Source organism: Rissa tridactyla, chromosome 3 (assembly GCF_028500815.1).
Source record: "Rissa tridactyla isolate bRisTri1 chromosome 3, bRisTri1.patW.cur.20221130, whole genome shotgun sequence".
Lineage (NCBI taxonomy): Eukaryota > Metazoa > Chordata > Aves > Charadriiformes > Laridae > Rissa > Rissa tridactyla.
The window spans coordinates 62,065,782-62,137,870 of record NC_071468.1 but is presented as its reverse complement, the minus strand read 5'-3'; the positions used below and the strand labels follow the sequence as shown (position 1 = coordinate 62,137,870).

Below are 72,089 nucleotides of genomic sequence, written 5' to 3'. Positions count from 1 at the left end.
TGTGCCTCATCAATCTTTCTTTGGTGTGTACAAGCAGGGACCTTTTTAGTATTCCTTTCAGTCATGCCAGCAGAACCCAATAAGAAGCAAATACCTTGATGAAAATGATACACTCTGTTCTTATTCCATTGGTTAGGTCTATTTACTAAAGCATTGTGTATCGTTTAGCTGATATTGGTGATGTCCACAGTAAGCAGGCAGGATTGTGTGGCTGGTGGGAGATGTCATCTTACACAAATTATCAATCATGAGTTACCTGTTGCAGCCTACTATGCTTTTTTTTTTAAATATTCTCATAATTGTTCTATCTTGACTGCAGTTATGCCTCTGGACACTCTTACCTTCACAAATCTTTGACTTTGCCCTGGGTTTGATAAACTTTTTACCTTTACTCCAAGTTTAACTCACTCAACCTACATCGAAACAAATAAGCATTATGGAGTGGAGTTCAGATATCATTAAATGATGCCTCTTACTTTTGCCCGAGTCATTTAAGGCCTTTAATTACTGCAGAAATATGTACAAGAGCAGTGTATAGAGTACACATTTTTGCTAATATTATTAATTATGCTTTTTTGTATAGGGTAGGGAACTCTTGCCTGTGCTTAACTAAGGTGGAAAAAGTAGTATTCCAAAGGAACAGAATTTCCTGCATTAGTAATCTGTGTGTTCATAAAACCCACACAAAGGTATATTTGAAACCGTTTTTCCACTGATTTTCTCTTGGGATTTGGAACTGATAGGTTGGAAAAACTTCATATTGTTACGTTCACTAGACCCTAAATTTTCTGAAATTAGGTCAGCAGTGATGTAAAGAGGGATCCTCACATCTTCTAAGTCACTTAATGTTCCAACAACAAAACAAACAAGCAAACAAAGAAAAACTTTGGAGAACAGTGTAAGAACAGTTACCAACCAAATAAATGTAGATGAGCTACAATGGACAGACCCTTTTGTACTGTGGTTTAGCCCTTTTTTATTGCACTAATAGAGATCTGGAAAAGGTTACTAGCTACAGACACACCTAAAGACTTTGCAATTTAAACAACCAAGAAAAATCTGTAAGAAGGAAAACATGAGGGCAGATAAGCTGGTTTGCCTGAGGGTGAATGACAGGTCCCATAATGAACACTGGGTTTCCCATTCTAGTACTCCTCCAGAGTCCATAGTCTGTTAGGCCTTTCATCCCTCACACTCCTTTAAAGAAGAAGAAGATTGAGAGGTGACTTGATTATAGCATAGTAACTTCAGAGGGAGAAAACACTGGCTACTGAAGTGTTCTTTAATCTAGAAGACAAAGGCGTTACAAAGTATAATAGCTGGAAGCTGAAGTCAGACAATTGCAAATGAGAAATAAAGTAAGCATCTTTACACAGGGAAGGTGATTAAGCAGTGGGGGAAAAACATATCAGAAGAATTCTCAACTTTCCCATCAATTAAAGGTTTCCATAGCATTTTCAGATTAAATGAAAAACAAATTTTCAAAAGAAAATCTTTGTCTGGAAACATATGTGTGATTTTTGATGAAAGCAAAATCTTTCATCTGTGAAATTTTGTTTTGTTTACAGTTGTTTAGATTATCTTTCACCAGCTGTTATATTCAGATTAAGGAAAGATAGACAATATTGCAACTGCATTATATATTTTATTTAGTAGTATAGAAGATTGCCTCCTGGAGTTATGAAATTATGTCAGAAACCCAGCTTCAGAAGAAAACCTTCAAAAAACTACAAGCTTCCAGCCTTTTGACTGGAGAGGAAACTGCAAAAGTGACTCAGTATATCTCAAAGTCTCAGAAACCGAAAGGCAAATAGTAAAAAAGACAAAATAATGTTTTAAGTAATATGAAAATGTTGTCTACATTAATGATTTGTTGAATACTTAAAAAAAAAAAAAAAAGAAACCTGGGTTCCAGGTATAAGAAAGAAGGTGTTTGGTATTTTGATGGTATCTTTTTTTTTTTTTTTTAATGAAAATGACCATATATACCTGTTGTTAGCAAACATCTCAATTATTGTAAACTTACAAAAAGAAATACCTCTACTTTCCCATATCTTTCCACTGTGGTTTAAAGTTTTTTGTTCTGCCCTCAGAAAATTGCAGCTTTGATCCTTCTAAGGGTGTTTTCACCTTCTGAACTCTAAGGCTGGCTAGATCTTAAATACCACTAATGGAGGGTTTGCAGCATCAGATGGGCATAACTCTTGCTTATATTTTTCACTGGACTCCATGCTACGGAAGACCAGTCTAAAGATTCTAAAGAAAAACCCTGAAATGATCCAATTAACTTCTGTTATACCAAGAAAACCTTGGTCTCAGATTTGACTGCTTCAGTGGCTCAGATAAACACAAATCATCCTAGTGCAGTGTCCTGAATGAAAGTGTGAACCTGATCCCAAGCTGTTAAAAGGCTGCAGCCGTGTTATTTGTTTGTGCACTGCTAGGGGAGGATGAGAAACCGGGGGTGGAGGGAGGGAAATGGCTCTGTGGTGCTGCTGCTTCCATTGTTCTCCGGTTACAGCCTTATCTCAGTGTCCAAATAAAATGTCAAAGGCTGCAAGAGAAATGCAGAAGCAGAGTGGTCTGAGAGTGATGGCTGTCCTTAGTACAGGGGTAAGGTCATATCTTATTTCAGACTATTCATAGTCACTGTAGCTGCCCGCAGCTCCACAGGTTTTGTTAAGACGGTATGTTTTCCCAGCATTGCCAGACTTTTGGGGGAATAAATTAACAATCATTTTCTTATATAATGCCCTGCTTGTTAAATTTGAAAGGAAAAGACCCTATTGTGCATGAAAACTCAGAGTTTTTTTCTTGCATCTGGAAAGTCAGGACCTCTGCTGGCAGGAAGTAATTTAGGCTCCGGACCCTGATACTTGCTCAGTCTTTCCTTTCCACCTCCTGCTCCTGGAGACATTTGTTTGCTCTCGTGGGAAAGGATGGCTCTTGTGAACAGCTTGTTGTTTCCAGGACGCCATCCCTAGTACAAAGCAGCTGTGGGAGGGGGTACTGGAATGGAAATGCAGAAGATGGCAGGTGGAGTATTTTGAAAACTTGCAGTTTTTTCTCCCTATTAAGAAAAGGGTCATAAAACATTCTTTTGTCTTGCCCTGGTGGACTTAACTGCCCACTTGAATCAATATAATAGAAGTGATTTTCAGACTCAGCCTACAACAATTCCAGTTTCTCAGTCAAAATATACCAATCTCTGCACTCTAGAAAAGTGACTTTAGTTTATTGTCTAGTAAATTGCTTGCCAAAGTTGTGTAGAATAAAAGATAGAGTAGGAATACCTTTCTGAACTACATGTGCATTGCCTGTGACCACAAGTTCTTAGTCCATGTCCAGGACAGGTATTAATAACACACGAATATGAAGGTATAATTATAAGATATTGATTGAAATGAATGGAAGAGATTTACAGGTGTTCTTTAGCTGGAAGAGAAAGGGAAGAGAAAGAGGGAGAAATTGAAAGGTTATGAATTTTAAGGTGGTTCACACAGCTTATTTATAGACATCCAAGGAAGTACATCCTTTCCACTTGATGATCAAGTCTCTCTCTCTCTCTCCTTGTTATGTCATTGTAGAGCTCTCATAATATAAATTTTTTGCTGCTCAGGTTTGTTTTCTGATCTAGTCAGGAAAGTCATACAGTGACAACTCAGGCTTTAATTTTCAAGCCAAATCAATGAGACATCCTTAAACTGCGAAACCACAACTGACATAGTATAACTACTGACCAGGGTGAAGGGTTGTGGCTACTACATACATTTGCTTCAGTAGCATTCCTGACTCCAAGTGGTCTCAGTCTCTGGCCAGATGGGACTAACAACGTGAAGAGGATGTGCAGCTATGTTCTGTATTCTGTCTGACTAAATGGGTATGAGAATTTGAAGAGTATAAAGCTGAAGGATATGTAGTTGGGGTTATGAGGGCCTCTGCTAGGTTTGTTGGCATTTGTTGAGTTGTTTAACACTTCTGAAATTTTGGCAATGATGTTAGACACTAAAGAGATTCCTACAGAGGAAAGATTAATACATTAATATCCCAATCAATTTGGATTCCAAACACTAAAAAAGAAAAAGAGTAGGGAAAAAGACTAAGGGATAGTGAGAGCACAATGCCTTGCAAAAATGGGTGTCACTACCACCCATTCCCTTTCACACACAGCTGAGGTTTCCTTCCAGACACAGAGGTGCAGACCACAGCCGGCTGTGGGCTTCCTCTTCTGGGTTGTCTCCTTTTTTGCTATTTGACTCTTTCCTATAGTGTCCCTCCACAAGCCATTAGCAAGACAACTAATTCTCTTCTTCTTCCTCACCACCTGCAAAGGCACATGCTAACTTCAAGGTATTGCATAAGAGGTTCATAGTCAATACTTCACAGTCTTGACATCTTTGACTCTTTCCCTAAGACTAGGTGAATTGAGTTTTGTCCCCCTAAATATCATAGAATCATAGAATTGCCTATCCTCGTTTCTTTTTCCAGATAAGCTCTTTATGCACCTATTTCTCAACTTCTTGGGACTAAGGAGGGGACTTTTAACACTGCACTGTCCAACACGGTGTTGGGGAGTCACAACACGTACATCCTTTTGGCTGGCCAGTACTTCACCATCACATTCAATATCCTATAGATACAGTGCAATTACACTGTAATTTGTCTTTGTATCTCACATTTGTGTGATATATAGTTGTACAGTGTAATCTGGGCTCTAAAATTGCATTAATTACTCAGCACTGTGATTATTCATGGCTAATTCATCACTGGTATAGTAAACTTTGGTCACAGGATTTTTTTAGTATGGTGTTATTAAGTGTGCAGTCAGATATATTACACCTGGATTTCAAAAGCAAATATTAAAAATATCAGACTGTGGGATAAATGCTAAGATATTCTATGTTGTGTTTGATTTTTATTAATGGCAGCTACCATATAATTTGCAGTGAAACTGTCCCATGATTACGCTCTACCATGAAGTACATCTCCTTTCAGAGTAAGTTCTGCAATGATTTTCCATAAGATCTTTGTGCTACTGATGATTTTCTGATAGGTTTATCTCCATTCTCATATGTTAACTAAATTATGGCAGAGGCATTTCTCTACAACATCTTAATGAGAGAAATAATGTTTTTTTTCTTTCCTGGCATTCTCAAGGAAAATATTCTTTTCTGTTTTCCTTGGGGACGGCTTCATTATAAAATGATTTTTCTGTTCTTTCCTATTGGGAGATGGGTGTCTATATTTCTCTTTTCTTTTCAATTACCCTTCTTATCTCCTCCTAAGATTTTCTCTTCCATCCCTCTTGTCCTTGAATTTTTTTACCTCTTCCATCTTCTGTTTCTCTCCCAGTGTAATCTGAGCTCTCACAGCAACCTCTCCCTGTCTTTTCTTAACAAAAAGTGATAAAAGAACAAGGCTGCTGGTCCAACAGACTGCTGGGACAAAATGTTGTTTACATTTTAAAGGTCTTTGGGGAATGCTCCCTTTGGCTTGTTTATTTTACTAGTCGTAGCACTAGAGTCCAGGATCATGATGAGAGCTTCCTTGTGCTACCAAATTACACATAAGTAATGACAGGAAGTGCATATGAGATCTGTGGTTGAAATCTCCTTATCAACGTAGCTTAGGGAGCTCTTTTGAAAAACTGAAGGAGCCACAGAGCAAGTATCTTATACTGCTTTTAGGGAAATGAGTTACTTCCTCATTTAATGACTTTTGCAGTTCACTGTCCAGTATTCATGTCTAGTCTGTAAGGGGAAGATTCATGCAATCTGGTTTTAAGGATGTGATTCAGGACACTACATGAGCACTTAACGGTGTACCCTAGGCTACCACACCTGACTTCAGCAATGTATTCCAGAAGGTCTTGCATCATTATCTATCAGAACGAAGTACATTTGTGGGTTTATCAGATCATTTAAACACCAAAAATGTTACTACGTACCTCTGTTTAGTGATCTGAATCGCTTCCTTTAATCAATTTTTAGATCTCTGTATGAAGACTTGTGATCAGGATCATATGCATTTCTGCATTCTGCATTCAATTTCTGCATACACAGCAACTGCTTATTGGCTAATATGGCTACCAACGGCTGAAACAAAGATGCTACTAAGTTAAGCATTTTTATTTTTGCCACCCTGGTACAGATATTTGAGGACTCTCTGTTGGTGAGGCAGTCAGGGGAAAGCACTGGCCTCCATTGCTCTGTGAAATGGGTTCATCCTCAGTCTTGTTAAATTGTTTTCTTTTTACTCTCCATTTTTTTTTCTGAAAGTTTTATAGCTTTTCATGGCAATGTTTCCATTCTGAAACTGAGTTCATAGCTTCTTATGAGCACAGTCTTGCTCCTCCACTCTGTGCTCTCTTAATCTGTACAACTTCATAGTCAGCAAATTCTCTTACTCACGGATTAATGTTGACAGCTACAGCTCAAAGTTGGCTGGGATATAGGCACACAGCAGAGCTTCACACAGCTGGCCACACCTTTGACCAGCTGGCTAAAGTTAAGTCTTAAATGACTAGACCATCTCTCTGCAGTAGACAGAGATGACAAGCCTTTCTGGAAAGCGATTCAGCTGTTTCAGGGTGGAGAACTATTCAGCTTTTAAGTTAGGTGAGATAAATCCCAAACTTACAGATAAGTTATGGATGTCTGACGGACAGATATGTGGTTAACATCCCCAAATCTACCTGGCAACCGACCACTTAGATGTATAAGGTTAGTATGACCTGTAGCGCAGGGATCCACGCTGTTGGGGTATGAGGGTGTAAGGATGTAAGTACTGTCTTACTGTAAGATGAAAAATGCACCAAACATGACTCCGAAAGTGGTCAATAGCAAATCCTTATGGAAGATTGTATGAATACATACAGAGAAATAAAACTCAGCCTTCCAACTTCCAGCAGAGATGTCTATTCTCAAAGTGAATTTTCTGAAATGAGGAAGTTCTTTGAAATTGAAGATGTATTTACTTAATTGCATTCCCTTAACTGTATTCCCTTAAATGAAAATGTAGTCCCTTAATAGTAGGGATGTATGGCTTTTACATATGGTGTTTACATGTATTTATGTTCATATTTTACTTGGAAACAAATTAAAATGGAAAATAATATTACTGCATCACTCCATGGCTATTGGTTACAGGAATACAGCAATTTGGCTTCTGTTCATGTATTTATTATTTATTTACTTATTCCAGAGACTTAAGCAGCCGTGGAAGATGATCATATGCTTCCAGGGCTATGAGCTCTGTGAGCTTGCTGCTCAAGTTATTGCTTTCTGTCTCGAAGTGGTTCATCTTAGCCCTGCTCCATTTGCTCCTCTCACCCAGTTCAATACACTAGAAAGTGATAAAAATTTTGCTCACTGCCTATTGTTCCCAGAGTAAAATCTCCCATTGATTCCTGTGGCCACTGGATGAGGCCTGAAATGAACGAAAAAAACCCCAAATATGCTGAGACGATGGTTTATTCAAGAGAGCAAATTATAGATGAAGCGAGGGCAATTACTAGAATGAAGAGTCCTGACCTGTGCCCAGCCTTGACTCGAGAGTGACAAAGATTATCTAAACTGATCAGAGCTTATGTTGGATCAAGATATGTTGAGGCTGGCTGTGGTTTGCCAAAAGGAAAAGCAAGCCAACGTGGAAATGATTTATACAAGGAAGAAAGATTATCACAACAAGCAGCAAATGAATAAATTATTAATTATTCAGTCCTGGGAGGAAATTATAACACTCTTTAAAGATGCAAGCATGCTAAAGAAATGGAGCGGTAAGGAAAGCTCGTCTAAAAGAAACAGCAATACTTATTTGACAAATCTGCCAAGGAAATATGAAGCCAGCCTCCTAAATTAAGGTAGAAAGTGAATAATTTGAATGGGACTATTAATACCATTAAAATTGATTGCCTTAAGATTTGTTGTTGTGCTGTTAGATTAAAAGATAGATCAATGTCAGTTTTGTACGGGAGCCACTCCCACACCAATCAATCAGTGACTCTACAGCTGCTGCCCTCCATCCCTCCCAGCACATTCTTATTTCTCTTCCACCGCTTGAGTTAGGGGATGCTTGTTTCCTTAAGCCCTTTGTTTTTCCATGAGTGTAATCTGCTCCACGTGGGGGACGGCAAATAATCCTTGATATTGAGTCCTCCTACACAGCGCTTCCACTATACACTGTGGTTAGATGCAAACTTGCCCTATCTGTGCCCTGAGTTGAGAGGAAAAAGGATACGTGAGGGTATTAATACGGTGCTGAGCTAATGCAAGCTATTGAGAGGCTGAGATTATTAGCACATGATGGGTATTGCACTGACATGGGTCACTTAAGGGTTGGGGTTTTTTTCTTTCTTTTTCTTTCCTCAGTTCTGAACATGGGCAGAATCAGTTCACTTACGCCCACAGCAAGCTCCTGTTGATGTGCAACGTGTGGTGTGAACATGCAGCTAGTGAGTGGCTTTTTTAGACGGGGAATGTCAGGTATTAATACTGCTAACTACAAAATCTGACTTGAATGCGATTTATATTGGTGATGACTTTGCTTGATGGAAATCTAACCTTGAACCCTTAGAATGTTCTCCTAAAGCCTATCAATTGTACTGCTGACAATAATACCCCACAAATTTTCAGTATCATAGGGCTTGATTTGTGCCATGCTATAAAAGCTCCATTAAAGTGTCCTTTTAGATACTAACTGGATTCAGTCTTTGGGCTCATTCACATTCAAAGCTGTTCAAAAAACATCTTGCATTATGCAGGTATAAAACCTCAAAAAGAAGAGCATGCGAAGCCATCTACTGTGGACTCCCATGGGGAGGAGGGAGTTGCTGTGGCTGCCTCCAGGCTTATTATGTGTTGTTCAGAAGAGTTACCCTTGCGAGTCTGCTTTTGCTTCCAGGATACCCCTTCTGCTGCCACTGCTGAGAACCCTTGGGACAGGAGGAAGTTTACCCTCTAGAGTTCAAATCTACTGCAGCATCTTCTGATGCAGCTTGAAGAACCGGTTGCTATACTCTAACGGCCAGATTCAGCAAGTACACATCATATCACTAGTACTTTCTTTCTGCATATTTGTGAGCAGGTGTGGCTCAAAAGGCCAAAGCCATTGGAGAGGATGCTTTCAGAGTACTCTCAACAAGTAACTTTGAAACTGGATTGTAGACTGCAACTCAAGGTATGTCTAAACTATATGTAGGTGTACCTGGTTGATAGAAATTTAATCAGAGCAGCAGCAAGTTTCTCTCTGCTTCAGAAGTTTTCCACAAACTGGACAAGCCTGCCTTGGAGTTTGTGCTGCAATAGTTTTAATGGTACTCATGTTTGATATAACCAGACCAAGTATTTCAAGACTTACGGATAGGAAAAATTTCTCCTGATAATAGTGTCGATTCACCCTGAAAGAGACCTGTAGAATCAGTGTGAGCTTGACCACAGAAGATAGTGAAGACTGTGGACCACATTAAGAGTGCTTCAGATGAGCATCTGAACCCCCTGAAAAATGAAGGGCGTAAGTCAAATCCATGTGACCGTGGCATCTCTCTGAAATCTTTTCATTCCCGGTAGTACTTCTGAGGGTGGTAGTACTTCTGAGGGTGGTAGTACAAACATAATGACATGGAATCATATAAACAAATGCATGCAGTAATGGTAAGAAGTTTTGAATTATCAACTAAAATAGTCTGCCAAAAATGTCATCCATTCTCATATTTTGTTAATTTCTTTTTTTCCGCTGGAGTCTCCTTCTTTCTCATTGTACTGCACAGTACCCCAAGCTGATCCTAACTTCCGAAAGAAAACCCAGGGTCAGTGGTCACTGACCTGCTTTGTAATGCACTACATTTATATTAGAAGCAAAGCAAAAGTTACGTCCTTCACAAATGTTGAACTGCATAAATCAGTATATAGGTATATAGTCCACAATTCTGCAGGAGCTTTTGTAATCTTTTTTTTCTAGTTAGGAATTTTTGTAAATAGGAATTTCTTCTTCCTAATGTTAATTTGATTTCACTGTTTGGACTTAGAAGGTATCTGTACCACCATATTCTGTCAGTGTTTCAAGAACTGTGTATGCGGGTCTAATCAATATGGTGCTAAAATGCTGACAGAAGTCAAAATAGGTTTTCTAGTCTAGGTGTGAAATTTCCCCTAAAACATCCTTACTGTAGACAAGGTGTGAAGTGCAAGGTGCAACCAGAGCATGGTAACAGCCACTTTCAAGTTTTATATATTCACTCTTTTCTGGAATACATACTTGCAAGAGAATTGGCCTATTTACAGGAGGAGGAGTTCTCCTGAAAATCCTCCGGGAACTGTCTGCAGTGAATGTGATAGAGCTACATATATTGCACAAAAATAAGAGGAAGAAAATGTGCCCCCTCAAGATGTTAACGAAAAAGGACACACTTTCCTCATGTTACACTGTAATTATTCTGTCTGCATTATATCTGTTATGGAGATTATGGCAACAAAGAAAAAAAATCTGCATTTTAGAAGGACGTTGTGACCGGCAGTAAGAATGGGAACATAGTGTTGCTATTTTCTTTCCTTTAATGTTAACATCCACTCATCCTTATCCACAAAATGAAGTAATACACATAAATAAGTACGAAAAATTGAAAAAGGCGTACCTACATCTGTTTTGCAGAATCATCTAATTAAATGAATCCATACTATTGCTTGTTGGAGATAGGACCTTACAGTGAAGGGCACACAGTTTCAAAGCACTATGTGAAAAGGAACACCCCAGAAAAGCTAAGCATTGATTATAAATAGACTACTCCGTGTCAGAAAACAAATGTACGTATATCTTAAAAGAAACCTTTGTAGTTAGATTGTGGTTAAAAAGCTCTACTCGCCAAAAGGTTTGTATGGCATAAAGTATTGAAGGTTTATTCTTTTATGTGTTCAGATAGTGCTGTTCTCCTGGTATCTTACAATGTGATTTGGCTCATTGATTTATCTTGCATTGATTAGTATGAATCTAGATTTCCTGAGAATGTACTCTGCCTTAGGAGTTTTTTTGTAAGGTATTAAAATGATGAAAGCTGTTGACTTGATAGCCTTGGGGACTGAAGACATCTATTGATGCTCTGTTGTTTAAAAAAACCTGATGTAAATTTCCCCACACTAATCCATTAATTTGTCTCAAATCTTGCTGGGAGGGAAAATTTCTGGAGTGATATTTCATCTTCTATGTCCCTTACATCTGTGAGTCTGAAGCTGTCATAAAGTACCTGTGATGACCAGACTTCTGATACATAGAAATAAGGATTCAAGCATCACTAACACTGACCCTGAACATCCACCGGATTAAAAGATTCCTTTCAAAATATTTTTATAGAGTCTAGTGATGAATTAAAGAAAACATTACACTGCTTTCCGAATATCTAGTTCTTCCTTGTGTTGCGTTCAGCTGTCGATTTAGAGGTGGAAGGCTTGGTAGCCTAGCATTGTTCCCCTGAGTCATCTTGTCCCTGCATCTGTGAACCTCTCTAGAGCAATTCCACGGTCTGTAGCAAAATACTTACCAGGGGAATAAAGCTGATTAGCTGCAGACTTCCTTGCTCTGGAATTTAAATATAAAATCATGTGGCTTCTTTTCTTTCTTCCCAGAAACACTGCTATGTAATACCTCGGTTTGTTTTCTGTGACCTTATCATGAATTTTATTTAGTAGAACATTCTAATATTTTCATTGGTAAACATATTCTTTTTGCAATAAAAATGGAAGAGTCCTGCTTCTGATCAACTTATTGAACTTTTGTCATATTTCCTCAGGCAAATATTTAGTCTTACTGCAGGAAAAAAAAACCCAGAAATTTTACAGTAAAATCAGTCTACAGAGCCAAATGAGTGAGAAGAAAAACAGCCTTAAAAGAATTATGACAAAAACCAAGAACATTTTTAATTCTCACAGGATTAATAATGTGTTTGTATATTTTTAAACCAGCTTTTTAATTTAATACGTACTTTTTTTTTATGTGTAAATATGCTAGAAATTAACATTATTTCCTATGTATCTTGGTAGAACTTGGATTACTGGTGTCCTATGTAGTTTAATTATTTGTGCCTTCTTAGGGCAAACCATTACTTAAAGAATGAGAGCATTCTGAGCACTAGGGTAATAATGGACTCCCGAATTTTGGAATGCAAAGAGCCCTAGGCTGTCACAGTCTGACTTTTGTAAGGTATTCCAGGTGGAGTTCCTAAGACTGTGACTTTTGGAAGTTTTATTCAAACAGATTTGAAAAGGTTAAGAGCCTTATTACTATGGAAATACAAACATCCTAAAAAACCCTGCAAAAATAGGCCTTTGTGAATTCCAAAAGACATCAGTCCTTAAGAAACTGTACTTGAGAGGCTTGATTCAAATGATATCTAGGAAAATGGGTAATAACAACATTATCAGCATTTCTTTTTCCACTTTGCTATGATTCCATTTAGTTAACAAAGGATCTTCATAAACTATGATTTATCTTTCACTGTGCATGCTTTTTTATAATGAGGTTTCATCTGGCGACTCCTTCCTTCTATGCCTCCACTCCACAACTTGAATCTGTATGCTGCATATCATTTTATGTAATTAGCCTATATTTAGATACCTCTCTGTGATGGAAGGTTCTGAGACATATGTTTTTTTCCTGGAAAAAATACTTCTGTTGCAGCTTTTCTGAACGTCATTTGGACCTGATCTGTGAGCAGAGCCTAGATCTATCTATTGTGGTTTGAAACTCAATTCTGTGCAATTTTAAATGATCTCGGTGATTGAGAGTCCCTGAATGTATTTTAACTAGAGAGACATAAACAGCTTGTTTAAGCTGACCTTCAGATGTCCTTTCCTTTACAGTACTGAGCCAATTTCATAGGTGAACAACATAAACTGTATGCAGTCTGTTACTATCGGCTACAGCAGTGAAGTGGCATTCCCCCTTCCTATAGTTGATGCCTGTCATGCTTCGTCAGTGCTGACAAGCAATTATTAGTCTTTGTTTCTTTTATACTATATATTGGCAAAACAATCATTGCAAGGAATTGTAGAAGTAGAAACCATTATCTTTGCACTATAGTGGTAACAGAGCTTTTAGGCTTACTGAAAATATCCATTAGGTTCTGTTCTCTTATCTACAAATGCTTTCTATTTTGCTTTGTGCTATTCCAGCAGTTGAATCACCAAATTTTGCTGCATTAAGAATGGATAACTCTATTCTTTCATCGGGTGATTTTCATTTTCTACTGGCCTTTGTTCAGGGCTGAAAGCATTCTTCATTTGTTTTGAGTCCCACTATATTAAATATAATTTGGATATCAGTTTTAACCTCATTGACTTTGAAGATTTTGTTTTCCTCTTAGCAGTTGTGACATGATATGACATTCCTGTGCAAGTTTAAAAAAAAAAAAAAAAGGAAAAGAAAAGAAGACAAAAGAGACTGACCCAATTTTAGTTTCTGAGCTGGGAGGAAGTTTTTTGAACTTCGCTCTGCTAGGTGGTCATATCTGTATGAGTCACATAAATCATTGTTTTCAAGTACTCTTAATAGCCTTCAAGAGCTTAACCAGGATGCAGCCATGGAGAACAAAGATTTTTGTGCAGGTCTCTGAGCTACCAGAACACCATAGTTATGTCCTCCCACCTAAATTAGAACAGACGCAAGTTATCGAAGGTCTCATCTCCTGCAGGAATTGTCCTTGGTTGAAGACACATGGTTGCAGAAAAACAAATTGCCAGTGCAGGCAAAAGAAACAGCCTTTTGTAGTCATAGAATCTACTTCTGCTCAGATCTCTGGAGAGGTCCAGCACTGTTTCTGGCAACTGATTTTCATTTTCTCAAAAAAAACATGTGATTGTGAAACCTCTTCCACCATCCCCATCCCCATCCCCTCTGCTTAGAATCATAAAATGGTTCAGGTTGGAACGGACCTTTAAAGGTCATCTAGTCCAACCCTCTTGCAATGAGGAGGGACATCTTCAACTAGATCAGGTTGCTCAGAGCCCTGTCCAACCTCACCTTGAATGTTCCCAGGGATGGGGCATCTTCCACCTGTCTGGGCAACCTGTTCCAGTGCTTCACCACCCTCATTGTAAAAATTTTTTTCCTTCTATCTAGTCTAAATATACCCTTTTTTAGTTTAAAACCATTACTCCTTGTCCTATCACATCAGGCCCTGCTAAAATATTTGTCCCCATCAATGATTTAGACAGTAGGATCAAGTGCACCCTCAGCCAGTTTGCTGATGACACCAAGCTGAGTGGTGTGGTCGACAGGCCAGAGGGATAAGATGCCATCCACAAGGACCTGGATGAGCTAGAGAGGTGGGCCCAAGCAAACCTTATGAAGTTCAACAAGGCCAAGTGCAAGGTCCTACACTTGGGTCGGGACAACCCTCATTATCAATACAGGCTGGGAGATGATGTGATAGAGAGCAGCCCTGTGGAAAAGGACTCGGGGGTACTGATGGATGAAAAGCTGGACATGAGCCAACAGTGTGCGCTTGCAGCCCAGAAGGCCAATCCCATCCTGGGCTGCATCAGAACTGTGGCCAGCAGGTCGAGGGAGGTGATTCTGCCCCTCTACTCTGCTCTTGTGAGACCCCACCTGGAGTACTGTGTCCAGCTCTGGAGCCCTCAGCACAAGAAGGACATAGACCTGTCGGAGCGGGTCCAAAGGAGGGCTACGAAGATGATCCAAGGGCTGGGGCACCTCTCCTATGAAGACAGGCTGAGAGAGCTGGGGTTGTTCAGCCTGGAGAAGAGAAGGCTCCAGGGAGACCTTACAGCAGCCTTCCAGTACCTGAAGGTGGCCTAGAAGAAAGCTGGGGAGGGGCCGTTTGCAAGGGTATGTAGTGATAGGACGAGGGGCAATGGTTTTAAACTAGAGCAGGGTAGGTTTACATTAGACATGAGGAAGAAGTTCTTTACAAAGAGGGTGGTGAAACACTGGAACAGGTTGCCCAGAGAGGTGGTGGAGGCCCCATCCCTGGAGACATTCAAGGCCGGGCTTGATGAGGCTCTGAGCAACCTGATCTAGTTAAAGATGTCCCTGCTTACTGCAGGGGGGTTGGACTAGATGACCTTTAAAGGTCCCTTCCAACCCAACACATTCTATGATTCTATGATTCTATGATCTTTCTTACAAGCCCCCTTTAAGTACCGAAAGGTTGCAATAAGGTCTTCTGGAGCGTTCTCATCTCCAGGCTGAACAACCCCAACTCCCTCAGCCTGTTGCTTGCTCTTGCCTCTTAATTCTCCCTCAAGTTTGCCCTCCTGCCATTCAGGGGTCATCTCTTAGTCTGTTTTGTTAAGAGAGATTGTTTTCAAAGTCTCTTTCATACTGCCATGCTTGGAAAACTTTTGGTAACCTTAACCGGAAACTTTTTCTCAAATCTCTCCTTGTGATTAATTAGCATGGGGCCTACAAAATGAAATCCCACTTGTGAAGGAGAAACACGGGCAGGAGAAACACACAGACTGAGTTATTTAGAAAGACAGACCCAGAAATTGACTTCAGGACTAAGAAAACACATTTAATGAAGATGGAAAAGGGGGAAAGTATATGCACATTTCCTGAGTTAGTAGCACCCGCTCTGTACTACTGTGTTATAAGAGTTACAGCTTGGTCACTGTACTTAATGTTCAGTCCAAATTTTAATCAAATTCCTTAGGTGTTACTTAGGACGAGGTTTTCTTCTTGCATTTACTAAAGCTGCCAGAACTATTCAACTCATACAAAACCGAAAAATTGCTTTTCCACACCTCATTTTTGACATGGTGTATGGACGGTTTATATAAAAGTAGTTATGGTCACCCATTGTTACAGTTTTAAAGGGTTTATTCTCTTTTATCTCAACTGCTGTTTCTTTTCTCCTGATATAGAAGAAAGGTTTTATAATCCTATTAGCTTTTATGCTGTCACTTGACGTCTTTGTCATTGACATTGTCGATTAAAAAGGAGAGGGTTTGTCCAGTTCATCTGCAGAACTAAAAGATAAGTTTTGGGTGCTTCCCCCCTCCCCCTTTTTTTTTTCTGGTGGGTTTGTACTATCATGTTGTCTGACAGTAGAGGAATGAGGAGACTTAGGCTCCTTCTGCTGCACACAGACTGAGATGAGAGCTGCTCCAGGAAGAACAGACTAGCTTGTCAGTGCTCTTTCTAAACATGAATTATTCTGTCCCATCATTCCAATCCTTATCTGTTCGACCACTGCCTCCTCCCCACTCCTGCTCCCAGGCTACTTTTACATCCACATTCAATCCCATTCTCAGACTGTCTCAAATATAATTTTTCATTTGCACATAGTAGAAATAAACTACTTTTATTCCTTCTGACTTGGGACAGACAGCTCTATTTCAGAAATACCTATTATACTTAGGTCTTCTTCAGTTGCAAGATGCTCTTCTAGTTGCTTTTAGACAGGAGGACAGCAGACAGTTCATCTGAATCGACTGTCTCTACTGTCATCCCCTTGTGTAATTTTGCAGGAAGGCTGCTGCCTGTCAAAGCTTTCTCCCAGGTGTCCCTTTTCTGGATCACACAGAAGAAGCAGGGAGGCTCATGCCTAGGCACTTTGAGACATGCGGCCATGCACTAAGCAGCTGCTCTAGCCTGTGACAGTCAGACAAGCACCTAGGGAAAGCTACAGACCTGCTTGTCATGAGCTGTACATTCAAAATCCCTCTGACAGGAGGCACCTTTCTGTCCTTCGCTAGTCTTTTTCACCCATTACCTGTCTACTTCATTTAAGTAGTAAAATCTTATACTGTTGGGTATCTCAGACCTTGAACCACTAAGCCCAGTGTCAAATAGGGGCCCCTAAGCATTCATATTTTATTAGTAGTAAATATATGAATATGGTTCTTATACCAAGAAAGAAATATCTGAGTAGTCTCACTTTGTTGTTACTGAACTCCTTTAATGCCATATATATGGCATGTAAGTACCTGGCATAATGCTCTGAAGCACTAAACTCTAACCATATCCCTTTCTTTTCTTTAAATGCTTTTGTGGAAGACAAGAGTAGGTGTTGGCCACAAACCAGTTCCCACCAAATCTTCCACATTTAAGATTAAGTCTGTTTTGTGGGACAGGAGAGTGTTTTTCAGTTCCCAGGTTTGCGTTTGCATTCAAGTTCCTTTGCACATTTCCATGCAAAGGAAATAAGGACCAAAGAGTGTCACGGAGCACTCGTTTGTACCAACTCCTAGCTTCTACCCTCACAGATCACATGCTTCTTTCCTCATGGATTTTTGGTTCTGCTTTAAATATCAGCTTTTACAGTACTTTCATTGCTATGCTGTGTGTGCCGGTGCAATTAATGCAAGAACCGTTTACTCACTGTAAGTTACTGCCCATCTACTGACTTACTTCTAAGTCACCAGAGTACTTTTTAGACATCATCTTTTCCCCATTCTTCAAAGAGATCTTTATTCACATATTTCTTCAATTCTCTTTCTAGAAACAGGAAGGTGAAGAGAACACCGAGGGTATTAAAAATACAATGTGAGTTTATGTAAGAAACAAGAAGACAAAAAAATGTAAATTATTTCTTCTTGCTTGCTTTTTTTTTCCCCCTAAATTATTATTCTGCTCTCAATGAACCAAACTATCCTAAAAATGCATGAGGGAAAAGCAGCTGAGACAGAGATTTGTAAATGTGAAAAGGGCAGTTATGTGTGTAACTCTTACCAAAATCTACCAGTGTCTAAATGCCCTTTGTGCTTTACAAAAATCTCTCTCTGAGGTCTTTGTTTGCCAAGTTTGAGCCTTCAACCTGTTTTTATGGTCATTATAAAAGACCTGTGAGCAGAGACTTAAGCTAGGAAAGGCTGACATTCCCTCTAACTCTGGTGACACTAGCAGATGCTGCTGTAATAAATACCTTGAAATGGGTAATAGCGGTTCATGTTGAAGTTTTGAGAAATCTTTTATATTAGCCCCCACCTGCTTTTCAAGCAGAGGGGGTAGGGGTCTATTAGCTTAAGATGCTTCCTGTGGCTTCTGCTGTTGTCAGCCAGGCGATTGTATACAATATTTACGTTCACCTCACCACTTCTAATTATACCTTTTCTTGAACCATTGGATGCACTCTTATTCAAATATTATCTCTTGATTCGTCATTGCAGAATAGACTACGGTCCCCTCATTCATTATCTTACAAAGGATTTAATGATCTTAGACTTTCATGAACCTTACAGTTTAAGATAAGTGCTGGCAGAAGCAGCTTGGGTACTTACATGTAATTTTTAACCTTCAGCGTTGCAATTAGTGCGTATCAGTGAGCATCACACTGGTTAATATGGAAATATAAATAACACTTTACTTTAAGATATCACGAACACATATCTCAGTATACTTTCATGTGGTAGGATCAGCATGGTAAACCACTGTCAACTTTCAGCTGTATAATGCTTTTCTGAGGTTCAGCCATGTAATTTAACCTGAAGTGGCCTAGGTTACAACAGTAGCTATGATATTATTAGAATAGCTATCCTCACAGCAATATGGTTAAATGAGCAAATTAAGAAGTACTTGACCTGTCCTTACTGATTTTTTTTTAGTATTACATTCACAAAACCCCATTTTTAAAACATGCTATTTATTTTCCTCCCACTGCATCTGTGTGGTGTCAATTGCATCAACACAGCAAGGGAAAACTGGATATCCAGCAGGGAGTATCAAAAGAGTCGGTACACAGGCTATAAAAAATGAGAAAATACTTAATAATCTTAGCAATTTTCAGAATTTTATACACCGTAAGATATAATTTTTGTGATAGATGGGTGATTTTTCTAAGCTGAACATAAATTTTTAGTAGCCTCCCTACTTTCCAAGTTTTCACTTCCAGAGTGATGCATTTAATGGCAGAGATGATCTTAAACTCCTATGCTTGATATATCTCACGACATGTCTAAAATTTTCATGCATAAGAACCTTTATATGGGAAGAGTTTGCGTACTTATTCCATTTGCCTTAAGCCAACAAATAAACCTAAAATCCAGATAATCCACATTTCAGTAGTAAAATAATGAATGAATGGGCTGAATTATTCATAGTCATTCCCCCTTTTGAAACAAAACGAATTTGAGGAGGACATAACTGTTCTCAAGAAGGCAATCAGTAAAAGAATAGACCTGTCAAACAAATACTTCATTTTGAATTATTCACTGTGCTCTTACATTAAATTAACAGACAAACACAGTTGTCCTTGCTCATGTCCAGTTATAGGAAACCTTTATGCGTTCCCTATCATGTCTCCTTATTCAGTTAAATACTGCAGAAAGATCTGTATTGTGAGGAAGCTGGAGCCATCGGTGTTTATTAATTCATGACTGGTGCTCAAAACACTGACCACAGAAATAAAGCCATGAATTTGAGAAGGAACTGCCCCTGTATTATAGCTGGCCCTTACTGATTGTTTGGTTCTTGGCACCATGTTTCTGTTCTCTGTCTGCTGACTGATGTTTTTTTTAAAAGAGAGAAAGTAGCATTTAGAAATGGAACAGCCCAGCTGTCTGATTGCTTTTTGGATAATCCCTTTGATACTTTGTCACTGAACAAAACAGTCAGGTGTGTGAGCTGTGAATAAAGACATTTCATTTGACACATTGCCATGTTTGGGATTTTTGGATCCCTGGAATTTGCTTTTCCTTTGTCAATGGATCCTTACTTCTGTCATTTGGGTTGTCGTCCACTGCAAATAAATTCCATTTCATCCCCAAAAAAATTTAACCAGCAGATCTAATCTGAACAGTCACAGTTTGAACTTGGGACCATTTGCTTCTGAATTGCTACAGAAATGACACACACTCATTCTGAATTGAGAAAAAAATATTTAAAAGCTTGAAAAATATTAAGCCTCAGGCTACTTGTCCTTTATGTATCCGGTAATAAAAGGAAAAGACTTTAGGGGATGGTTCTTTCAGCTTTTGCTGCAGACTGACAGTTAAAAAGGAAATAAACTAGAAATAGAGTAGAAATATCTCGAACTGGGCTTGTGATATGTTTCAAAAAAGTACCATATTTAGGCCAGTTATGATGAAAGTTTACAGTTATCAGGTCACAGTTCAGCTCAGCAATAAATATGACCTCTCTTTTTTATTCAGCGTGCATAGTCTTTTTGTAAAGGTATTATTGCTATTATTATTATTATTATTATTATTGAGATCTTTGTGCACCTTTAAAACTGCCGAAGCTCTCTTCTTCACATTTCATTTGGCAAATAGTTATGATTCCACCTTGCTTGTATCCTGGATAAGCAACTGAATGAGCCGTATAAGAGCCATATTGGATGGCACAGGCAGCGTTTAATCAGTTATAACACGTAATGCATTGCAACATACTTTATCAGGTGTGTTTCAAAGCATCTTGTTTGACATTGGCCGTAACACTGCAAAACAGAAGTCAGTCTGGACTCAGTGCTGTCTTGGGAAAACTTTACAATATCTTGGTCTCAGTCAGCTGTTAGTCAGCTGCAAAACACAGGCACTGAATCCGAAGGTCCATGTGAGGAACAACCAGTGTGGAAATTACGGTTCCTTAATCTTAACGAATTGTCATGAAACCAAACTGAAATCTTTATCACAAACGCTTAGGGAAGTCAAAGCCTTTTCCATTTCAGATTGCATTAGATCGAAACTCGAATATTTTAACACAAAATCTCTCCCTGCCAGGGCCCTGAGAGCACTTGCAGGGCTGATGTGGCTCTGCTTGTCCTCAGCCCTGTTTGCATTTCATGGATTAACCTTCTCCTCAGGGTGGTGCTTTGCTTTTGCCAGAAGACCACCGGCAAGTCAGCAGGTGCTGCTGCTGCCTTCACCCTGCCCTGCTTGCCCTGCTCCTCTGCCTTGGGACTGTGCCCTGTCGGTGAGGGCTTGGCCCTGCCTGCGCGGGGGCTGTTGCTGGTCTCCCTTCCCTTGGTGATCCACCCACTCTTGGTGCTCCCTGACAATCCTTTCTGAGCTACGCTTGTCTCCTTGCTTACGAAGGAAATCTCTTGTAATCATTTTATCACTTTTAAACTTCTTTCACTTTTTTTTTTCCTTTTTTTTTTTTTTCTGGGAAGCAGACTTTAAGTGCAATTCTTGACAGAGCTATGAAGAAGGTCAGGAGGGCTTGCGGAAGAGAGGCAGGTTGGTATAAGTTGGCCTGGGATTTTGTAGAGGATAATGGCTGAACTGTAGAGGAGGCAGGAGGATATAGAAGTGTGAGAACAGTCTGCTTCATGCTACATGGGAGCTGTTCTGTATCCTCACCAACATTGTCTTTCAGGTGCTTCTGCAGACTGGCAGAGTAGAAGTGGTGACTATTTGAACCTGAGCTGGAGGCTCGTCAGTCCCATATTTGTGAAGGGTGAGGAGAACAGGCTGGGCTGACAAAAGCTGGTTACAGACAAGACAGACAGGCAGGTACACCTTGTCAGAAATGTTCTGTCATTGTTTGCTGTCACCTCATGCCCAAGCAGACTTTGATCATGTTGATCTGGCAGTGACAGAGCTGGGACCCAACACCCCATCCCTAAGAGTTGGGAGATGGATTAGTCAGCTACGCTGACCTGTCCAGGCTGATCTCTACCTGATACTATGAGTGTGCTCATGGGGGATCACTTCATTAGTGAGGGGTTCCTCTTTGCTGTGATCAGCATTTCTTCTGTAATGTGTGTGGGTGTTGTTACGGCAACAGGGAGACCCAGGAAATGGGGTTATATGTGGCTGGGGATTTCAGAATGTCATCTTAGATAGCTACTGCTGCTGAGCTGTAACATGGTCGTGATGATGGTGGTGTGGTATATTTATGCACAGCTCAAGCGCTGGCAAATTCCTCAGGACAGGGACTGTATTTTAAATTTTTCCACTGGCTCTTTAGGGAAGGGATCAGTGTCTCTTCAAGTTAATCATTATGGATAGCTGAGGAATTTAATGTCCATGATGTACCAAAGTGTCCTATTACAGGTAAGCTCAGACCCAGCTGTTACACTAAACTCAGAGTCTTCATAAAGGAAAACATCTAACAGGGTTAATGAGACTTTTTCCTATTTAGAGAACAAGACGTTGAGTTAAATGTGCAACCACCAGCAAACAAAAAAACCCCAGACTTTCTGGCTAGGTTCATTGAATTACACTAAAAGGTATTAGGACTTGGGTCCAGGCAGTGGAAGAAAATATCCCACACAGAGACATTGTAGAAAAAAACCCCTTTGGATTCTGAGTTCAGCCAATTTGTACTCTCTCAAGTAACTTCTGGGGACAGTGTTGGGACTTAGCAGAGACCACGGACTGTTCCTGGTAGGAAGCTACAGAACAGAAGGGGCCAGACTATGCCGTTGACTTCAGGGTAAGGGAATGATAGCCCTGGCATTGTTCGATTTAATGGTATAGATATAGCCTCGGGATAACAATCTATAAATCAAAATGTTTAAAGAAACTCAAGTATGTTTAGAAAATAAACAGTTATCTCATGGACAGGTTTGAACAGACTGTTGTGAACTTTCTCAGTCTTTCAGGTTTGGCAAGACGAAAATAGGGTATAAATAGGTTTTTTTGTGGTATTTTGTCATTTTGTCTCCTGGAATTTATGCAGAAAAATACATCTGAATAGCTTGCTGGGAGTGTCTGACCTTAAAAGGAAGGGGTAGAAACCATTTGCAAACTGTAGGAAGTCTTGCTCTGATTCTCAGTTGAATGGACTCGGTTACTCCTCTAACAGGTCTATTGCACCTCATCTTCATACTCGTAATGCTTATAACACCATACTATCCCGAAATACTTTAAAAGTAAACATCCAAACTCTAATAGAAATTTAGTGGTTTTTAATTTTTATTTTTATTCAATCTCTAGTAATCAGGTTTTAGAATGGGTGTAATGGCCATGGCAGTTCTCACTGCATTGGGATAGCGCCTGTTAATAAGTGATGGGTATTGCATAGTAACAGCAACAATATTTTGTTTAACCATAGGAAGTATTTTTGCCTTCACAATTTAGGCTTTGAGTCACTGTCAGATCTGCTTCCAGTTACCAGATTGTCTGTTTCTCCTGGCAAAGACAGTTTGGTTAGAAAATTAAAAGAATACCACATAGGGGTTTTGAAAAACCTTACATCAAATGGCACAAATTACTTTAGCCTGCTGTCCCAATGCAAGTGCCTGGATGTTAAACTACAGTGCTAAAAATATATTTTTGGGGGTGAAATGTCTGGAATTTACCTAATTTTACAATCATACAGCTAAGCTTTATCCATTATAAATTAGAATTAGCAAATGTAAGCTTGTGGAATGCTTTTCCTTCCTCTCACTGAACAACAAACATCAGGGACCATCCTGTTTAATAATTGGAGACGGGACAAAATGACCAAAGCACAACACCAAAGCTTCCCAAATAATGTAATAATATTCCCTGCCGTCGCTTTCATTCAGAAGCATTATCAGGGGAGACTGATGTTATCATGCAGTGCTCCGTCTTCAACAGAGCAGGCTGCTCAGTTGAGGGTGGTGCACTGCCTGTTGGCACCAGTCCTATCTGCAGATTGTACTGAAGTATTACAAAGGAGGGCAGCTATAATGCACTTGTTACCGAATCCCTGAGCAGCCTTCAGTGCATCAATCTCTGATGGGAGTTTTGGACGGAATATATCTCTTTAAGGCAGCCACATTCCTAGTTGAACGCCTGCAAACAAGATTCCTTGTCAGCCTGCTCTGGTGCTTGCAGTGGTGGTTCCTGCTGCTCTGCCCCCTTCTCTCGAAGGACACGTGAAGGGGATCTTAGTGAGCCACTACGTCTCTTCTCGGGCAGCCCACTAGAAGAGCGTGTTCCCACGAGTTGTGGTGTCTTTTGTTTCTGAAAGTGGCTCAAGTGTGGTAGAAAGCATGTGGTAACCCAACATTACAGTGCGGTGAGAATGGTGTGCTTCAAGTTAGCCTCTGAACACATTTCATGACTGAATTTAGTAAGTATGTATATACGATAAAAGTAATTGCAGCCTGCCATGCATTAAGCAGTTAGTTGCTTTTCAGGTTCTTCAAATAACGTGTATTTTCTAAGCAGTTTACCATGTGCTCAGCGTGGCTTTACAGCAGCCAAAATTGCCGTATGTCTGATATAACTGCACAAAAGCAAGGAAACGGAAAGCTTGCACAACCGGACAGTTCTAGTCCTCTGCTGGCTGTGGCCCACTTTAATTTAGCGCTGACTCACAGGCCAGCAATAGTACAGAAAGGGATGGTATTTTAGATTTGGGAAGATAACAAGGTCTCCCCTTCTTGTCTGAATAGCAAAACCCTGTAATACAAGTAACAGCAAAGCGCACTATGTTGAGCCACCTACCCCTATTTCTCTGAACAGAGTATGAAATGTTGGATGTAAAATGGATCATACTATAATTAATAGTCTTATCCATCATCCACTTAAGAGACTTCATTCTCCATATTGCATTTCCAGGTGCCTTCTTTAGCACATTGTAAAACAGTTCCTATATGAGGATCTTGGTACTTCTCTCGGGAAACAACTGCAAATTCAGCAGGTGAAGCTTGTTGTGTGTAACGCAGTATGAAGGAGAGTGAAGAAGTGCTCCGAGCACTTGAAGCTCAGAGGCATGGGTAGGTAGGGATAAGTTCCACCTCTGCCTGCCCCAAAGACTGTTAAGCTTCCATGTATCTTGAAAGTAGTCCATTCCACTTACTTTAGAAACACTTGGCTGTTTATTTTATGGAAAAGTTGCTTACTTAAAATCTATTAGTCACAGTCACACTATTACTACTGAATTCACAGAAAACATACCTATGTTGTGGGGTCATCAGAGATGCCAGTATATCAGACATCCTACTAAACAGGTCTATTTTAAGATTTTGAAAAACAAGAAATAAAATTTTATTGTGAGCAATTGAACCCTGAAATTGTGACGGGGAATAAGGCTGTCACCTCCACTAAAGTCTGCTTTCTTCTACTGCTTTGGATGATGTGGGACCTGTGCATATTTTTAACAAATACCATATGCACCTCACTTTCCCTAATTGTTACTGTCTTGCCTGACTGCAAACAGAAACCCACATGAAAGAAAATCACGACAGAGTCTGAGGAAAATGTCCAAGGTCCTTGTGGGAACTAATAGGAAAGCTCTGAATTGGAAACCGCCTCTCCCAGACACCAAATTGGTGGGCAAGTCTACCCTTTCTAGGCCCAAGCAGGACACTAAAACTTTTCAGATGCTGATTCAAGGGAAGAAGGGAGGTTAAGGGGGCTGTCAGCAGCTGCGCAGGGGGGAGATGATGACTGACTCTGAGGGGCTCATAAGCAAACTGAAACAAAACAAACTGTCTCACCTACCCCCGCCTACCCTAGAGATAGAAGCAGCAGGATAAAGTTGAATTTACTGAGGCTCAGATGGAAAGATGAAAGCTAAGGTAAGGGTCTTTTGTTTGTTTAAGCCCTTTTCTCTGTGTTTGAGTGAATAATGCTTTGTTTTGGAGCAACTGGCTTGAGGTCACTTCAATTCATCTGCTGTCATAGGCTCTTGGAAGAAAAGGCATATTGATGACAAACGCAGTTGGGTCTGTCAGTGGAACATGAGTAGTAAATGAGATATTGCCGCCAGGATTTCCAGTCTGAGAGTGGTGGGACCATATGGCTCTATCCACAGAAAGCTCAAGGTAAGAAACATCTTCTCGGGAAAGTGTGCCGGAGGGGTACAAAAAGGCACTTGAATATAGTTTATCTGTAGTTACAACTAATCTTACAATTCTTTCAGTCTAAGAAAGCAGAATCATTCTCTACTGGAAATCCTTTCCTCTAATTTAAGCAATCTAAAAAAGAACAAACATTTACTTAAAAATGGGTAAAATGCTAGCATCTTTGGCTTCCTGCCAACAGTTGATGTACGCAACAAATGATCCAGAACTAGCATATCTCAGTTCAGTTCTTAAAAAGGAATATTTGGGAGATATGTTACTGTATGGGGTTAAGTTTTGTTCTGAATAGCTGGATTTCTGCTCACATGGTTTAAAAATATTTGAAGGAATTTAATTTGCCATGGCCCTAAAAGATGAAATTTTTGTATTTATTTAAGGATATTATCTTCCTTGAAATTTTCTTTGAAGCATGACCTGTAAACACCTAGTAGCTAGTATCGATTGCATGTTCACAATTAATGGAATGCTCCTGAAATCAGACACCAGCCCTGCAGGCTGGGGCTGTGTGTATGGCCCAGGAAGGTTTTAAATCACCTTTTTTAACAAAGCAGGATAGATGCCATTATTTGAAATGGCAAGTAGGGGAATCTTTTTTGTGTCAATAAACAGGAAGAACAGGAAGGTATGTTGAGTCCTCATTAACATGTATGAGGCACTAGAAAATCTAGCAGCAAAATTGTTTCAGGTTATTATTAGTTGCCTGCTGGAAGGACAGAGACGGGAGATTGTGGGAAAGAAAAGGTAAACTACTTCACTCCAGTCTTACTTTCATATTTGTAGTTCAAAAGGACATCTATTTTTTACTATTATAGAATGAAAATTTGATATTATTTGTTAACTTTCAGTTACACAGTTTGTTTCACTGAATCTAGAAATAGACTGTTTTCATTTTCTTGATAAATGCACTGTAAGTAAATGTTTAAACTGGAACCTGCAGGGGTAGAAATTCATACTTAATGTTGTTGCAGATTCATCAGTGTGTCTCTTATTCCAGGACTGATATGCCAGATAGTGGATTTTTCTTTCCTTTAAAGGGAGTAAGTGAGGTGTAAAGAACAGGAAAAATATTTTTGCCTTGAAATAAGTTTTAGAGTTCATGATTAATGTTTAATCTGAAAAAAATATTTAACGGCTTCAGAAGGAAAATGATCTAGGGTCTGTGTAGAATTAATGTCCTACCAACTTAACAGAGAGGAAGGGCCACAGACCTTGAAATACAAACAGTGCTATAGAATGGCAAAAGAAGCAAGTAGTTCTCAGAGTAACAAATCTAAGACTCATTTCTGCAGATCTGTTTTGTGCTCCTCTTTCTTTTGGTTTTAGGTGCCAAATGGTGGGAGCTGCAACAGAGGGGTTTCTTGGTGTCGACGCTTGTTTAAGGGTTTTCTCCTATTTCTGTATATATATTGTCAGATCTCTACTATGGCATGACTTGCTAATGCAACACATCCTTCAGACCCACTCAATTTATGGAAATATATATGTCTTTCTCCACTCCTCTATCAAGTTTGGCTGAATCATCAGCTACTAAATCCAAAAACCTCTGGAGATGGAGGGAATTAAAGACAAACTCACATGCACCTGCATGTAGGTATTTCTAGGGTGATCCCTGGCCTTTACTAAATTAAAAGCCTTGTATTATCCACCTGGCTGTGTATGGGAATAGGACTTGAAGACTCTCTTCCAGATATCTCACTGGTGTTCAGTGTTTCCTCAGAAAAAAAGAATGCCTGGAGGTTTCTCTGGAAACCATCTGTGGCACCTGAGGCAGGTCTGAATTTTCACCTGATGCCAGAGGCCAGACAAAGCCATCTGTTTGAAGATCCTTTCCTGAAGGCTGTGGAGAGGTATTGACCATCATCAGCCTTTGACTTCCTGAGACTCATAGTTCTTTGTCATGGACCAAAAGACATTTTCTTAAATGTAAGTGTGATTTTAGAACACGGATCTAAAGAAAATTAAATGGCAAATAAATAGTTGGAAAAGTAGAGTTTCTCTTCCCCCCTCTCCCTTTTTTTCATTATCAGTTTCTACCGATGATGTATTATGCTATCCTTGCCCTTTTCCATTCTAAAACTACTTTGGAATAGCAAAGAAAGGATCTTCTTGGCACACCTCACACTCAACTCTTCCTTGCTCTGTGGTCCATCTCAGTCATGGCATGACACTGATGAAATAAAATGTTGAAAGAGGACATTTTCCATCCAGCGTTCCTGTGAGATTCTTTTTTTTTTTTTTTCTTTTTTGTCCCTTAACTGCAGTGCTAGAAAGTATCATCTGGGAAGTCACCTGCCTGCTCCCCCCCATATTGCTTATGTCATGACTTGAAATAAGAATCCAAGACAACCCTTTTTATTTCCCTTTCTCACTCGACATTTAATCACAGTCTTTCCCAAAGGATGAGTTCACATCCTGTAGTCAGCGTATTTCTAGACTTCCTGGAGAGGTTACCAGAGATATCTCTGAATGTCTTCTTCCAAACTTGGAGGCTTACCACAAAGGTTTGAGAACTGGCTGTTAATTTGCTAGTTTTGGGCTGTATAGTTTTATTTTGAAACTGTAGAGGTACCGTTCTGCACCAGGATGAGGAGGTGCAGGGTTCTTTCCAGGCCTCAGTAAGAAAGGCACAAAACCAAGTAGAATAAGGTAGAAAGTAGGAAGAGAAATATAGATAGCAAGCCAATCTTATGTTCCTTCAGCTGGTGGGAACACCACTTTTATGCAGCATCGGGTAGACCTCAGGCGGGTAGCCCTCAGGCGGGTAGCCGTGGCATGCTGTGCAGGATTCCAATCTATGGAGAGGTTCAACTTCCCCCTATACGGTGGCTCCTTATATCTGTTGTAGCAAAACTCTGTGTGTTGCCTTGACAGGTAAGAATGTTATCTCTTTCTTAATGCCCACCAGAGCATATCTAGCTACACGTACCTAGGAACTGTATCCAGGAACAGCACGTACCCAGGGTATTACAGCACATTCCCTTACATTGTAGTTTGCATGGGGTTATACTGTGACCGCTCATGTTAGCACACAGGTTTCTGAAGCCTTGAGTAGAAGGGCCAATATAGCAGATGTAGCTTGCTCAAGATCTCTAACTCCCTGAATACATTGTCATCTGCAAGACTCCTAATACAGGTACTTATTTGTATGTTGAAGTGTTGGTTTCCTCAAGTTAATTGAAACTGGTTCAGAGGAAATCTAACCATTCTAAGTGCATTTTAAAAAATGCCATCAACTGCTTTTCTGTTAATGTATTCCTACAAAGATCACTAACTCTGTCATTGCAATATAGTGATACAAATGTAATAATTATGTTATTTGAGAATAGAGGCCCCCATAAATTTATAAAAATAATTGTAGAAAGCTTTGTGATCATCGTACAGGCTGATGATCAAAACTAATTTCCCTAAAAATATCTAGTAGATATTCTGTTTTGGAGGGAATATAATTCTGCATTTTTATTTGCCAGTAGAATGGCATCCTACCAAATAATTGCTGCCAAGGAAGATGCTGATTCCTTCTTCCCAAATAAATAAATGATTGATTTAAAAAAGTAAATGAATCATGATCTTTTTAAAATTATCACATCTGTTTATGGTGTGCTTGCATGTGAGGGCTATGGGAATGAAGAGACGTATGAGGTAAATAAAATAAGAACTGTTTTCTATGGAGTTACTTGCACTGATGAGATCAGAAAGGGTGAATGTTGAACTTTCTACCTTTTTTTCCACTATTTCAATTGTATTTTCAATTGTGTATCTTTGGCAATTTCACTGTTTTGTCTATTTGTGATACCACAAGGTAGAGAAGGGGTGATCCACTAGATCAATTCAGTCCTTGAAGGAATGTAGTTTTCTGGTACTTGCAGGGTGGTTAATTAAAAAAATACATCTTTCTGTAGGCTGGTTAAAGGATATGTTTGTTAACAGGGGCTTGTGGTAGAGGTGGACATCAAAGTGACAGCTTGTTCACAGCAGGAAAACTTGTCTATGAGGACAGATGTTGTTGGAGCGTGGTGCTTGTATCTTAAACTCAGCGGAATGGATGCGTCGCTTCTGCAATGATACGAAAGTGAGGGAGGCCAAACCTTTTCCTTCTTGTGGGGGTGAGGGGAGAGAAAAGGTGGGGTTTTTTTTCTGAATTCTGGAACGTTTATTTTTTCAATAAAGGAACATTTAAAATATTCTGAGCAGCATTCTTCTCTCCTCCTTATCCATTCCCACATACCTGCTACATATATCTGCCCAACTGTGCTAGTAAATATGATAAGGTATTTTAACAGTCAACGGTGAATTACTTACCTGCAGTTTTATTGAAGAGCATAGCTGCAGAAAGTAATCACAGCTTCACATTTTGATGCATAGTGTCATACTTCCTTATAGATTTTGATACATCATTGACTCAGTTTCATATCTCGTTTCTGAGGTTTATAAACTAATTGAGTATTTCTTGGGATGAAGCAGATCATCTTTTAAAAATTTTCTTCTGACAGATTATAAGTTCTAGTATGATACTATCTGTGTGTCTTGATGCAGTTACGATGACTGAGCTGCACTCTGCTAATTTACAAGATCACTGGTTGGACACAGGGTGTTTTGGACACACTAACTCTGCTTGGACACTCTTCTTCTCTCACAAAAAGTGCCACATGAAATAATGTGTCACCTTTTTGCTTTTTGGTATACCAGGTAAAACTTGAACTTTTTTTTTTTTTTTTTAAGTCACTGACATAAAAGGTTTCCACTGATTTAAGAGAGTTCAGTATAGAGTCTTAAGCCTAAAGACACAACTACTGAACTGAATGGAACCGAATCACAAGTTGACTTTTATGCAAAAAAAGAAAAAAACAAAAAACTTAGCCAGTATTTAAAACAAAATCTGGAACAAGTATATGGATAATATTTGCTTGTTGTCCCCATAAAATGGGGGCATTTTTTTTTATGTTATTACAAATTAGCCACTACAAAACAGTGTGACAGTTAGAGGTAGAACTTCTGATATTTTAATCTCTCAAAGTCCACAACTTCTGCAAAATATGAAGGAATTTCAGTTTCTACTGAAATATAGGATGGTCAACACTCTATAAACATAAAAATCATAAAGTAAAATATATGTTTAACATTTGCCCTCATTCCTATGTTGATTAGGTTTTTAAAACCAGAAGGAATAATTAATCTGACCTAGTGTATAACAAGGCCATTTAATGTCACCTGGTAATGACTACATGATTTTCAATAACCTGTCATCCAGAAAAAGCCACTACAGTAGATGTAAAGACTTTAAAGAGATACTTATTTTACCACTGATGAAAAAGAATTGTCTTTGGGTATTCCTGACTGGCAAAGCTTTGGAAAGGTAGAGAAAAATGGGTAATTTCTATTCAGAATGCAAAGTACCTGGGTTTCCTTCTCTTCCCCTGTTAATTTCATGTACGTTGCAGCACATATCAGCAAACACTTTGCCCATTGAAAATATAAAATACTTAAACAAACTTCATAAAAGACCTATGTTAATTTTAGACTGAAATTGCTTTTCTAAACTTCAGTCTGGAATACATATATAAGAATGACTTATTAGCTTTGGTTATCACTGAAGATAGCAATTTAGAACAGAAATGCTGACCTAATCTTAGCTGGAAAAAATATGAATGTCTGCACAGTGATCTGCTTGCAAAGAATTTTTACAGTGAGAAGAGGAATTTTGGGGTATTAAGGTAAAGGAAAAAGATGCTCTTATTTTATTAAAAATAATCAACACACTTTTTGCTCTTGCACTTTTCAGGGAATTTCACCAATAAACATTTGCAGCAACAAGTGCACACATTCTCGTGGCCTTTTGGGATGATCCAAAGTTTTAAATGATGTCCAGTTGATAGTTACAAATCCATATCCACATTTTGCATAAATATCTACTGTTGAGAACCTTGGCGGGGAAAAATCAAAACTTTTTCAATTCATTGTATGGCCAGACTGAGACATTCATCAAAGCTTTAGTTCCCACTGACTGTTCTCCATTTTCACACTAATTAGAATGTGACACCCAGGGTTCATTAAAACAAATTAAGTTTAAGCATTGTACATAAAGTTGCTTGGGTTTTCTTTTTCTTTCCAGCATTTAGAAGAATTTTTTTGCTCACATTTGTCCTATCATCAACAAAATCATACTGTATATGGTCTTCCACAGATTCATTATCTGTTAATGCTATGACATGGGACTGCACTGTAATGTGAGTTTTGTTGTAAGAGGCACACATCCACATACAACCATTAGTTGTTTTGGAGACTTCATAAAGGTACTTGAGTCATCATCAGAGGACATTTTCAGTGATGCTGGCTGTCTAATTCCCATTGTCTGAGTTACAGTCACCCATTTGAAAACTGACGTTGTATGTAATGTTATTACACTATTTTTAAATAAATGAAATATAAATGCCATCACGTTTAGCTCATCTTCCAGTCTTGAAGTTCTGAGTCTCTCTGTCTTTTTCTATGTTAATCTTTAAGTTAATTTTGTCAGTACATGCACAATTCATGAATATAAGATTGGTAAAAGTACGAAGTAAAATTTTCCTTCTTGTCTGAAAGATCTCAAATTGTCTGCGTGAAACAGTATTTATACATTTACACAAACATTTCATTCTTTAAATTAAGTGGTTTTCAACAGATAGCTGTGCAGAGGGATTTTAGCTTCACTTGTCTTTCTATGTAACAATGCTGAAAGTAATGATTTAAATGTTTTCCTGATTAATTTAGGTTTGTCTAGTTTTCTTAGGATCCTCTTTCACCTGTCTTGGCACATGCTTTAGAGAATGCATGTTACATCTTTTATTTAGGAGGCAAAAGAACCTTTTAGAATCCTGTGAACAGGTATTAATTTTTCCAGGTTTGGCATGATGATGCTCAGTGTTGTGGTTTGGGCTGGACTGGCCACTGAAATGAGTGACAGATGCTCTCCCCCACCTCTCTCTCCAAGGAGAGGAGGGAGAGAGAAAAAGAGACTTATGAGTTTAGAAAAAACCCTAAACTACTTTAATGAAATATTATTAATAAAATAAAAAGAAAACAATGAAATATATATAAATATACACAAAACTGTATCAAGCTCCCAGGATGACAATCACATTACCAGCAGGCACTGGGAAAGTCCCAGACTGGCCTCAGTGACAGACAGAAACTGTATTCCAGATCCGGATTCAGGAAGCAAGGATCGGGATCAAAGGCAGACAAACAGAGTCCTCCTCGGATGCCGACCATTGAAGAAAGAAGCTGACCCTTGGATCCCTCAGCTTTTATATTGATTATGAGGCAGTCCGGTCCCCCCTGCAGGTGTGACCCCCCTATGCTCTTCCGCTTCTGACCCTCCAGTGGCGCAAATAACAAAGTCAGCTGACCTTGGCTGTTATATCAATAAGTATAAGCAAGAGCCTCCCTGCATACCATTCCTTGGTATAAATTAGAAAATATCGGGTCTTATCTCTCTGAGAGCAAACAGTGTCTGGAAAATATGCTGTTAATTTCACAGAGTTCAGTTAGTTACAAGAGGCTTAGCTGCAAAGTAAAATTACTCAACAGAGAAATGGTTCTGTTTTACCTCAAACCAGGACACTCAGTTATGACTTTTTGCTCTTTGCTGCGGTCAGCATAGAGCTAGGTCTGTCAGAGGAAAAATCAAGGATGTTCTTCAAATTTAGAAGAATCTTTCAAGGAGGATAAATCCATTCAGAAATTCACACAGGAAAACTGACACATGCTCAAGATCATAACTTCTGCATGTCCCTATGTCTTCAGGCAGTACTTCCTGCAGAGCTCTGTGTGGACAAAAGCTCCACATACAGAGTATAACACAATCGAGCTTTGGGCTTTCCCTTGAAGGAAGGAAAAAAAGAAATGTATCAGCTCTTAATTTTCCTTGTACAAAACAGATCTTGTCATAAAGCGTAGTGAAATAAAAAACAATCTCTAAGACACTGAACGTGCATAATCCTTATATATTTCTAATACCTTTGTAGATAGGAATATAACCTTTTGTCTTCACAGTATTTTCTGTGCTAATTCCTGGATTTTTCAAAGAAGTCTGCTTTGACTACTTCATACTTACCTGTTACTTACATTACTGCAGAAGAACAATGTATTTGCTAATTTAAATAATCTGAAGTATTGGTATTACTGTCTGGCGGGAGTCATTGATCATAGAATCATAGAATGGTTCGGGTTGGAAGGGACTTTAAAGATCTTCTAGTTCCAACCCCCCTGCCATGGGCAGGGGCACCTCCCACTAGACCAGGCTGCTCAAAGTCCCATCCAGCCTGGCCTTGAACACTTCCAGGGATCCTATTGTACTGATAAATGATCACGGAGCTGTGTAATCCAAGGCTGCCAGTGGATCTGCAATACCAACACCGCCTTTGAAATGATACTAGAACATGGAAAAGATATGTTAGCCTTCTTCCCTGGAGCTATCAGCTAATGTGTGATCCCATGGACTTGAAAAATAACAATTTTCCTTTGGTACTGACTTTCCCATGAAACAAAATAATTAAAAGGCAGTTGACAGGTGGTTGAACAAAAATGCAGGTCAAATGGCAATGTACTGAGTGTCTGTAACTTTCTGTCTGTATAAGGAGGCAGTACTATTTCCTAGGCTGCACGATGAAGGCTACTGAGCTCATTCCACAGATGATACAGAAAGTTGCTGAATTTCTACTTGCTTTATATCCACTTTAGTAGAATTTTATTAATTTGTGATTCCTAAATCTTGTAGTCTGTGGAAAGCAGGCACTGCACGGTTATGCAGCTGCTCTATTATCTACGTGTAGCGTACAAATTTTTCCTCAGGTACTGAGAAGTGGTAGTCATCACTAGATCTGTGGCAATTCAAATGCAGGAAAAAGAACCCAAATGCCATTAATGAAGTCATACTCTTCAACTGAAAAATATCTCCCTGTTTTCCCTTTTATGAATTCGGTTTTTGTCTCTTTTGCTGCACTGCGTCTGCTTCTGCAATATTCAGTATCCATAATGAGTTGTTAATGAGCTGTTGATTATGAATGCAATTTATAGACAAGAGAGACTGAGGACTTGAGGTACTCTTTCAACAAATCATTCTGCATCTGAATTCTCCTTCATGTACAAACGTACACTGTTTCTGTTACAGCATCTCTTATACTAAAACCTTAATCTGAGTCACTCTGAATGTAGTTACACATTTACTGAGTTTCCTTTAATGATATATTGACCATATCCTGAATATTGCAATGAACAAAGGCTACAGTATAATGAAAACTCTTTGTTATACCAAGAGCAGACTCAAAGAATTATGCTCATTAAGCTGTGATCCTGAACCAATGAATTTAATGGGAAATTTGCCATCAAATTCAGTATGAACAGAACCAGAACCTAATTTCTTAAAGGCATTCAGAAATATGGTCTTTAATAACGTTTTTGTAATACATCATGATACAAAGAGAATTAGCTACAAGCAACCTAATTATACTGGAGAATGAATCGGCTAATGCTCTGTACATACAGCTAGGACTCCAGTATGTACAAAACTTGAAGTTATTTGCATATTTTGGTGGGTTTTTTTCTTTTATTTACAGTCATGAGTAACTGAGGCACAGATGCTAAAGGAAAAGTCAAGATTATATATAAACAATGTCAGAAATGAACCCAGATCTCTCAACCGCTAACCCGTATAATCATGTTTGAACACAGCAGCAAACCTTAGTATAAAAATGGGCATCAGGTGGGCTGTGCACTCATCAGGCAAATGAGGTCTAGTCACTCCATTACCATTAATTACAGATTTAGTGGCCTGAAATTGAGGCAGTTCATGAAACAGAACTTCTTATGAAAAAACAAGTTCATAGACAGATTACCTTGAATGAACCCTGAGATTTTATGAGCTCCATTCCTTCTCTGAGTAGAGGAATTACAGCATGAGCTTTTGCCACCATCAGAGACTTAAATATTTATTAGAGATTGGATAGAGCTGCTTTGAGAGAAATCAGATACTGGTGGTTAGCAGAGAGGATGCTGAGGTCCTAACTTGGTTACTTAAGGCATGAGATTTAGCTCTCCAAACATCCAAAGCAGTCGAATATCAATTGGGCATGTTGTGTTTTGTCTATTTATTTTATTTTAATTGATATCTTTCTGCTGGGTCAGGAACTGTTACTTGTGCACAGTAATTTTCCAGAGCTGTAGAACTAGAGATTTTATTTGTTTGTTTTGCACTAGCTATAATTCACCCATGCTGACGTTTTGGAAAAAACTGGTATGTTTTCTCCTCTCAGAATCAACATCTGGCAAGAACCAAGGACATGGAGGCTTTTAAATGTTTGCTCTGAGTTTGAGAAACGCAGCTGTGGTACTGTACTTACAGCCCTGTGCTGCTCTTCTGAAACCTGGGGGGGAAAAAAAAAGAAAGAAAGAAGCTGTTTAAAATCATATGACAGGTTATTATTTTGTTTAATGTGAAATGTTCATCTGACAAGCTTATTGAGCTTGATTTGTGTACGGAACCCTTCTGCAAATCTACAGTCTATCTGATTTCCCCTCCCCCTCTTTTTTGCTCCCCCCTCTGCCACTAGCACTGACATCAACCATTGTGCCATCTGAGGAAAAAAAAAAGGCACCTGGAGTATTAAAGTGATTTAACCAGTTTGATTTATGTTAATGGTACAGAAGAGAATATTTTTTGGTCCTCAAAAACATAACAGGCAATTGATGTGCCATATTGCAGTATGGTTTTAGCTATCAACATGTCAAGATTTAGTTTTGCTGTTAACATTTTACGATTTAGAAGGCTATAAGAATATGTGCAGTGTAGCAACAACTCAGGCATCATTCCCTCAGCTATATTTATTGGGCTTTCATTTTTTCCTTTTATAGAAGAAATTGAAAAAGAAAAAGAGGAAGGGAAAAAAGACAGACATTTTCTGTCTTTCATTTTCTTGTCTGTCAAGTTGTGAGAATAAAGAGAAAGAAAACTGACTTCTAATGGTTTGTTTTCAGACCAAAGTAGATTCAGGGTAGAAGAATTCAAATGTTCAGTTTGTTGATTTCTTGCTAAAGTAAAGATAACCTGTGCATAAACTCCAGCTTCATTGCTTCTACCCCCTCTATTTATCCCTATAGCCGAAAGCTGCATGTTTAACATGCTGTGGAGAAGGTGATCTATATAAGCCAATTGCCTGAAAATTTGGAATTACCATGTGCACTGTACATGGTCATATAAGAATTTATTTTCCTTCTAGACCTTCATTTCCTTCTACTTCTGCTGTGGAAAATCAATAAGATGTACTTCCTGATGTCCAAGTGGGAAATTAATTTTTTCATTCTAGAAGAATGTCATAGTGGTGAGAGCTGCTAAAGTAAGGTCTAAATTCCTTTGTGAACTTTAGTGGGTATTTTACTTCCCCCAAATTTTTAGTTGTCGGTGACTGGATAAAGATTGTTGCTGACCATTTAGAACTAGCACTGCAAAGTAAATGAGGTGCACAAAAAACTGTCCTTCACCTTCTGAAATTTTCATGCTTAAACTTCCAAATTAAAAAAGCAACTTGAAACATGGGTAGTAGAACACAGTACAAATTTTAGAAAACATTTCCAACTTCTTTCCATGTTCATTTCCAATTTTGAAACTCAGTGTCAGGAAGGTATTGAAACTCTCTGTGAAGGTCTGTTTAATACCTTTTATTTTTGTCACTCAGTTACTCTCAGTGACAAAGAAATGCCAAATATTCAGCACATGAGCCCAAGAACTCTTCCCAAATCTTCCCAAAGCTATGTAAGAGGATGTTAGGGTAGTCTGGAACTTTGTAGAGACAAATGAGGAAAGTGTATGTTCTCACTATGTGTTGCTCTTATCTCAAGGCATTCTGCTCTTCAAGTCAACAGTAGAAAGGCCATACATACATTTTTGCTTCTCATCTGTTTCACAGTGGGCTCTGCTGAATGGAAAAACACTTAAAATATCTTCTTAATCCTGTCCCAAAATTTCATAAACAATTGAAAACGTAATAACTTAAGGTTGTATAGCACCACAGTTTTCCTCATAGCTTCCACTTTCGATATTCTGGAGCTCAGTTGGAATATACTTATCTACTATTTATTTTACTATGTCTGCCTTTAATTGCCTTTGATTTCAGAGGACAGAACTTTTTCTTCAAACAGGGATGATGGTTATATCATATTTATTTTGTGTGATAGTCTATGGGTTTGAGCTGTTGCCTACAAGAGGAAGATCTCAGCAGGCTCAAGTCACATTTCTCATCCTCCAAGAGAGTGAAGCCCTTTACAATTCTTATCTTTCCTTTTGAACATGAGCTATTGTCCAGCTGTCCTGCTTTGGTGAAACGCTAAAACCACTAAAAAAATTAGGAAAAGCTACAGAAATCTATTCTTATGTTTGTACACATAAAATTGGAGCAAACATCAAATATTTCGTCTCTGGTCAAGTTTAAACTGTGGAACCTGAAAAAACTTTCCAGCTGCCAGGTCCAGAGGCATGGCTTCCACACTGAATGAGACCTAAACGTTTGCCACTCCTCCCATTCTGTGGTTTTGATAGAAGTCCAAAAGCACGGGCCAGAAGGATGGTCAGGAGAAAACGACTTTAAGATCCTACCAGAGAGCAATTGTTTCCTTGGTCTTAATTCTCTAAAGGTTTTACCTACAGAGGATACTGAAAATATGAATTATTTACCTTTGAGGCCCATTGTGGTGACAGCAATATCACAAAGAAGTCTTTTGAGAAATAAATATTATTCCGCTGAGTGAAGAGACTCTGGAATAAATAAGGTCAGAACTATGCAATAAATGGGAGGATAAGTGGAAATATTGATTAGCTGCTCATGAAGACAGAACCAGTCATCATGTATATCATGTTGAAAAATATTGGGTAATTACCTAATTAAAGATTGTATCATCAACACACATAAACAGCACCATTGAATTAATAATGTACTGGCAAAATTCTAATGTCAAAGCAGATAAGTATGAAAATGCTATAAAATCTGTGAGAATTTTGCTATTGATATTGATTTTGCATAGAATATATTCAGCTTCCACAGTGATGGACTTTGATTTAAAATCTGAAGTAGAAAAAAAATGATTTACAGCATTTTTTATTATTTAAGAGATTAGCTTGCCATTCTTAATGTTCTTTGAATATAGTAGTATCTCTTAAAAGCAGAAGAGTGTACACAGTCTTTTATTTGAAAAATAATTTGTATGGGGAAAGGTAAAGTAGGCCATGCAGGATTTTTTTTAATAGAACATCTGATGCCAGCAAACTTCTTTTATGATTTATAACAGCATTCCCTTTCCTTTCAAAAAACTGGAGCTTTGTAGTTATTTAACATTCATGTACTGTAAAGAAATTGTTTTACCTTGACTCAAGTCTGTGTTTAAAGTTGTTGTTTTTGGGAAGTTGTGTGGGGGTAAAATAATCTGTACCTTACACAGCAACAAGATTGCGCTTTTCCACACCTCTCAACTGAGCTGATGCTTAGGTTTGAAAGGCAGGTTTTTACTTAGTTGATAGTTTTTGGAGTACATGTTGCCATGAGGCAGCCTTTTCATAACACTTTTTGTTTATTAAAAAAAATAAAATGACTCAAACATGTCACTCAAAATGGAGTTAGCAAAAAGTCTGAATTGACCCAGATGACATAGTTGAGATTACAGTCAGACTGGCTACAAAAGTGGTATGATCTAAATTTTGACTGGAAGTCTGATTTAATTCCTCCTCCATACCATATTATGGTATCTTCTATGTATATAAAAAAATAATTTAAAAAAGGCAGGTACAGTAATTTAGAGAAGTTCTTATTAACAAAATATGTTATTCTTACTCTGTATGGAAATCAGATTGTGTGTTTTGACTTTATGCATGAGGTCTGGTACCCTTGGGTATTCTTTAAGGAACCGGAGCAGCTGATTTCTTCATTTGCAAGCCAGAAACCTGACAGCCACAGATGCGAACTAGTCCAGCTTAAGGTGTGAAAGCTGTTTTATGAGGCCAGAATCCAGGCAATTAAGCAGGTTCCCCTCCTGATAGGCTGGTATTCAGCCAGACTGTCAGTACTGAATATGCTGCTCCAGGAACAGAAAAGCAGACTGTGATAGACAGAACACCTGAAGCATTTTCTTGAGGAAAAAAAACAAACAAAACAAACAGCTAGGAATTGAGATTACATATTATTATAAACGCATTTGTGCCTTTGGTTCCTCAGTACTTCCACTAAGATCCTTAGAGGTGTACTGCACAAATGACACAAACAGGTTGGAGTGCAAACTCTCGATGCATCATGTAAAACAGAATCTAAACTGATGCCATTCATAAGATATCAAGTTGTTTACCCAGAGATGCATGAGTAATGCAAGGGAAAGCAGTCTACTTCAGTCCACCTCTGCATCACTCCTGCTTTTTAAGCAAATGATTGCTCAGGTTAATGTGTGGTTTGATAATGGATTTGTGTGTGTGTGTACCAGCTACATGCATGACCTCTGTTTTCTGTTAATCCATGTATGTTTGTTTTAAACATGTATCAGCCTTTTCTGCCAAAAGCATTGAAAATTTAACATTCATACCAGGAAGAACTTTCTGATGGTTGTTCTTGTACGCTGAGTGGCTCCCAAACCCTCCCCCTGCCTTTGGCCCTGGGTCTGAATGTGTACTTAGAATATGTTCCTCTCTGCTCTGATGTATAGGAAAATGCTCTAATGAAAAAGTCTAGTGGTGTTATGTCAATGTAAAACAGATGTAGTGAGCGGAGTTCCACTAATGAATTTAAGGCCTTGATTTTCAGGCCAACTTAACCTTTCCACTTATATTGCATGTGTAATATTACACCCCATAACTTAAATGTAAGATTGCGAGCACAATTGTTCTTACAGTGCTCCAGATATTCCGAGGTCTTGATGTCTGTGAGTTGATGCACTGCATGCTGGGGTTTAAGAAAAGGACTTCCCCACATGCAGTGTCTTTTACTGGGGATAGCCCAGGTCCTGGACTGTGTGACAGGTGAGCAGACAGGCAGGAGATGATGAGTGGGGTGGGCATCTTGTTCCCTGTGCTGGCCCTGGCTGGGGAACACATTCCCTGACCGCAACAGGGGGGTGTAATTCCTCTCCTGCTGCCAGTGTGGCACTTGTCTTCCCAAAGTGAGAGAAAATGACAATTCTGCGCTACCCTGCTAACATGGTTTGTTGTGGCCTCCATAACGGGGGAGGACATGAAGTAAGAGGCTCAAATGAGTCACTGCAGGATAGGTGACCAGTATGCATTTAGTTATTTGCCTTGTCTAGGTGATGTCCGGTAGTAAGGCAAGTGCATGACTCCCACCACTAGAGGTTAAAAAACCCTGAAGCCTGAAATATTAGAGTATAAGTATCCAAGTTTTCATCTGGCAGGCTTTCAGATATTAAAACCCACATCCAATAAAAACAAAACCCAAAACCTTCAAATAAAAATTAGGAAAAAATAAATAAATGGATTAGCTGTATGATATAGCAGACAGAATGAAATCTAATCCTGTCTCATATTTTCTATACATTTATCTGGACTCCCCCCATAAACCTTCTCTGAAATAGCCTAAGTCAATTCACCCGTGCAAGATTCTATTGACAAGCCCATTCAGTTTCAAAAGAGATGAGATAACATTTTTAGATGTTAAGAGAGGTTTGTTATCTGAATAGAAATGGATCATTTAGCAAAGTATGTACATCATTTTTATTGCAGTCTCTTTTTCAAGAGCACCATAGTGGGTCAGAACTAGCATATACTTTTGCTGTCAGATTAAGGAGTTCATTGTTTCAAAGGATATTAGAACACAGCTTACTAGATCTGTCACATATTTCTGTCACATATTTTAGAATGTCTCTTCCTTTGAAACATGTCTAACAAACATACCATTCTCTGAGGCATACAGAACATTCTTTTCTGGACATTGTTTTTGAAAGAGGACAAGGCAACCTGTGGAATGGCTTTCAAGGAAGCTTTATTCCTCTGCTGGGAATTCATTGAGAACAGACAAAAATTTGATGGTTACCACTGACAGCTTACTCACCCATCATAATGTGCATCGCAAGCGACTGATGCCCTCTATGTGTATTATTTCCTCTTCATGGACAGTATGTTTTCACTGTGTGAAGTTCAGTGGGTGTTTGAAAGGACATAACTTACATATTGTTCAAATCATTTTGGAACTTATACATATGGCAAAAGAGGGGTGTGGTGACAGACACGATTTATTACTGTGGTTGATTTCTTATTTTGAAAACGAAATGCAATAGCAGCCTGGAAACAAGTTGGACAAACCTCTTGCAGGTTCATCTCACTACTCAGAAGTCTTTTTTCTTAGGGTGAAACCACTGTTATTGGGGATCTCTGTAAATAAGCACCTTGAGGAATGATAGCCATGGTGACTCCCATTTATCCAAGAAGGCTATGTTGTCATCTCCTAGTCTGAGATTTGAATAAGAAAAATCAAGCAACAAAGCCTGTTGTAGTGGAAAAGACTGCAATTTATGACGACTTTTAATAAAAAAATATGGTTTAGTAACAGCAATGTCTGAACTGCTGGAAACCTGCGATAGATCTTTAGAGAATATAAACTGGCATTGTTCTCCATAGCACTCTGCCACTGCAAGCCAGCTGAGGTAGTGCTATTTTAACTTTTCTGTTGCTCGACATTTTCTTATTTTAATTGTGTAACCCTGTGTTGGACTGTATTCTGGCATTAAAAGCCTCACCATTCCCCTCTTTTGATTGCTGCTTTTTGAAGCAAGAGGAGTAAAATTAATTGCCTCTGAACCACTGCAATGGTAATTACATAGTCCCAACTGGGACCTGACCAAGGATGAACTGCTGTTGTTGCTTTTTGGCTGGAGACACTAAACAGGAATAATAGAGAAGTATGCCTGCTACAGCGCGCTGGTTGTTTCCTGCAGCAGAGAATGATAGAATTCTATTGCTGTACAATTACAGCGTAGCATTTGCAGGTTGCACTAGCATCCAACAAAGACTGAGAAGGAAAAACCAAAATTTCCATTGCTGTATATCTCACTTTGCTAAGTGTCCCAGTGCAAACAGTTGGCCTGCTGCCTTGGTACTCCTTGAACCTTCATTAAAACATCACACTGGTATGACGAACCCAGCAAAATTATTAAAAACACAGCTTGTACACTGTATGCCCTTAGAAGAGAAAATGAAGCAGTGATGGTTAAAAAGGCTGAGAATGGTTAGGAAATGCTAGCACCCCAAAGGTGCCACAACCACTGCATTTAGAAGTAGTTGTCTAGTCGTTATCTCTTTTAGAATCTTAAATAGGAAACTGATTGAAAGCATGACTGTCTTGCTATATAAAAGGTACATACATTCTACCTTCAATTATTTCTATAGAGAGCACTAGGAAGAGAAACTTTGATAGTAGGTAAAACGTTGTCGTGGTTTTGCCTCAGACGGCAACAAAGAGTCACGTGCCGCTCGCTCAGGCCTTCCCGATACAGGAAGAATCAGAAGAAAAAGGCAAAACTCTTGGGTTGAGACAAAGGCAGTTTAACAGCACAGCAAAGGGAACAGGCAAACAACACCACTAACACGGACAGAGGCATATACAAACATGATTACGGAACCGCCGCTCCCCGACTGGACCCGGGACGCCCCCGCCCGCTCCCAGCGGCGACTTCCCGCCCCCTCCCCCGGCAGCTGAGGGCGGGCATGGCTCACATGGCATGGGATACCTGTGTCCCCGCCGGAGCCCGGGGGCGGGGTAGAATGAACCCTGTCCCTGCCGGAAGCAGGACAAACGCGTGCGTGTGTTTTGCACTTCCATATCTCAGGAAGTACAGTAGGAATTTTGCTGATCTTTAATAGAACTCTGCCACTACATTTAAACAGAAAAACCGTGCATTTAGTTAAGTGTAAAATTAAAGTTTCGTATTGAATTTGGTCTCTAAATTCATGCTGGTGACTTAGAAATGGTTAGGCTATTAAAGAATGATACATTTTATTTAACTTTCTGATTTCTGTGCCGTCAGAGTACAATTTTTTGTATTGAGCAATGGTGGCCAGGAGATACTTTTTTCTTTTAAAGCTGATTTTCTGATATGATCTGTTGACTTAAACAATCCAAACCCGTGCGACTTACAATGAAATTACGAAGTTGAGCAACGAGAATATAAAAAGCATTGTCTTGATTGTGATGGAAACTGGAATAGTTTCTTTGTTCATCTCTGTGAGTTTTGCAAAGTTTACAGAAAGACTAAATACGATGTACATGATGGCGTGAAAATTCTTTTTTGTGTAAAATCTTCAGAGAAAGCACGATGAGATACACACATCTAAATGCTTCTATAGCTGAACTAAGGCTTTACATGACATAACTGCATGTGTTTTCAAATACATGCCCTTTGAAGATCTTGGTTTGGATTAGTTAAGATCTATTAAATGTACCAAATTGAAGGAAAACTTTAGGTAGGAAAGAGTATGGTGAAATTGCACAAAAATTTTCAAATTATTGTGTAAATGGGACCAAAGTTCCACAGCTTTCAGTCTCAGCAACCTAGCATTGAAACAAACTTTGGAGATAAATGTTTTTCTTCCTTTCCATGAGATTTTGAGAAGTACTTTTATTTTATTAGATTTTTGATTTAGGCAGTTTCAAAGTGCACCTGAGTAATATAGTCAAGATTTTCTCTGCAACAGAAAGCTAGAAATTTACTTAAAAAATAAAACCTGATTTTTTTATGGATTTGTTCTTCCTGGAGGATGAGACTCCAAACAAGGTAGCAAACATTACCAAAGCAAGTCTCATTGCATCTCATGCTAGTCCTTTGAGGTGACAAATTTCACTCAATGTCTGTTTTTAGCATTTGAAAGCTGTTTTTGTAGTCTGTGTTGATCTCATCACATGGCATGCAATTATGTGTTTAGAGTAACTGAAGCTTCAGTTAGGAAAGCAAATATACTGAAACCCTGTCATCTAACAAATATCAGCCATTTTCTCAAAGTGCAATTCTGGAGAAACCTCCATTTTCACCTGATTACCATGCCGTCATAAAAAATCACAATGTGAATAATGTCTGCCATATCCTTAATCTCACTTCCATCCTGCTTTACAGGCACTTTAACTTTCAGGCAATTATACATATACCATGATACCAAAAATACTATCTGCTTACATAAAGAGTTGATATTAACTTAGGTTTCTCTCAGTGACTTCACCTTTGAGATGACTAGTTCTGCCCTCTGGAAACTGGGCTACACCTCAGTCCTCAGGTGAATCCCCTTTGCGGGCCCAGACCACCCCTACCAGACTCAGTGGCCTTGGAGGTGTCTCCAGCTGCTAGCGCCCTCCCATTCTTATGCCATCAGCGACTGCAATCTCTGAAATGGTCTTTCGGGCCACCCGCCTGGCTGCCAGAAATAAAACACACTCCAAAAATATATAAGGCAAGTTTAGAGGAATCTTGTGCAGAGGTCCCTAAACAGTACATATAATTCAGTGATAGCCATAAATATCCAGCTACTTATTACAGAGGCTGAGTGCAGTTCACAGAGCATACTGGGAACAAACAGCTTTTTAAGTGGATGTGTCAGGGTTTGCCAGGGATTCTCAGGGCAATCCAAATCCACAACCCGCATGAGAACAGCAGGTCTCTCTGAACAGTGCTGTTGCTCAGATGACCAGCATCGCTAAGCCGACGTCAATCAGGAGAGAGCGGTAGCAAGGAATAGCACAGATATGCTAAGCAGATCACTTGCAATCATTCCCTTCAAGGAAAAGCAGTGAAATACAGAGGAACGGTTGTGCATTTGACGGTTCATCGCTGCAACCTTTGAGACAGGAGGCTGGTGTCAAATGCTTTTCTCCGTGTACTCTGCCTTGGAGATAAAAGAGCAGGTCTCGGGGAGAGCCCTTCCCTCTGCTGGCAACGCACACAGCTGATGCAAAGGGGTGGTTTGGAGAGAACCTGTGCTGCTGCTGGGCAGGAGATGGCACGCATGTAGGCTGGATGGCTTCTTCTGTTGGTATCCTTGAAGCCAATTATTTCAGGCTTACTCCTAACTTCCTCAGCACTGTTGAACTGGAAGGAGAGGAAGCTGTAGTATAAACCATGCACTCCTTGTTTTTCTTGGATGTAACCGCCATAAAAAAATAAGAGGTGTGGAAAGCATGTGCTATCTACAGAAAATGATGAGATTCTGTTTACAAAATGGTAGGCTCTGGCAGGACTCTGTTTTCCAAAACAAATCCTGCTGATGAAAAAAAAATATTACAGATGAGAAAATGGATATATAATGAAATAATAATTGGTAGCATGGCTTTACAAGTTTATTATGAAATAATTTCAACTACTATTATCCTGTCTGAAAGACCCACTGCTGTCTATGATTCAGATGCTCATATTTATATTTTTTACATGATTTTTGCTTCATTTTCTTCATTACTGGAAGCATTTGCATGATAACAGGATCTTTGCTTTTAAGAGTTCATCAGCTCTTGCCACTTAGTTCCCACTTGAAGTCATAATCTTCTGTTTATAATTTCATAATTGTTTGCAGTAGAGGTGATTAAAATCTCACAAACATAGCATTATTTTGACTTCAGGCAGGGAACAAGCAGCAGATGAACTCTTAAGGAACAAAGATGATGTTTTCATGTAAATAGCCCAACTAGTACAAAGTAAGGGGAAGAAATGAGTAAGTGGAAAGCATCAAAATGCAATGTTTTTCACTGTTTTCTTTTAGGCAACAATAGCTCTTTGAAACCCATACATTTCAGAACCTCACATCTTCCAGTAGAATGTTTCCCTCATCTCTTATGAAGTTTTCCTGTTTTCCACTCTAGGTTCGTGTTTCTAAGCACAGGCAAAATATTAATTAATGCATTAATTAGGCACAATAAACTCTCCTACACATTAATTGACACAAAGTTCAGAATTCTTCCAGACAACCCAGCATTTGAATTTTACCCTTGCAGAAACACAAGTCAGTGTAATGTCACCATCAAATGCATTTGGTTATTCTAACAGGAGGCGCCGAAGTTAGGAGTTTGTGCTGCTTGTTTTTGCTCCTGTGTGGTCTGTAGAGCAGGCTGTCGGGGCTCATACAGCTGTCTGCACAGATCCTTGTTTCTGGCCCCAGCCACTCACTGGTGCTTACCGTACGCGCCCTGATGGGACAGGGCCATGTTTCACAATATGTAAGCAGACAATACTCGGAAATTCAGTACATCTAGGGTCTATTGGATGGGTAAGGCAACAAATTCAGGGCGACTTCTTCCTAAACGTAACCCCTCTTCAGGTACTAGACTGCAACAGGAAAGACAGATGTAATTTTATATGCTTTTTAAGTTGCTGACTACCAAGAAAATTCATTTCCCTCCCTCTCACAAACCCCAAAGGAACTTGTAATCCATTGATAAGTGATTATCTCTCAGAAACAGTAAGTACAGAGATATGTGCCTCTCTTTTATGCACAAGATAATTCATTAAATTCACTAAAAGATGTACCGATTCAGCCATTTTATAATTTAAATAGAAACATGGAAAATATTGAAAAACAGTGAGGCATTTTGGTTTTGCTCCTCAGTCATAGCTACAGATATTACCTCCATGAGAAGTACAGGACTGTGAGAATGGAACATTTTTCCCTGGGAAATGTACAAAGCCCACTTTGTATTTGGATAATGCTGCACAATTTTTTTTCTAAAAAACCCACCTAAGATAGACTCTGAGGGCCAAGTAAGTAATGGGAATTTTTAGTTATGCTCTTTGTCTGGTAACTCTTTGGTTGCAGGTTGGGAAGGGGTTCAGTAGTCACTCAGAGGCAAGATATCTGAAGGGTTATCTCATGACACCATAGTAAAACAAGCTTCTCCTGGCTGGTCCTGAGTCACGCCAGGGACTCTTGATTATTAATTTTGTCAGATCCATGTTCCCTGTAAAATGCAAATATCGAGGGTCTAAAGATGGCATTCATGGGAACCAATGACTTTGACCAGCAGCTGCCTCAGAGAGTAAGAAATTCCTAACAGGGGGTAAAAAGGCCCCTCAGTATCATGGATGAGGTCAGACCTTCAGATGAAAAATCAGAGGCTGGAAAGGCTGTTCCTGGTGTGGGCAGTGGGTAAGTGCCATTGCACTTCCTGGAGTCCCCACTGTCTGATGCACCCTGTGGGGACATGGCCTGAGTTCCCTCTTGCTCCTTCCTAATCCAGTCACCTGGTGGTCTCATCCCTGGGTCTTGCTTTGGGAGGCCCTGACCAGGCAGATGCGCTTCATGAATACCAGACTGCCTTGGACCCCAAGGAGGATCAATGAAGGTGGCTCAACATCCTGGTGGAGGTACCCCGAGGAGCACTTGGCAGAGTGATAAAAGCCCAGAAGAAACACATCAGCATCAGCGAAAAATGAACTCAGAAAATTTATAGGCAGATACTGAGGTGTTAAGGGAACGCACTGCTGTTCAGGACATTACATCTCTGCGGCCAGACAATTCAGTGTCGGACAATATTGCCTGAAATTGTGGATAGCTGACAAAGTACCCGTGTAAATTTAGCATTAGACTCCTAAATAATTCTTTCATTCAGAAAATAATTGTTCATTCTAACATGCTTTGCCTATATCAGTACGAGACTTTCCAGGAGAAATTTTGTAATTGGAGAAGTTCCCAATTTCAGGTTTTTAAGGAAAATTGAAAGGGGGAACTTGAAAAGTATTCCTTAAAACACAAATAATTTTAAGTGAATTATTGAAAGAATAGATTTAAGTCAAAGTGAAAAAAAGAGTGAGGGGTCTTAAGTCTAAATACTGTCTAGGTGTTTTTTGCTTGATTTCAGCTGACTTTATTTTTTTTCCCTGAAGGATCATATTGTCCCAGTAGAGCTTTAGCAGAAAGCAACCACTACAACCTGCTAAGTCTTCAGAGTTAGATTTAAATGCATGATTAGGAACAAATAGCTAAAAAAACAAAAAACCAACAACAAAAAACCACTACCAAAAAGAAAAAGTCAGTCAGATGATCCTGGCAGTGTGTATGTAGAATTTCATCTCACCAAATGCAGGTCACTTCTGGAAGCCGCTCTTCTCTCCTTATTAAAGCAACACACCATTTGTCTGGCATAATTAAGAGGGGAGATATAAATTCTTCCATGCTGAGCTTCTGGTCTGAGGGCCAAATCTTCTGCAAGTGTAAATTATTTCAGTTTCAAAGACATCTTATGCTGATTTATGTGAGCTGAGGTCCTGGTCTGACTCCAAAGTTGTTGCTAGTGGGAACTACTATTCAGTTTGGAAATGTGTTCCCAATTTGGTCAGAATGCTTTTCTTTTTTTCCCTCTGGGGCACTGCTCAAAGGATATGTAGAGAGGAAGAAGAGGCTGATGGCCCTATATTTCAACAGGATGTCACTTCTGGAGGAGGAACTTCTGAGAAGTAATGGGAGACCGAAAAGCGTGAAGGCTTTTTTTTTATTTGCCTTTTTTTTTTCTTATTGTCATTAATGAGAACAATAGTGTAGTAGCTGTGGTCATCTGATTTCAGCTACCTAACATTCAATAGCTGATAAATCCAAAGGATAGTATATATTGGCTGTACCTTTATACGTGAGAAATGTGAAAATGTGCAGCTGTTTTGTTGTTGTAGCTTTGTTTTAAATATGTTGTAAAATTGATTTGGGGAAAGCAGATATACGCATGCCCTAATTATATACAATTTTAAGAGGAAGCACATGTAAAGCCTTTCTAGATATTAATGCGTAAAATAAGGGTTTTCTTGCCTTAAAAGTACCAGCTTATAAAGAGAAAAAAAAAGTGCTGTAATTTAGTTGGACAGATTTGCAAAGATCTTTGAAAGTGTGAAAGAAAGGGTAAGAAGGAAATGTCTCCTTTACAATCTGTTTATGGCTTTGGGACTTGTGCTTTATCTTGACAAATAAGATAAAGATCATTTGACAGCAATCCACTTATTCTTGTCTTGCTAGCAACTTAAAAACTGAATTATTCATCCTCAGTGTGAAATTTTGTGTTTGCCATTTTAAATTCAACTGCATAGTTAGCACCTAGCCTCCACAAAAATGTATCCTATGCAATAAAAAAAACTTAATTCACATTACCTCTGTAAGACTAGCATTATCAAAAATTATAAGCATTCTATGAATTAAAGAGCTTTCATGAACTAGTAACATGCCACATATATATACAAGAGTTACATACAACATAAATATTTCTCTGGTTTCTTTCAGTGTGTTTTAGGTTTGAAGAGGGGTGAGTGAACTTGTGAGCTCTGCTAAATCATACAGGAATTTTCCTCTTCATGAGAAGTCTCTTAAGTGAACTCACTTGGGCCACGTGAAATTGCAAATATGTGTTAATCTGGACCATATTACGCAGGTATGTGAACAAGCATGATTGCTGACTGCCAATCCTAGACCTCCAAATCCTATATTACACATGCAGTTGTGCCACAAATTTTATTTTTCTAGAAAGGTTTGAAGAAGACTAATATAAGCTGTGCCAGTGACAACACTACATTAATAAAGCAAATAAATAAAGCAAATTTTTATTTCTGTAATAAAAGTGGTGCTTTGCAGATACAACATATCTATAATTACCTTAAGTGCTGTTTAGAACTGATCCAAAATATGAGACTAGACAGTTTAAAATGAAGTACAAGAACTGCATTTTATCTTCTTGCTAAGAAGTTGTCTTTCAAGCTTCTTAGTAATGTCGATCCATGCAAGGCTTTTCCTCAAGAACTCATTTTCTCCTGCATACTTTTTCTATCGCTCATTTATATATGTATATAGATTATATATCAGTTAAGCATTAGCATCTCTTGGATTAAAATCAATCAGTTAACACATGTAAGGTCAAAGAAGTCAAGTTAGAGCAAACTCTAGTCACCACTGTTCAAAACTCACTTCTCTAATACGTTTGAATGTCTACAGCTCTACCTTTTCCCCTAGTTTTTAATTGAATGATGCCTTTTTTAACGCACTCTTTCTCAAATCGGTTGCATCTGTGCGCAGAGTGAAGGTGAGCAGCCTCAGCTCAGGAGGAATGTGATTTGGAGAGGTACGAGCAGCTGAGGAGGGATTGTCATGGGCACAGCGTTTGAACACGAAAGTGGCGGCTACCTTTCCCACTACAATAAAAAGGAAACTGATAACAATGGTGTGCTATAAAAAGCAAAGGAACATTCTTCTTTGTCAAACAACCGCACCTCTCCGGCAGGGCTGCTGCTGCAGTACACTGGCTGACATCCACTCTGCGTTTGAACTCTGCTGTTACTGAATTTCAATTAAAACTGAAAACCACACAAAGGTAGCAGGACCAGAGAATACCAAAATGAAACAAGATGTTAGTTTCCTTGTTTGTTTTTGTTTTAGGGCTTTTGTTTCTCTGATTGGGAAACAATGATCTAAGTTTGATGGTGAGGGCCCCGCTATCTGCTGGTTGGGGCAATTTTACCTCATTAAAGAAAGACAAGAATTATGGCAAGTTCTCCCAGAACATCAGAGCTGCCATTCAAAAGCGAAAAGTTGTACTGAGGTGCAAACTCCCTCCAGTTCCTGCTTCAGTCCATTTAAAAAAATATATATTTGAAGCCTGGGGGAAGAGTACAATTTAAGAGAGATTTTTCCTTATTCAATGAACCCAACAAGGCCTTATGTATGCTGCAGCAAACTGCGGTACCTGCAGGGTGCTCATCTACCATGAAAGTCTTCTATTATCTCATTCTTTACATGAATGAAATGTGAATATAGTTCCTCCTTTCTCAAAAACCATTACACTGATTGGATTGTGTCTGGAAGCAACAGAATGGGTTTTTCCACACAATTATTTTCAACAGATTGAAAATGTATGGCTCTCCTCGTAGGTGCTGATGGAAGGTACTCTGGAGTTTCAAAGACTGTGTGAAAAACAGTAGCTCCAGTAACCTTTAAAAATGTTCTGAGTGCAGGGAAAAAAAAGAACAAAAGGAAATTTTTAAGTGGTTAAAAATATGTATTTTTTTTCTGTGTATTTTTTCTGTAACTCAGTTGCCTTTATTGCTGCAAGTTATTGGTATTGATTGTAATGAGATCAGAAACTGCACGAACATTCACTCATAAGAAAACAAATACATTGTGATAAAATTAGGAAAATTGTGGCATGATTATTGGTAATAAAAGTGGAATCCAACAAGACTATCAAGTAGTCACACGGGGGATACCAGATCTTGGAACTGCTGGCTGCATTAACATCAAGTAAAACCATTTTCTGAGAAATCTGGGTTCTGAGTGAAGGACTGTATGCAAGTTTTTAACTAAACAGTAGACATTATGTTATCACAGGAAAAAGATGTTAGAAAAAAGACTGTTTCACATCAGCTGAGGATGCATGTGTATGTGTGCCTGTGCATGTCGGCAGACATGCAAAGCTATATGTCTATAAATATATTAATATATTTACTGAAAACTTTTGAACTGGTAGAAAATTGAAAGGAATGGAGGAAAATTTAGTTTGACTAAAAAGCTGCTCATTCAATTTTTCTGTCTCCTTATTCATCATATCAACATTTTAATTATATCTCGTTCCCTACTTTCTTCTTGGATTGTCTAAACCCTATTTTCTAATTCAGTCCGGCAGCTCATCTTTTAATGTCATTTTAATAGACCTTGTCTTGCTTTCATGAAGCAGTAAAAGCAAAGGTTTCATTGTAAAAGAAAATTGCCTCACTTGCACTGAGTTTTCTAATTACTGTATCTGGTACCACCATTGAATGTTTGGAGAAGGGAAAAGGAGAGAGGAAATAGACACTGTTATTAATCAACCCTTACTGGTAATTAAGGTCCTCAACTTCTCATTGATTTTCTTTTTTCAATTTTACATACCTTGATGTCAGATAAAGCAAATGACAGGAGAAATATCTCAGCTGCATAGTCTGGTCCACAGGCAAGTCACTTATTTTAAAAGTTGAACATTTTATGACATTGCATGAAGGAGGATGCAGGACTGTGGAACTGCAAACACACCCATTTTTTCCTGAAATGGTTGTATGGTAGTACAAGGTGGATCAACTCAAGTGGCACATGGTTTCAGCTAGAATAGCACCACAGAACTCATTAGTGAACTCGGATTTGCAGTCTCCTCCTGTGGATTTGCTGAATTCTATATTTGCAAGGATGAGACAAGAACAAAGACCTTCAGGTTATGTTGAATGAGCAATTTGCCTACCTTATAATAAAAATATCACCCAGAAAGACAGATTCCCCCCCACCCCCCATGTATGTAATTTGTAAATTTGCCCATGGTTACTGTAAAAGTGACCTTTTGGCAAGAGTGAAGATTCAAATTTGTGTAATATTTTCCTGTAGAGTCATGAGGTAAGAGGAGGAAGCTGGCAAGAAGTGCTTCTGCCTCTGTGAGGAAATACATTAACACCAATCCTGAGGGAGGATGGCAGGCCACCTTGAAGACAATCACTCACAGGACAGCTGCAAGAGCAGGGGAAGTGCTCCATTTCATGACAATTTGCTGCTCCTGGTTTCCTTATGTCACCATTTAAATTATACAGAAGCCCAGCGTGTAGTCAGGGCTCTGGTAGAAATTTGCACAAAATTAAATATATGAATACATTATTGAAGAAAACCTTGGTGGGTGATATGAAAAGATCCCCGCTGCTTAATCTAACGCTAAATTTGATCACACTTCTTCATTTTACCAGGTTTACCTGTAGAATGTAAAAGTCTCAGAATATGTACTGCACATCTTCTTACCCCCTGCAAGTGCTGGCCCCTGTATCAGCAGTTGCATTTTTCATCACTTTCTCATGAGAGTATGGCACAGTGAAGATCACGTATGACAAGAAAAATAATTTGCCTCTAAAAGGAACAAAGAAACCAGGCTATTGTTAGAAAAGCATAATTTGAAATCCTACAAAAATGTAAATACTTTTTTTTTGTTTTCTTTATCCTTTTAAAAGAGAAGAATTAAGCCCAAGAAATTGTTTAACTGTGTGTAGAGATCATGCTGGAATTTATTTTGATTGGGTAACCTCATAAAATTATTCACCACTGCTGTGATTTTTTTGAAGGCAGCTCAATGGAGTTTGACTCCCAGTTCCCATTAGAATTTAATGAGAGCTGGGCCTGTAAGGCCCCCAGATTCCTTTGAAAATAACCTAGCCCATGATAAAATAATACAGTTCTGTGCATCCTTAATTTTTGACAGTTTGTTCGTGACTGGAATATTGATTGAAACAGCTACTGCCAAGCACACGGCCCCCATCACTCTTGCCTGCTTTTCCATTATGTCATAAATAGATCACCCAGCTCAATAGATTATACAAATAGATGGGGTTGGACTACTTGCATGGGTTTGCTGAAGAAAAAAAAAGAAAAGCCTAATAATAACCACGCATCTAAGTTCCTTGAACAAGTTAATTGTAGGAATTTTAAATGCTCTGAAATAAGTAACTTCAAAGAGCCAATAAGAACCAAAGCAAGGCCAGGTCCAACAGTAGTAATTAGATTCAAGTCAAAAGTAAGCCTGATTCGACAGTTTTAAAATGTTTGTGCTATGCAAGAAACCTGGCAAGTGTGTGGTACCAAAAATAGGAGTTCAATTAAACCTTTGGAAAGGGACAAAAAAGATGTAAGCAGAAACATTTAGTATCCCACTAAGCTGAAAATGCATTCAAATTAAATGAGAACTGAGGTGACTGAATAAGCAATAGGAATAGAGGAAGTGAGCTGTCAAAATAAAATATATTTGGGAATGACCTGAGTAAAATTTTAATCCTTGATTTCATTTTCTTGCATGTTTGTACATTTGTTCCCAGCAGTAAAAGCATTATGACATTTGACAAAAAGGTAAGGCAAGGAAAGAAAAGAAAAAGTGCTGATTATTCAGTCTCCAGGCTCTCCATGTAATTTACCCAAAAGCACGATGCAAAGTTGTGTTTGCATATCCTACTGTGGTTTGTCCTGTTATTAGAAGTAATTTATTTCCCAACACTGCTGAGGAAGAACTGGGACAACTCAGGATATTTAGTAGAACACTTTTGGGCATCATTCTTCCATAAAAAAAAAATTTAAAAAATCAAAAGTTACCAGTGGGTTACCAGATTGTACTGAGTTTAGATTATGTATTTATTTTACTGGAAGGCCATTACATCTGCAGGACTTTTTGCAGGAGCGAGAGTAGCAGACTAGCCTGGCAGGTCCTGCTTATATGCAACAACTCATCAATCTCAATGGACCAGATTGATTTGGTTTCCTGACACCCCAGGGAAGATTTTAGAATTGGTTTATTGAGTTTTGGGTTTGGTGGTGGTGGTGGTTTTTTTTTTCTTTTCTTTTTTTTTTCTGTAATTTAAATGATAACACTACCTAGAAACCTGTCAGGAATGAGGACCCCGTTGTGTTCCCAGTGTGTAGGACCTGCTGTACAACGGCAAAGCCAAAGAAGTGGTTTGTGTTCCTCAAGTACTTCTAATAAGGATGAGAAAGGATAAAAATGGGATACAGAGAGAATGGGTGTCCAAGTCAACGGTATGTCCAAAGACAGTTTAAAGCAAACTTAAGTATGTTTACAGAGGCTCAAATCACCCTTCTGGACATATCTGGTGAGACAAAGTCAGTCACCCTAGCAGTCAGGAGTTTAAGTACAGCTGGTACCTGCTGCCAAAGGGTGCTTGCTTGTTTCTTTGTTTGTTTCTAAGCCACTGCGGCAGAAGAGTGTTAAACAATGATTTAGAGACTGATGAGATGGTTCATGGATGATGATGACAAAGTTCTCTCCAAAACAGGTGAGCTAGCATGAAAGAAAATACAAATATACTTGTTGGAAAATACAATGATTACAAAATATTGTAGGGTAGACAGGTGTTAAATTGACCTCCTGACACCAAATGAGAGATGAAAGACAGTTGAAAGACCATGAGCGCACTTGACAGTGAAATCAGCAACCTTATATCTGACAGATACCTTTGTATGAATGTAGGTATAAGGGTGACAAGGTTGAAATTACGGAACTTCAAAATACTGTCTTCCAGTGCACTTGTTTTTCGAGTTTGTTGACTTGAATACAAAGAGTGGCCACAAAGTGGAAGATTAGTTTCTACTTGTGAATTAGCTGTAATTGTTCATAATATTGTTGTGGACCAAGGGCAATGGTCCAGCAACAAGCTCAGGAAGAACAGTTAAGTTTTCTTTTGTATCATGGCATTTGTGAAACAAAGCATAGAAAATTCTGCATCATTTTTAACATGTTCAGAAATGCTTCCAGAAATTTTTTTTTTTTTTTTTGAGCAAAGGTCATTTCTTCCCTTGCAGAAGACATACTCCTGTGGCCATTTATAGTCAGTGCCAAGATCCAAGGTTGAAACCTTATTTGGAGCTATAGGAAAGTATGCACCAGAGCAGACAGTGCCTCTGTTTCTGAGGATCCATCTAACCACCCCTGACTTCACATCTGCAGATTTTTTGTGCTTTTTATGTACTTTTGGATCTCCTACACGATAATGGTTCTGATGTCGCAAGCTGCTGCGTGTAGGCAGCCTCTGACACCAGAGACAGCTGCTGCTGGAGCCAGAAGGGCTGCGTGCAGATGGAAAGGTCAAGCTGCACAAAATAGCTTGCAGGTTCAGAGGCCTGGCTGCAGACACTCTTACCTTAGAACAAATTGCCCTGTGAGTGCAAGAGGCATTCAAAATGAGACCCAGCAAAAACTGGTAAAAATTTTGCATGGGGCAGTTGAACATTAGCTAGCTCGAGGCGTGAGCAGCCAGCCGTTAGTCAGAGTAGCTCTAACTTCTTAAAATTCTGGTGTATGACATTAGGAAGAGCAGCTTTAAAGTTGAAAGGAACACTCTGTGTTTGCTTTATCCCATCTCTCTGAGAAGACAATTTTGAACTGAGCAGATGTGGATCTAACAATCAAAAAACCCACTTTGCTTTCCCAACAGAAACATTTGTTTGGCTTTGGATCCTGGAAAGGTTGCAGCTCTCTTTTAACTCTCTTAAGAAATAACATTATTTCTGTTTCTCCATTTATTTACTTACCAAAACTCCAGAGCATGTTTGTGTGTTGTGTAATTTGAACAACGATTAATGCTGCACTGTTCAATTCCCTACAAAACATTTACCTCAAAATCTGCATAGAGAATGCCTTTAAAGAAATAAACGGATTTAAAAGCTCATCCTCAGGATAAAGGGGACTTTCAGAATCCTTACCTGCCCACATTTAAACAGTCCCAGCTGAAGCCTGATCTCTTTGGCTTGCATTTATCTGATACTACATAAAAAAAAAAAAAAACGTAGATCATTGTACAGATATTATAAAGTAATCAGTATAATCTAATTTCTAAAAATAATTATCCCCATACTACATACAGTAGGGCTGAAAGCAAGCTCTTTTTACCTAGCTTCAAATTCACCTCAGCTTTCTGGATTTTGCACATTTACCACAGACACCCACAGAATCGAGTCTGTGTTTGAAATGAAAAGATGTGGAAGAGGGGAGATGTCTGAATGTGAGGAACAGCCTGAAAAATATGGACAATATATCCTCAGAGAGCAAAACTAATACAGGCACACTGTGAATAAAAAGAACAGAGATTGTGAAAGAGATATAGATGAAAATAAATAATACAAGGGCAGAAAAGCGGTGTCAGTTTCCCTATCTATTTAATAATTTATTGTTGGAAATATGTTTAGCCACAAATTATGCACTAATAGTTAATTAACTATCTACTTCTAGATTCTCATGTCATTATTCCTCTTTAAAAGTATCTGATACGATGGTCATTAATGAGTTCCATATTTTTCTAATAGCTTTGCCAACCCCGTATTATGACTGCTCATTTATTGACCTTCTTTTGCCATGTGGTTTGATCAACTTTGAATTATTAGCATTTAAATATGCTAACAGAATATTGAAGTCTCATAATACAATGTTGTTTGTAGCAAAATCATTAATGTGATAAGATCCAGATCAAAAGGAGTGTTCACCAAAGTGAATACAAATGATACAATATGGAATTAATATGAAAAGATGAAACACAGTGAACAATAGACTTCCATTAATGTATTAGTGAGCATATTAATGACAAAATTGCTAAAAGATATGATGGAAAGTCTCTACTAAGGAAAAATAAGGAGCGTTTCCCGGAATATAAATACTTTCCTAAATGAGACAATTTAAAGGTTGATTTGGTATTTTTTTTCCTGCAAGCTTGTGTCAAATTTACTCATTTGTCAAAAGCACTAGTTTACATAAATAATAAAACAGATAAATACTTATGGTAAACAGTGTTCCAAATGCTACTTTAAAGTGATCGTGCAGACTACTTTCCTCTGGGCTGGTGAGTCATTCAGAGAGTAACACAAATTTATCCCTACAGATTGAAACCTAAACCAGAGATTCACAGTTTGGGGGGCTGGATCTTGTGTGTTCTTTCAAAGACAGCTTATTAGAAATCCTCTTGGCGAGGCGCCTTTGCTGCTCAGGGTAATCCTGATGTAGGTGATGTAGTAACACTTGTGGACACAGAGAACAGAACGTTTCCAGTCCCAGCCTGATTTCCGAACTAGTGAGTTACTAGCTATTCTCTAGTGAATGGCCAGATCTTTCACTAGTGTTTTGTTGAAAAGTTCAGAGAGTCTCAAAAATGACATTGTCCACCAGCCACTGTTACGTTGTGCTATCAGGAATAGTATGATACTGACATCAGCTTCCTGATCCGTTTCCCAAAAGAAAATAAGAAAAACATGGAGGGTACTAATCTTTCGTCATATTCCTTCCCTCTAGCTATCCTCAAAATAATTCTGTTTGTGTCTGGATCCTTATAGTCTTTAAAGACTTTGTAACAACATCATCAATGTGACAGATGTTCTTGTGTGTAGTTGTAACTCAAAACAAAAACAGTATATTGCTGATAAGATATATTTAGATATAGATAGCTAGCTATGACAGAAAACTCACATATGGCCAGCCATAAGGATAATACTAATTCCTACATCTTCTATATTCTGAAATGTAAACTTCCAGCCCTAAGTAAGTGGCAAATTTCTCACATTTCTGCACAAGAAAAATAACATCGTCCCTTTTAAGCCCACGTCTGGCTTTTTAGTAGTATAGGCTGGTGGAGCAAATAACTAAATTGAACCATAAAAATTGTTTTGCTTCTATGTGCCATTTCAGAGAGAAGGGTGGGGAAAATGGATTTGTTCAGTTAATATGAGGCTGCTTCATGTATCAGAAATTGCATAGTTGACAACCACACTTGAGTTACAGTGAAGTTTTTCAACGGTGTCAAATGACACTTTATGTAACTTATGATTTGCTTAAATAAAATCAAAATGTTTGGTAACAATATATGGTTACTGCTTAAGAGTTTTATAATCTATATTTACGTTAATTTAGAGTGGTTGAGATATGTGAATTTTAATTCTTCATCTAGAAAGTTATATAGGCCAAGAATAGGGACAACATCAACAGGAATCAAGTCAACAGGAAGAGAAGAAAGAGGATTTTAGGGGACTGTTTAGCTACAAATTGGTAGCCTCACCAAAGATAATCAATTGCTATCCAGAGTTTATTCAACTGTTCAAGGCTCAGGGCTGAGAAGGGCTGGAAAACTGCTTGAAATATTTTAGAAGCAAGCAACAGCTGCGAGATGAAGCAAAGAGACTCATACCTGGAGCTGGCACACAACCAGTGCTGTGTCTTCCTGTGTATCACCAGCTACTTAAAAGAGAAAAAAATGAACTCTAGAGATGTCTCAATCAAAAGGAGGGCCTGATATCTTTCTCTTTGTAATACAAATACTTTGTAATGCAGCTCAACTTCCCTCAGATCTTTGGAGATAGGGACTTACAGTCTGGAATTTCTCAGAATATCTGATCCTTCCTTTTGAAAAATAATGTTCTCAGTCGCAAATCAGCGTTGATGTGGAAACTGAAAAGTAGGATTACTTGAGCTGTGTTTGTAAAATAGGCCAACAGCATGAACAAGAAAAATCTGAAATATGCACTTTTTAATAAAGGAAAGTTCTTTAATGATTAGGTTATTTACAGAAATTGTACAGGAGTGCATTTGCAGTGCGTGTGTTGTAAAAAGAAGATTGCTCACAAAAGCAGGGAGAACAGGGTTTTGATTCCTCAAGTGGGACAGAATGGTATGGTTCTGGGCAACATATGTTTATAAAGATTTGAAACTGTAAAATGTGTAGTTCCTGAAGAGAAGAACTAATGAAACCTGGTTTCCTATGGGTTTGTGCCCTAATTCTGTTAAATACACTCTGCCAACTTCACAATTACTCTTCTTTTCCCTGTGGTACTCTCCCCTGAGCAAGCAACAGTATTTGTGGTGGGTAACCTGGTGCTGCAGGTGTGCTCCCGGGCCAGCTCGCTCCCTGCTGCCGTGTGGCTCTGTCTGCCTGCCTTGTGGCAGGGCCAATAATTCTGGACTTTCCTCCACCTGATTTCTGGCTTTTCCTTACAATTCTCGTAATAACTCTCTTTCAGATCTGATCGATTGCAAAGTTATCAGAAGGGGGTCGACAGACCGACAAGCATGATCAAGCAAGCTTTATTTCCTTTGAAAGCCAGGCTTAAAAATGAAAGTGTAACTAGTGAGAAGTAAAGCAGAGAATGATTGATTTCTGTGTACACTACTGAGCAAAAAATTATTAAGACATGTTGTTACCTAGGAATGTAGTGCTAGTCATGTACACATGAGCCAGAGACTGGCATATAATTGAACATGTTAAAACAAGTAGGGTAATCAAGGCTAAGGTAAACCAGCATCGAGTAATCTTTGTGAGCAAAGGTAATATGAAAAAGACATGACCAGATGCAATGCAACTATATATAAAAAAACCCCAATAAAGTCACTGATCTGAAGGAATTGTTCTGAGCTCATCACTGCTTTACTGAAGTGATACCGTTTTTTAAATCCCATGTGCTCGGGTCAGCCTTTCAGCTGTAACAAATAGAATTTGTGGCCTAGATTCTGATAGTTTTTACACTATTGTAATGGATAAGTAAGTTCCCTGAAGTCATGGAGTTATTTGGATTTGCAGTGTAAACAAGGGTCCAGCCTGAGGACTTCCTACATCAGTATCTCTGCTTCATCCTTGTTGTAAAGTTACAGGCTGGCATTTTGCTGGGCTTTCTTCTTAAACCAGAAAGATGGCAGAAATCAGATAAATACAAAACATTAGAAGTCTACCAACAATGTAACCAATTAAACAGTGCAAAAATAATATGAAATCAGAGCATTTGCTTTTTTCTGAATCTCTTCATCAAATTTAAATTGTTTGCTGTTGTCACGTGTTTTAAAAAGAAGTAATCCTCAGTTAACGCAGAAAACTTTGGACGTCCCAGCTATTGCAAGGCTTTTGTAGGGTTGATTATTCCTGCTGTGTAGCTTTTGCAGTTTTGGAGGTGTAACTCTATGCAAGTATGCATACACATGCAGAACACAGGAAAATATTCTTCCTTACTTCATTTCATTAGCAGTAATTCTAGGTGTGGTAGATACTCTTTGTGTGTGTGTGTGTGTATTTTTATTTTTTTTTTAACGGAAGTAGTGTCCAGTTGAGCAGTTGCCATTATTTTAGTAGAGGAAGACAGGCAGCCTTTCCAATTTCCATGCCTCTTTTTTATATATTTTAGAATAAATTCCTGAGACAGATCCTTTCATTGAATATATTTTCCAGTGCCTTGTGCTTATTCATGGCCTCTAGTTGCTATTAAGCTACTTCAAAGTAGCATTTTGCTGGAAGTGCAGTGTCTGGGGATCTTCTTAACTCAAATGAACATCAACTGTGCTCTGATCGTGTACGTATCTGATAGCACATTTGAAACTAGAATGATAAATCTGAAATGTAGTCTAGTCATTAAGACAAACTCTCAAATTGCAATGAGTTGTTTGCCATGTTGCTAGTAATCCAGTGCTGCCTGTTACAATGTACTAACTAAGTGGTATTTCTGGACTGCTCATTGTGTTTTGTTCTTTGTTGATTTTTCTCATTCTGTGTATTTGAACTACTTTAGCTGGAAGTACTTAGCTGAGAGATTCACGGAAAGAACACATAGCATGGGGTGGGTGACCTATGAAGTCAGACATGAAAGGTTCCTGTTTGGCTATTTTTCAATGCTGTTTCAGTTGAATCTGAGGCATTACTAGCTGTGACATTGCACAGCAGTCATTTTGTTTCCTCATAGTAGCTAGACAGATTTATCAATTTCTTTTTCCTTGTTCTTTATGATTTTTTTTTCTGTTGTTGTTCTAAAAGGAAAGAGGAAAGAAAATGCAATACTGGAATTGGGAAGACAAATTCATTATCAAATTCCTTCAAATTCCTTTTACAATTGGTGCTCTGGGAGGAGGGTCACACTACAGAAATATTTGAGATTGGGGTAGAATATCTATTTAATGAGTTCTTTGGCAAGTGAAAAGCATTTGTTGCTAGCAAAACCTTTTTTCTTTTTTTTTTTTCTTCTTTTTTTCTTTTTCCAAGCAAAAGCTGTGCAACAGAGTGGAACTGAGGGTCAAAGTTTAAATACAGTTTGCTGTGCCACCTGGTTTTGATCTAGAGCTCAAGCGTGTGACTGGCAACACTCACTGTCACAGCAGGGAGACCTGGTAAGGGGGGACAGAGCAGCATTTCTCTCTTTATTTCTTAAATTGTGAAAGGTGTGAGATTGACAGCCTTGGAAAAACAAGCCTCCTGTTTTATTCACAAAGAGAAAGGATGGCAGGACAATCATAATACAATCTTCTCCCACAGTGCTTTGCCCATTTGTTTCAGGCTTGCATTAGCTGAACTGTCTGGAGGGGGTGAGGAGATCACTTTTTCTTTTGACCGATTCAGTCTTTGTCCCACTGCTATGACTCCCCACCAGGGTGCCAATTGTGGTTGTCATCTTTTCTTGGGTACTTGCCACCTGTCCATTAGAAACTGGCCAGGGACCAGGAATTCACTTCACATTGGCCACAGAGTAGATGTCATAGGCTCAAATTAACATTTTAGACACTAGGTCAGGTTTTGAAACAGCAATTTAGAGATGAAAGGCAATGTATCTCTTCTTCCTCAATTACTTATTTATGGAGTTACTGTGTATTTGAGCTACATTCACATCCATTTGACTAGTCTCTGTTTATTGTAAACTTTATCTACCTAATTTTTTTTTTCTTTTTAAAGAATCGTTAAAGGTCTGAGCTAGATTGGGACCCCTTTTGCTGTAGCCTGTAAAAAGTTTGGTTTGTCTTCCTCGGCTGACAGAAGAAATTTGCCTCTGAGTCCTATGGGTCTCTTGCACCATACAGGTCTCAAAGCACAGCCTGACACAAGGAATTAAAAAGCCCTGAAAACTCATCCCTAGTAATCAAAGAGAAAACATTATTATTTTCTTGAGGTATCATGACTGTAGGAGAAAGATCACATGAAAAGCAAAAGAGATCGGTATTAGAGATAAGAATACACATGAAGATGGGCCAGAACATGAAGACAAAATGAACAGGTAGCTGACGAATAAATATGGAGTCTGGGTAACTTTTTTTTTTATGAGTTGTCCAATTGACTATAAAGGAACTTTTTAGGGGATGAAATATTTGTCACTGTGTATCAGAATCTAGTTGGTGATTTAGGGACTTGTCAAAATTGCACAGCTGCATCCATAAGGTCTCTGGCCATTGTGGTGATTTGTCTGTAACACTCTGGCACTAAAGGAGCTATGATATATAAGGGTGTTGGTAATGTACTGTACTGTGGACATCCAGAACGAGATATAGATGTACTAAATCTACCACTGTTCTGTCACTGGGAATAGCTATCATAATAATATACAAAGCCATAAGCAAGGAGATAAAATTAAAAAAAACCTACCAAAATAAGCATTCTTGCCATATTTGCACAAAATCAGGGACACTCCTTCCAGTTTTAGTCAGTAAAAGGAAATGAACATGACCTTTGAGAAGAACCAGCAGTGTTGGCAAAAATGTATTTTCTCATTATGGAAGATGGAGATGTGGACTTTTTTTTTTTTTTTTTTTTTAACCTTTATTGAAAGCCAGGGATTTACAATGATTTATACTTAAGGAACTAAATCTGCAGAAAGACCTGGTGCTTTGAAATAGTTTGCTTTGACATACCTTGCTGACCAGTGCAATCCTTATGTGCTGTTTCCTGCAGAGAGTGGCTAAAATGCTACACTGCAATAGCATATTCCTTTGGCTTGGATGAGTTCTGCAGTGTGATGTGCAGCTCTGTGAAGACAGCTCAAAGAATTACTTACCTCACAAATTATAAGAAATTTCTGTTGTGTATTTAAATACCTATGCTATATTGAAATTCTTGACTGTTGTATAATGGACTGTGTTAGTCCACTGGAAGGGTAAGTGGGAAACTCTTGGTTTTTCTTGTCTGAAAAATGGATGTCCCAAGGTGTCTGGCACTACAGTTGTTACCTTTAGGGTTACAGAACTGCAGTCAAGTTTTCAGTTACAGTTTGATCTTCCAAGTTATTTTTTGTTTTATTTTATAGCTTACCTAATTGCAACAAAGTTGTTCTAATCAAGAAAGAATATCTTGTTTGCTTATTCTAGAAGTGCCCACCCAGGCTGCCCACCAGTCAAGGTCTCAGCACTGATATTGATTCCATGTTTGACATCTCTAATGAAATAAAGGACCCCATTGCATTTTTCCCAAGGGAAAGAGGTATCCACAGTAACCACTTTTAACTTAAGACTGAAGAAAAATGTTTTATTTTTCTTTCATTCAGTGTGTGCATTACTCATGTTTTTTATTGGAAACCCGATCCCTGTAATTTAAAAAAGAAAACTCTCACTGCAGTGATAGCAACTGGTTAGTTCAGAAAGAAGCAATGTTTAAGACACCGTCATTTCAATGAGATGCTGTATCAGCTTTCCAAACTACATATTTCCTTAGTGCACTCATCACACATGATCAAATGTAATGTTTTGTCAGTTTTTAGACACTTTGCTATTAGAGTTACATCTTTTACTTCATCAAACTAAGGCTCTGCTGAAGGACAGATTGTACAAATAAACATCAGTTGGAATGTTTTTAAAGAGCAATTGTTTACTGATTGAAATACAAAAACTGTTGCTCATGCTTGGAGATCAAATTACATGCTTAAGAGAAAGCAAGCTACATAATTCATTGACTCGTGACTCATAAGAAACATCAGGCTGTATCTTTTGATGTGAAGAGTTGCAGAATCTCTTGTCTTTATTAGATGAAGCAGTAGATGACAGATTTTTTTCTTAAAAACAGTGCCACTATATATAGCTATCTCATAGCCATTAAACTGTAATCTCTCTGCAAAGGGGAGCTGTGAAGAGGATGATCTGTAACATGCAAGTTAAGGAGTCTTTTGTTTTAAGACAAAGCACTAAACTCCACCTGGATTCCTGGAGGGTATTTTTTGCCACACATGGTCTCCCACTTTGGGTAACCGGGAACTGGACATGGAGCTGCCGTGCAAAAGTAGGAGGAGAATTTAGTAGATCCTTTTGACTACGCACTGTGAAGCCAGGCTTCCAAAAAAAATACCATGCAGAAGGAAGGATGTTAGGATATACCTGAAAGGTTTGCAGGGAGTGAGAGGTAGAAAAGTGATATCAGCTCAGATCAAAGGTCAGCTGCGCCCAGACTCCCATCTCTTGGCAGCTAATGGGGAAGACTTCGACAAGGGGAAGCACACACAAGTATTTGCCCACAGATTGCTTCTGCCACACCGTGGTTTGTGACTCAGGAACTTGAAGTCAGGTATCATGTCTTTGTCCTTTATAGCCTTCGGTGACCAATGACACAGCACTATCCATTTGCCAGCAACATTTGGGAATGATCAGGCCCTAGAGAGATTATATGGGGTCTTCCTACGGGGGTGTATGCATGTCAATGTTGGCTCCTTTTTATGCCTTTCAGAGACGTCCAAACTGTGGGCACAAAGGAAGGTCTGGAGTTTCTGTTGAGGCTGTTAATGGAAATGCATTGAGGATTTGCTCAGAGTATTTTTCCTATCCATGCATGCGGATAAATTGCGTGGTATTTTTCCATTATAGTTTTATATGTGTGGTTAACAGTGCTGTCTGTGTCACCAGAGCTTTTGTGAGAGAATGTATGAAGCACGTATAAGATACATAAAAATGCCTGAGGAAAAACTTGACCAATTAAAAATAATTTTCTTGAAATGGTTCTTCCAGGTCAGACATAACAGAAATTGGCAGAGTCGTGTACTTAATGAAGTAGCAATTCCAGTGCTGTTACCTTAGTCTCACACTGTAAGTCTCGCACCCCCCACTGTAAGGGGATTCTCTGAAAATCTCAAGTATTGGAATCCTATGACTCCAAGAAGATCTAAAATGAAAAAAAAAAATAATCTATTTTTCAACACCATAGAAGAAAAACCTGATCTCACATTTTTCAAGACTCATAAAATGAAGATAATGAACTCTAGACACGTAACTATCTGTTTTTAAGATAATGGACTATTTTCTATGAAGTGGCAAGAAGGATGTGGGGATTTGATTAAAGAATCTTGGTCTCTGTGATTCATGATTCAGCAACACGTTCTGACCTTGTAGTTGACCTTGTTTTGAGCAGGAGGTTTGACTACAGACCTGAACTGTGCTCTGATCCTGTGATTCTGCATTTCTGTAGAAGCAGAACAGCGTGCAGACTTCTTGGGCGATAACAGTGACTGAACAAAGGCCCAAGACTCCACACAACTTTGTTGTTGTTAAGCCGAGAAGATATAGTCAGACATTTGAAGTGCTCAGGAGAGGTGGTTTACTCCTGTTTAGTAAATTTCTGTTTGGATTTGGAAACAAACTGGTATCATGTTTTGAGGTCTATTTTCTAGTTTGTTCACCATAGTCACAGAAAAATACAAGGGGACTGGTATTAATGTGATGAAACACAGATATATACTGTATAGTTGTCTACTGTCATGCTAGTCACCGTAGATTACCTTAACAGTAATATAGAAAAATGGGTGCTTTTGGGTACTAATGGTATAACCTAGTTTAGGTATCTCGTTTAAGACAAGATAAATTGCTTGCTAGAAGGTCTGTTTCTTCCTCCTGACTAAAAAGAGCTAAGATAACTATCTCAAAAGTAGAATCCCATCCTTGCTGACCCAGATACGTTATTACCCCCCAAATAAGATGGATAAAAGAGAGAATTAAAAAAGAGCTGATGATTCAATTTTTTGTGCAAAGAGTTGAGGGAATGAGCTTGTTGCTGAGTTGCAAAAGAACTGCAAAAGTCTTTGCATCTTCCAACAAAAAGGTGGGAGATGAATCTCTACCTTCAAAGTCCCATGTGAGTGTATTTCTTGCACAATTACATCCTTTTCTTTTATTCTTATAGCAGACAAAGCATGTAGGCTTGAGACCTGCAATAAGAAGGTCAGTCTATACAGATCTTCCCACAGATGGATGATGCAGAGCTGCATCCATTTCAGTGGAGCTACAATTGCTGTAGAGGAATGTCTGCTTGCAAGGCCAGGGAGTGGACAAGAGAAGGAGAAATGGAAATTATTCATTAAAAGAGCAACACAACAGCATATAGAAAGAAGGGATTTAATTTTCAGTGTACTAATAAAAGAAAAAACTATTTTTGTGTGCAAACAACTCACAGGTCATTGTCAGAAGAAGCTCCCTTATGTTTTCTTAGTTGTGTTGTTGACAGATGGGTGAAGGGTAATACAGCGATATTTGTCCCATAAAACTCTCCTCCTTTTTCATCTCGCTCACTCCCTAAAACATATTTCCTTTCCTCACAGACCCTTTCCCCTGGCCCAGGCTTTGATTCCCCTTTGTTTCTGACTTCATAAGATTATTGAGTGTTAATTTTCAAGCATCCGTCTTCTCAAACAGGCACAGTGTTATCTGAGGTATGGGTTATGTTTGAGAACAGTGAATAGGCATAGATTTGATCAAGGAAGGGCAGTATGCAAGACTGAAAGAACAAGGGAAATCTGATGTGATTCTAAATAAATCAACGCACACCAAGACCAGAAAGCAAAGTCGTTTATAGCTCCTAGGGAAATAATTGGGAAAGGAACTGAAAAATCTGTATGTCTCTATTTCCCTTCCTACTGCCACTGTCGTTTTCATGTTTTCTGTTAATCGGTTTTGCAGTTTCTCTGTCAGAATGCCCTGATTGCTAAGAAATACGGAAATGTATTGAAATACATGGTTTACAGGTATTAAGACTTCAGTCCTGGACATTGCAGCATTCGCTGTGGTATCTGGGATCAGCTGGACCAGATGCAATTGCAGGATTTGTGGCTAGTCACACAGCCATGAAAGGATCTGTGCTTCTTTTCACACTTCTGAGCAAGCCCATGAAGTTCACAAAGATGCTAGATGTGCATGAAGCAACATCTGATAAATTCAGCAGAACAGAGATCTGTAAGTTTCTATGTCTGTAAAATGTTTACTACAGTTTTGTGACACTCCAAAGGAAATGACTAGACAACCATGCAATCTACAGAGAGGTAGCTGTATGTGCTATAGGGCAAACACTAATAGTCTGTAAAATGAATTCCCTCACAAGGTTTAAAAAAATGCCACTGTGGGTCCAGAGATAATGGTTCTACTGTGTAGATGAACCTGTTGAGCCATTTCTTTCTTTTAGAACATCTTTACTAAACCATCAAATATTTGAATTACAGCATTACCATAAAATCTATAAAGTTTCCTTTATTGACCTATTATGAAGAAACCCCTGTAGGATAGGTTATATGCCCTGGCGGAGTATTGGTCACTAACATAACACAAATAGACACATAAAACTCTGATAGCTATAAAATCAAAGTAATGTATAAATATAAGTGTTTATGAGTGTATCAGCCAACCTATTGCCAGCAATTCAGGTATGCAGAGGTACGTACTTCCTTATATGGTTGCAAAGCTCAGATAGCCTTCCTCATTCCCTAAGTCATAAGTTGTGTTTTTTAAAACAAATCTGCATTATTTCCTAGTTTTAATCTAATTTTCTGTTTTTCTCTGTACTGAGTTTGCATGGCAAGGTTTTAGTAGTGGAGGGGCTACAAGGGTGTCTTCTGTGAGAAGCTGCTAGAAGTTTCCCCTATGTCCAATACAGCCAATGCCAGCTGGCTCCAAGACGGACCCGCCACTAGCCAAGGCTGAGCCACTCAGCGATGGTGGTAGTGTCTCTGGGATAACATAGTTAAGAATGGGAGAACGTTGCTGTGTAACAGCAACTGCAGTCGGAGAGAGTGAGAATATGTGAGAGAAACAACTCTGCAGACACCAAGGTCAGTGAAGAAGGAGCAGGAGGAGGAGGTCCTCCAGGCACTGAAGCACAGATTTCCCTGCAGCCCGTGGTGAAGATCATGGTGAGGCAGGCTGTCCTCCTGCAGCCCATGGGGGTCCACGGTGGGGGAGACATCCACCTGCAGCCTGTGGAGGACCCCATGTCAGAGCAGGTGGATGCCCAAAGGAACCCTGTGGGAAGCCCATGCTGGAGGAGGCTCCTGGCAGGATCTGTGGACCAGTGGAGAGATGAGCTTGAGCTGGAGCAGGTCTGCCAGCAGGACTTGTGACACCCCCAATGCTGGAGCAGTCTGTTCCTGAAGGACTGCACCCCATGGGAGGGACCCCACGCTGGAGCAAGGGAAGAGTGTAAGGAGTCTTTCACCTGAGGAGGAGGCAGCGTCAGAGACAACGTGTGATGAACTGACCGCAACCCCCATTCCCTGTCCCCCTGCGCTGCTTGGGAGGAGGGGGTAGAGAATTCAGGAGTAAAGTTGAGCCCGGAAAGAAGGGATGGGTTGGGGGAAAGTGTTTTAAGATTTTGTTTTTATTTTCTTATTATCTCACTCTGATTTGATTTGTAATAAACTAAATTAAATTTCCCCAAGTTGAGTCTGTTTTGCCTGTGATGTTAATTGCTGAATGTTCTCTGCTTGTCCTTATCCCGACCCACGAGCCTTTCATTATATTTTGTCTCCCTTGTCCTCTCAAGGAGGGGAAGTGGTACAGCGGCTTTGGTGGGCACCTGGCATCCAGCCAGGGTCAACCCACCACACTCTCTGCAAACAAGGTTTAACATTGGTGAAATCTTTTCTCTATCACTATAGACACTATTATGACCGTGACTTTAGGGCAATTGTTCTTTTGCATCTAAGCATTGAACTCCTGTCAAAACCTGGCTGATTGACTGGTTACAACCTGATCTACCACCAAATTTTGCCATTTCATTTGCTTTCATACCCAGCTTTGAGATTTGTTCATGAAAGCCATTGCCAGACTGAATCAGCTCTCCAGACCCCACAGTGCTAGTGACGGCTAAAAGCTACTGTGGGCCTGTGGACAAACAAAACATCCTTCCTGTTCTAGCAATTTCTTGTTAGCTGCAGGCCGCCCTTACGCATGCTGACAGATAGCTCAGCATGGAAATCACAGGCACATGAGAGCAGCAGTACCTCAAAGAACTGGAACAGAATCAAACATAGAGGTGTCAGGTGAGACCTGTAAAGGGGAAATGTTGCTTGAAATAAAGGTGAATTCCCTCCACAGTCCAGCTCTTCCTGAGCACAGAGGAATATTTTATATGTGTTTTACAGCAGGTATAGCTACTGGGTTTAAGTAGGGTTACACAACATGTGCCATTACCAGTAGTCCTTTTTTTTTTCACCAATAATATAAATTATTTTAGACAAAGTTTTAAACTTTTTTAGAAGGGAATTGTTATAAGAGCTCCCTTCTTGTCCCATCTCACTGCCCTCACCCTTATGTTTGATGTGATTAGAAATTATCTCATGAGTTTAGTTTTGCGTGTGTGAGTGCGGCTCCATCTTTGTTACTGTTGAGGCTACAAGAAGAGCTATGCACTTCAGCCAGGGGAGAAAAGGGACTAGACAAGTGCATTTTAATCTTTGGGAATATAAGCAGCTTGGGATACTTAAAAAAATGTGCAGGACCTGGAAAATGACAGAATACGGAGCAAGGTCAGAGAAGTACCAGCAGACTGCAAAGGAAACCAATGAAATATCTGAGATTGCCTTGTATTTGTTGGTGTTGTGGAGGATTGTGTGCCATCTGTGCTAGGATGTGCATGAGAACCTTGTGACAATAGCCATCTTGCATGGCCTGAGGTAAAGAGGGTCTGAAATATACACAGCCCACAGAACGGTGTTGGACGAGGATCAAAGATATTGAACATCCCAGGTGCTCTTCAACATTCAAATAAAATGAGACTGGATAAAGCAATAACTCAAGGTTTCAGATTAAAGCATGGTGCTTCTTGAAATAAAGTTGTTATTTGCATGACTGTATCCTCCCTGCTTCCCCTTCCCAGTGCTTGACAGCGGGGAGCAAATAAAAGCTCCTTTGGATCTTGCCAATTTACAAGTACAACTTGCATGGGCAATCAAAAGCAGAAAAGAAGAAAAAAAGGAAGATAATATTATTAGCAACCCCCAATTATTCCCAAATGCATGCTTTTGGCAGTGCAAGCAGTTGGAATTTCTAGCAACATAAACCAATACATTACTGAAAATCATGCCTAAGCATTGAAATAAAATACATGGACAATTTAAAATTGTCCTTGCAAGCTATCCAGTAACCAGTTATTTGGACTGCATGGTTTTTATGAATAAAATTGTAAAGCAAACCTACAACGTAAATATCCAATCCAAAATGCCCTAGCTTTCCAGCCGTTGAGTCCAAAACAAATTATTTGCATGCTGTGTCTGAATTCTGAGGTGGACAGAGAGTTAGTTTGCGCCTGGGTCAGAGGGTGAAGCTTTGTATTGGCTCACAAAATGAGACCAGCCTGGCCATTCTTCCCTATTTGCAGAGCTTCAGGTTTTTCTTGGCACAAGAATCCTTTGTTTCCCAGCATAACCTTGAAAATATTTTCAAGCAGTTTAAACCATGCTTGTATATTCCTGGGGTCACATCTACTTGGGAAGTGCACAAACAGACCTCTGCTCTGAGAGAGGGGGATGGAAACCTGCCCTGGTGCTTATCTGCATTAATGTCAATTAGAGGTAGTAGGTATTGAACAAAGAGCCCCTCGATCCTGGTAATACAACATTTGAAACAGAAGTGGGGTATGCCTGGCTGTCTGGGCATGTGGGCAGAGACTGCCCTGGACGGTCCGCATCCATGTGGATGTGCTCTCTGTGGGCTGCCCTTTTTCTGTAGACTGGTAGGACAGCTTTCCATAACCCTCTCCAGTCAGCTCAGAGAGTAGCATTTCTAGGTCTTCAGCAATGTCAGTCGGCAGCTTTCTTTAAGCCTTTAACATCTTCACGAAAAACACATCAGCTAGGATCAGTCTTTACCAGAATAGGCTTGTCAATATTCATTCTTATTTACATTCTATTTACTTTACACTTAATGCTTGG

The 72,089-nt window shown here is 39.0% G+C and overlaps 1 long non-coding RNA gene across 2 annotated transcripts; it reads left to right on the top strand.

The window, feature by feature from the left end:
* Positions 1–22,264: 22,264 nt before the first annotated feature.
* Positions 22,265–52,869, top strand: LOC128907916 (uncharacterized). 2 transcript variants are annotated; one of them, XR_008465788.1, is made up of 3 exons: positions 22,265–22,326; positions 49,926–50,073; positions 50,712–52,869. It is a non-coding gene; the product is annotated as an uncharacterized LOC128907916 (long non-coding RNA). The 2 variants fall into 2 exon arrangements; XR_008465787.1 differs by lacking the exon at positions 22,265–22,326 and adding an exon at positions 25,523–25,633.
* Positions 52,870–72,089: the final 19,220 nt, after the last annotated feature.